The following is a 60,948-nucleotide window of genomic DNA, read 5'->3' on the forward strand; positions in this document are numbered from 1 at the left end:
GCTGTGAAATGACAATGGCTCAGTGACAGCGGCTGATGTGATCCGTAATCTGAGGATGGGCAAGAAAACTTGTGTCGCCATGGACTACGTAGATGCTCTGTATGCTGTATTCGGGAAGGTTGAAACTACCGCAGACCTGATTTACAAATTCAACCATACCCAGCAACAGAAGGGAGAGAGTATATCCAAATACATCTCTTGAGTAGACAGGATGCAGCATAAAATTATCCTCAAGAGAGGTATTCACCCCAAAGATGTTGACCAGGCTCACCTGGACCAGGTTCTGCAAGGGGCTCAGCCAATTAATCCTATTGTACTAAAGTTCTTACTGAAGAGAACTCAAGTGGTACCCACATACCCTGAATTGATAAGAGACATATGAGAGGAGGAGGCTGTATTAGAAGAGAAAAGCCAAAAATCAAGAGAATGGGGCTCTACTGCTGGGAACAAAGAGAAAGTGGTGGCTCGGGCTGTTCATACGGTAATGGATTTCTCAGATGAAGACAGTGGAACTGAGTCTGAACTGGTGGGATTGGCCCTTCCTGACAGGTAGCAGAACTCATCCAGGAACAAGGTCCAGGAACAAGGGACTTGTCAAGGTGAGCAGAAACTGTACCAGGGGCAAAAGAAGAGAGGTTATGGGTGTGGCGAGGTTGGACACTTCCGACCTGAGTGCCCCAAGTCTGGCATCAGCCCTCAATTACTCACGGAAGTTCTGAGAGCATTACAAAAATTACTTTTCCCAAGGCCAGCGGGAAACTTCAGGGGACCTCAGTGAAGGAGCTAGTTGAGAGTCCCGAGGGGAAACTGCACTCCAAAGAAAAGAGACAAGAAAAGAAAAAAAGAGGACGCAAGTCACCTGTTACCTCTACCCCTTCTTTACCTAAACGAGCAAAAGAAACAAAATCCTCAGAGAAGGTAAGACAGAGGCAGGAAATCAATGCACACCTTACTAGACCAACTCCACCGCCTCCAAGGAGGTTGGTTAGGGCACAAACTATAGAGTCACCTGTGAGAAACCTACCAAAAAAACTTAGTGGGGCCCTCCCCCATAGACTCGGAACAAGTAAAGGCAGTGGTGGTTGGTTCTCAAAATTTTTTGGGGGGTGCAAACAAACTGTAAAATTCTGAAAAATACTTAAAAAAAAAACATCAATTGCAGCCTCACTGTGCCTATCAATTGCAGCCACTGTGCCCAGCAAATGCAGCCACTGTGCCCATCAATTGCAGCCACTGTGCCCAGCAAATGCAGCCACTGTGCCCATCAATTGCAGCCACTGTGCCCAGCAAATGCAGCCACTGTGCCCAGCATATGCAGCCACTGTGCCCAGCATATGCAGCCACTGTGCCCAGCATATGCAGCACCATATGCAGCCACTGTGCCCACCAAATACAGCCACTGTGCCCATCATGTGCAGACACTGTGCCCATCATGTGCAGACACTGTGCGCACAAAATACAGTCACTGTGCCCATCATGTGCAGTCACTGTGCCCACCAAATACAGCCACTGTGCCCAGCATATGCAGCCACTGTGCCCAGCATATGCAGCCACTGTGCCCAGCATATGCAGCCACTGTGCCCAGCATATGCAGCCACTGTGCCCAGCATATGCAGCCACTGTGCCCATCCTATCCCCATCCTCTGGCTTCTCTGTCGATCTATGGATGGATGATGCTTTCCCCCCCTCCCCTCCCCCTATACACCCATCTCCTAGGACTTAGATCTCAGCACAGACTCGGGTAGAAGTAGTGGGCACAGCAGTGTCATGCCTGCCCTCCCTGCCCCCAGGACCCACTTATGGGATGTGGCACCTTGAACCCCACCATCAGATCTGCCGGCCACCTGGAAGCGCTGCGGGCTCAGCCCAGAGTCTCCCTGCTGCTGACTATGATCTTCCTCTTCACCTTCTTCTTCTACAGCCTGAGCGGCTCTTCCTGTGACCCCCAGCCCGGCCCACGATTGTACGGACAGCGCTCTGCGGACAAGTTGGCGTCAACCCTGCTGGACTATCATCAGCCGGAGCTCAGCCCAGGGAGAATGAACAGGACGCGGGACTCCTCCGCTCCTCTTCCTAAGCGCTAGGCATCCAATAGGGTGGCCTGGCGCTTTGGCCAATTAGAAAACAGGTCTGACGCCCTGCCTCCTGGTTAGTGGGGAGGAAGGTTAGTGTGAAAATAGCAAAAATGAATTTGCTATAGTCACACAATTGGGTGGGATCAGGGCGCACTCTCTGCGCCCCGAGCCCACCCTATTTTGAAGCCTATTAGAGCCTCTGGCTCTAATCAGGTGCTACAAAAAGTACCACCCCCTCCCGCCCCCCACCATAGGAATCCATGTGTTCAGCGTCCTGAAAGGGGCCGGGCGCATGGATCGGGGGCAGGGCCGTACGCCCACAATGCACGGGCCGCCACTGAGTAGAGGGAATCTATACACAGCCCTACTGGATACTGGAGCTCAGATGACGTTGCTGTATCGAGACTTTTACCACAAGTACTTGAAGCATATCCCTTTGTGCAAGCTCGAGGAGTTAGATTTGGGGCATAGGGACCCACAAGTGCCCATACGACAGATACATATCCATCAAGATAACCTTTGATCCTTCCATGGCAGGAAAACCAGAGACTTCCGATACGCTGGCTGTCGTCTGTCCCTGATCTCCTGGGGCAGGCCGAAATTCTTTGATAGGCACCAACGCCAACCTTGTAAGGAGACTGCTCACTCCCCTGGCCTTGGAGGGCGCTCCAGTAGGGAAGATTTATCCTCAGCTGAGGCAGGCGTTCAAGTGAGTGTTATAAGAGAAGAAGGCACCTGCTGAAGGAATGGGAAGATTGTGGTGATTGGATATTGGATCATGGATATTCATGAGAAGGTGTTGCAGCCTGGGGAGAGGGCCTGTCTAAAAGCCACGGTCAAACTGTCATGGGACCAGCCGGGCCCTTACGTGGTGATGGAAGCCGATTCAGCAGAGGAGGAGGTTGGAATAGAACTGGTTCCTGAGATCGTACTCACTCGGGCCTTACTAAGAAATGGGGCGCGAACTCCTGTCAGCATGAGGATCACTACTAGTCCCCCAATCAGCTTAAAGCCTTGTATGGTGATCGGAAAAGTGAGTGCTGCCACCCCAGTGGCGGAAGATGAAGTAGTTCAGAAGGGAGATGGAAAAAGAACCACTGTCCACTGCCCAAATCTACCCTCTGCATGGGAGGAGAGGATCAAAGCTCAGATGGCTCGATGGGAGAAAATGTTCTCCAAGAATTACTTTGATGTGGGCTGTGCCAGGGGTGCTCAAAATCGAATTCGACTGATTGAAGATAAGCCTTTTTAAGAAAGGGCCAGGAGAATCCCTTTATGTGATCTAGATGATCTTCGAGAGCAGCTGGCTGAATTGAAGAGATCAGGGGTCATTAAGGAGTCCAGGAGCCCCTATGTCTCCTCAATCGTGGTAGTGAGGAAGAAAAATGGGTCCCTTCGGATGTGCAACGACCACCGAACCCTAAACGAAAAACTATCCCAGATCAGTACACAATCCCTCGCATAGAAGAAGCTCTGCAATGCTTATCAGGGGCCAAATGGTTCGGTGTACTGGATTTAATGAGTGGATATTACCAGATCCCCATGCATCCAGATGACCGAGAAAAGACGGCCTTCATCAGCCTTCTAGGGTTTTTTGAGTTTGACCAAATTCCAGAGGGATTAACAGGGGCCCCTGCTACTTTCTAGAGACTGATGGAGAGCACTGTGGGTGATATTAACTTGGTGTTCGGCAAAATGTTGGAGGAGCATGAAGTTCGGTTGGAGAAAGTTTTCCAGCAACTACACGCCGAGGGGTTGAAGCTGTCTTTAGAGAAGCCAGTTCTACCAGACCTCAGTTACGTATCTAGGGCATGTGATGTCAGCTGAGGGAATAGCAACTGACCGCCAAAAGTTGGAGGCTGTCACTTCTTGGCCTCGCCCAAATACCATCACTGAGTTGAGGTCATTCTTGGGTTTCTGCTCTTACTATAGAAGATTTGTGAAGAACTTCTCACAGATTGCCCGGACATTGAATGAGCTGTTACAGAAGCAAACGGAGGGAGACCAGCAGAAAACCCAGAGGGGAGGCCCCAGGAAGCCTTGTGGGTCTATCCAGGAGCAATCGAAGTGTGACAGGTCTTTTAAATGGCTGAAGGAGAGCCTGGTTGAAGCACCGGTATTGGCCTAAGCTGAACCAGCTAAACCGTATGAATTACACATGGATGCCAGCAGAGATGGCCTGGAGGGGTGTTGTACCAAGAGTCTGGGGGGAAACTTTGCCTAGTGGCCTATGTGAGTCACAGCCTCACGCCTCCTAAGAAGAACTATCCTGTGCATAAATTGGAGTTCTTGGCCCTCAAGTGGGCTGTGGTAGATAAGCTACGCGACTATCTGTACGGGGCTACCTTTGTGGTGAAGACTGACAACAATCCCTTGACTTACCTACTGTCCACTGCAAAGTTGGACGCCACTGGGCATCGGTGGCTGGCAGCTCTGTCCGAGTTTCAGTTGAGCTTGAAAATACCGACCGGATGTGGGAAACAGACGCTGACGCCCTTTCCTAAGGGCCTCACTCTTATCAAGGCTGGCCAGAAGAGTTGGGTCTATTTACTTTTCGAAGGAGTACAGGGCGTGTGTCAAGGAGTAGAGTATAAACACAGGGGAGCCATAGAGGCCGAAACTGTGGGAGTCACCCCCGTGGGAGTACCGAAGTATTACTGTGATTTGACCCAAGTACGAAGCCAAGAATTGCCTCAGCTGACAAAAGAGGATATGAGACGGGATCAATGGGAAGATCTGTTGGGGAGTCTGATATGGAAATCATTATCCACCCAAAACCCTCATATACTGGTAAATAGCCCCATTGAGGGGGCCAAAGTAATTCATAGAGAGTGGAAACGAATGAAGTTGGAAGATGGGGTCATATATCGAAGATGTCCCTCTGAGGAACCAGGAGGTGTGAGTCAACTGTTCCTCCCTGAGAAACATCGTCTAACTGTGTTGACCGCTCTTCATGATGATCATGGTCACTTAGGCCCAGATAGAACCTTCAAGCTGGTCAGGGATCAATTTTATTGGCCGTCCATAAAAACAGAGGTGGAAAGCTACTGTCGCTCTTGCTTTAGATGCATTCAGAGAAAGACTTTACCAGGCAGGGCAGCCCCAATTGACAATCTTCAAAGTCAGGGACCCATGGAGTTGGTGTGCATTGATTTCTTGTGTTTGGAACCTGACCTGAGTGGACGAAGTAATGTCCTGGTTGTGACAGATCATTTCACTCGATACTCTCAAGCTTTTCCCACTAGGGATCATCAAGCTAGTACTGTGGTCAAGACTCTAGTGGAGAAGTTCTTCGTTCATTACGGGTTGCCCCAGTGCCTGCATTCAGATCAAGGTCAGGACTTTGAGAGCAAACTGATCAGAGGATTATGTGAGCTCTTAAGCATAAAGAAATCTAGGACTACTCCTTACCATCCTCAAGGGGATCCACAACCTGAGCGTTTCAACCACACCCTGCTGAACATGTTGGGGACTCTCCCATTAGAGAAGAAACAGCACTGGGGGGGGGGAGTCATATCGCTGCAGTAGTTCATGCTTATAATAGCACCTCAAATGATTCTACTGGATACTCCGACTACAGGTTAATGTTCGGGAGAGAAACTCGTCTACCTGTGGATTTGGCTTTGGAACATCACTAAATCACACCTCCCAAGCCTCTTACATTGGGTACATTGACAGACTTCGTAAGAATCTAAAAGTGGCTTATGAGATAGCCAAGGAGGCCTCTACCATCAGAGAACAGAGAAGTAAGAAAAACCCTACATTGTCTGTAAACAACTACCTGTGTACCAGATTCAGCCTGAAGAGAAGACTGGTCCTATCAAGACTTGGCATTGAAACCATTTGCTGTCCATATCAGAGGCTGTTCGAGTACCTTCACCCCCTTACTTAGAGACTAATCAGTCCCCAATGCTGAGGCCTAGGGCCCAGAAAACTTGCCCACCCATGCTCCCTGAAGAGGAGAGTGACGATGAAGGATTAACCCTTGATTGGTTGTGGGTTTCTCCTTCGGAAGATGATTCCATCGTTCCTGGTACTGAGGAAGAGAATTGTCAAAGGACACCCTTTAAGAGGAGGACATGTCTTCTTTTGCCTGAAATTAAAACTCTCGATCCTCATCCACCAAGGGAGTTGAGGAGGTCAAGGTGGAACCTAGTGAAGAGTGAAGTGCTGAGTGTAAGGGATGCTCCCACTCCTTCTACTAATCTCACAGAGAGAGAGATGGTCCCTGAACCAGAACCAGAAGTAGAACTTGAACCTGAATCTGGATGCAGTTTCTGGGGAACAGAACAGGGACCAGAGCCACTGGAAAACATCTACTCCAGGTTGAGACAGAGGATATGCCCTCCAAAAAGGCTGAGGTATGATGCACTTGGAGAAAATTCTGACAAACGTATACCTACTGCTCAACGTTCCAGTCAAGCACTTGCCTCCTTTATTGAACCTTTAGTAAAGGATGACCTTGATCCACCTCCTGACACTACTGGGTGGGCCACTAAATTGTTACTGGCTTGTCACAAAATTAATGTGACTTCACCTAAAGATGTATATAAATTTGCTGTTAGAAGATCCTTCGGGTCAGTTGTTAGCTGTTACAACTTCTAGTTTATCAGATGATTAAGTATTCAGTTTCATGATACAGTAAAGTGATCTCACGGGTTGTGGTGTCTTTAGGGACCAAAGACTTTCAAGTGGGGAGAGGATGTAGCAAATTGGACTACAATTATAAAGTACAGTGATCCTCTGGTATTTCTATGCATTGCATGTCCCTCTAGTGCCCAGTGTTATCAACTGACATCATGTTTGTGAGCCAAGCTAAAGGGATTGTGGGATGAGTAGTTCCTCAGACTGATAATTGCTTCGCATGACTCTGTACCTGCAATACATATTCCAGGGATCTTTGCTACTATTGGAGAGATTGCTGAGAGGAGCTATATAAGAAGCCAAAGCCTGCCCTGCGCTCTCTTCTTTCTGGGCCTGACGCCAGACGGACCTCTCCGTGCATGGAGGGAGAGGTCGCAGCCTACAACGCGGTGTATCACATTCCAACCCGGATGAGGGAGGCCTAGCACTGCTTGCTGTTCATCAGACATCCATTCAGCACCACTTTGGTCACCCGCCAACCTGTGTTCTGAGCTTCACATCAGGAGATTGATGCGGCGGATCCGCTGCATGTGTGCCTCTTCAGGAGCTACTGTCTGGAGGGCATTAAATCGGCCTGGTCGTTGGTGAGAGGGCAATTGCCCACCTTTACAAATCCCTTTCTCAAGGGTTCACTGGGACACTTTGCACAGACATCTTTACCTTGGGAGTACTTTACTGAACCTATCTTGAACACTGTGCATAGACACCTTTAGCTTCTACCATTTCAAGAAACCCTATTGCTTGCCATTGCACCTTATTGGATAAAATTAACCATTTCCCGATGGCGCACGCCGATGTACTTCGGCAGAATGGCACGGCAGGGCAAATGGGTGCACAGGTAAGTCCCATTGAATTTCCTGCCGTGCCATTGCGTGCACGCCGGCTGCGGTGCACGTGCTGGCCGGGAGCTCCGCGAGTCGGGAAACCCGCGATCGCCTCACAGAGAGGACGAACGGGGAGATGCTGATGTAAACAGCATCTCCCCGTTCTGCCTAGTGACAGTGTCACTAATCTCTGCTCCCTGTCATCGGGAGAAGAGATCAGTGACGTCTCACAGCTAGCCCATCCCCCTACAGTTAGAAAACACTCCCTAGTACTGACTTAACCCCTCCCCGCCCCCTAGTGGTGAACCCCTTCACTGCCAGTGTCATTTACACAGGAATCAGTGCATTTTTATAGCACTGATTGCTGTACAAATGACAATGGTCCCAAAAATGTGTCAAAAATGTCCGATGTGTCCGCCATAATGTCGCAGTCACGATAAAAATCGCTGATCGCCGCCATTACTAGTAAAAAAAAAAAAATTATTAATAAAAATGCCATAAAACTATCCCCTATTTTGTAAACGCTATAACTTTTGCGCAAACCAATCAATAAACGTTTATTGCGATTTTTTTTTACCAAAAATATGTAGTAGAAGAATATGTATCGGCCTAAAAACTGAGGAAAAAAAAATTTTTTTTAATTATTTTTTGGGGATATTTATTATAGCAAAAAGTAAAAAATTATGCATTTTTTTCAAAATTGTCGCTATTTGTTTATAGCGCAAAAAATAAAAACGGCAGAGGTGTAATAAAGGAGAGCTGGTTGGACTATATTTAGGGAAATAACTCAGGCAGTTTTTCCATCCCTGATTATGGTATGACTTGTATAGAAATAGAGAAGAGAGGGGGGGGAGGGAGGAATGGGCAGTCCCCCTCCTCAAATGTATGGGACTTTAAAGGAAAAAACCTGAGTTGCGTAGGTGAGAATCATACAAGCTTAATAAAATTAGCAATGTTTATTGAAATATAATAAAAAATAGTATCGTCAATACATATACAAACATATAGACATCCAGTAGTTGAATCCAGAATTTGTGCGTGACTAGAGCCAACATGTTTCGCAAAAGAAATTTCGCTTCATCAGGGCTAGACACGATGCAATTGATTCATTTACACTGTGTAAATAATAGACAGTCTTAGATTGTACAATAGTTATACATAACAACAACTCTTAACGAACATCAATTATTTTAAATTGTAGCTCACCTACTGTGATAATCTCAAAAAATAAGACTAAAACCACCATTCATTGGACATCACTCGCTGAACCAACCAATACGGACTGTCTCTGGGTGCCAGATCCCAGACAAACAATACCAGTAGGAGGCCTGGACCACACATTCAGGGCACTATATGCTGGTAACCCATGCTGAAATGAAGATGGGAAACCCATAAGTAATACTGGTAGAAATCAATTATAGAAAAATGCTAATGACCAAAATGGTCAGGCACAGAAGAAAATTACATATGACGCCCACTGGGGTATATTGTACATAAGGTATATTAAATACTTTCAAAAGGTTTACTGGGGATATAATAGATTAGTTGCAAGGTACCTACAATGCTACTCGTACCAGGACCATATAGAATAACCCCTTATAGTACAGTAGGGGGCCCCCCCAGTTACAATACATGTCCAGGTATAGAAAAGGCGACAAATGCGTCTAGAGTAATTTAAACTTACCCCTATGCGTGGAGAGTAGAGAGAGGGGGGTTATAGCAGCTCCTCATTCCAGGATCAGGGCGTCCGCCCGTTTAACGATGGATGGCCGCGGATGCGTCTAGCAGACAGCTCCCGCGCCTCCATCTTTTGAATGATATGGTCCCACCGGAAGCAATCAGGTCGGGATTGACCTCCGGCATTGCTTCCGGTCCGGACGTCCCTGTCAGAATGCGCGCGCATCAGGGGAGCGGACGCGGCTGCGTTCTATCCCCAATGATGCGAGCACATTGCCCGTATAACGTCAATGACGTGACGGGCAGCTGGGGGGCGGAAGGGAGAGATGGCTCCACCCCCTGGGCAGGGACGTCCGAGTCCCTCTACCATTGGGGCAACCGTTACTTAGCCAGCAGCGGAGATAATCCAAAGAGTGGTAGAGAACAGCAAACAGGTCTGACATAGACCGGGTACTTTGAAATAATACAAGAACTTTGTACAGCAAACATATAAAGTATAAACATCATTTATACATGATTCCCTTCTAATCAAGATCATTATAATTTAATACATTAAGTGAAGCACAAAAAAAAAAAACAAAAGAGGAAGGGAAAGAGAGGGGATGGGGATGTTAGTTATTTATAACAACCTATGTTCCAATCAACAAATCCCAGTTGGAGAGTAGCACCATCTGGTGAAAATATATGATATTGTGCCACTAGAGGTGGATGGGAGCCTATCTGCAGTAATATATCAATAACAATATGTAATGGATTAACACTATAATTCCAATTGATCCTTTGCTCCAGACTGGATCGTATATGGAAAATGCGCCTCTAGTAAGTATTTATGAAATTCTCATAAATGACGGATAAGTATCCAGTGAGTGTTAATGGTATTCTACAACTAAAAATTAGATCTACCTATAGTATCAGATGGCAAATGTAGATGGATAGTGAATGTTTAGTCCATAATTCGTGTTGTTACTTGGTCATATGGACATTTTTTGCAAGGAGAACAACATCACAGAAAGGGGTTGAATGCAAGTGCAGTGTTGAGGCCAGGCGGACTGGTCGCCCGTTGGTTATATATCCACCTGGCCTCACGCTGCAAGATCTTTTTATCCACATTACCGCCCCTCTCCGGGTCAGGTATGACCTCCAGAGCAAAGAAGGATACAAAGTTGGGGTCGTAACTATGTCGTAAACCAATATGTTTACAAATGGGGGTATACAGTAGCCCTGCGTCTAGGTAGTATAAGTGGTCCTGTATTCTTCTAGCGAACGGAAGCTTCGTTTTACCTATGTAGAATGCACCACAACGGCACATGGCTAGGTACACAATGCCCGTTGTGGTGCAATCAGCATATCCTTTCAGTCTGTGGAAGCCCCCCCTTGGGAGGGGACAACCACTCCCCTCTCTAATCCATGGACAGAATTGACAATGTCCACATTTGAAGGTACCATTCCCGCCCTCTGCTCCTGCTGATGATATTGAAGATTGCAGGTGACTGTGGACTAACGCATCTCTAATGGATCGTGATTTCCTGTAAGTAATTTGTGGCACATTGGCCACATATTTTGAGATGACTGGATCCTCAGACAAAAAGTGCCAATTATTGCTGATCAGGTTTCGAATTTCATGTTGATGTGCTGTAAAAGTTGTAATTAGTTTTGTAGTGGGGTATGAGTCCCGTATTTTGTGTTTGAAAAGCAGAGTGTCACGTAGGTTTTGTTTGGCCCGCTGGTAGGCCCTCTTGAGGACTTTACTGTAGCCTCGATTGAGCAATCGATCATATAATGCTTTCGCTTCTCTCTCAAAGTCCTCATCTCTGGCACAGTTCCGTCGCAGTCGGAGGTACTGACTATAAGGTATACTATGTATTAATGTGCGAGGGTGGGAGCTGGCGAAATGTAAAATAGTATTACCAGCCGTCTCCTTTCTGTACAATGTACTAAAAATTGAGCCGTCCTCTCTAAGCACCAGTCGTAGATCCAAGAATGAGATAGTCGTTGTATCAAATTGGATGGTAAACTTAAGATTGAATTTATTATGAGAGAGAAGTTCCATAAAGCTATTAAGTAATTCAGCTGACCCGTCCAAATGAGGAGGACATCGTCGATGTACCTCCGCCACAGGAGGATATGGCGAAGGTACATCGCGGCCTCCTCACTCGAGAAAAGATTGCGTTCCCATCCCCCCAGGTACAGGTTGGCATACGATGGGGCACATGATGTCCCCATTGCTACCCCCTGTACCTGGAGGTAGGCAACGCCATTAAACAGAAACATATTATTGGTGAGAATATGTTCCAACAGATTTGTAATAAATTGGCACAGCTCCCAACTGTCAGTGTCTCTTTCTTTCAGGAACTCCGCAATCGTAGCCACGCCTAGCTTATGTGGTATACTCGAATAAAGGGCCTCTATGTCGATGGCCGCCAAGATTGTTTCCGGGGGTACCGTGAGTCCCTCGAGAATTTTAAGTGATTCCAATGTATCTTTAAGATAAGATGGCAAACTTGTAACATGTGGACGCAAAACGCCATCCACAAACTGACTAGCAGTCTCGGTATGGCTGCCTATTCCCGAGACAATTGGGCGTCCCGGAGGCTTCGATAGACTCTTATGGACTTTGGGTAGTGAGTAAAAGGTCGGTGTTACCGGCCACTTAACCTCGAGGAACTCACGGGTGTCTTTATCGATCAGGCCTTGAGAATGTGCCCGATCGATAATGGATAAGTAATCTAATCTTGCTTCATTGAGTTTCTGAGGTGGGATCTGCTGATACCATTCACGGTTGTTGAGTATGTTTAGACACATTTCGATGTAGTTATCCTTGTTCATCACCACCACATTGCCTCCTTTATCCGATGGTTTTATTACTAATTCATCCCTCCTCGTCAAATTTTCCAAGGCCGACCGTTGTGCTGATGACAAAATTCTTTGTGTTATGTTTTGGAAATTGTATGGCTTCTATTTGCTTCATAGTTTGTTTTAAGAAGGCCCATACAGCTGGGCATGTCTGAATGTTCGGGAACTTCTGAGATTTGTTTTTAAATTTTAGGGGTCTTAAAGGTGGGCTTGGACCTCCTTCTTCTTCTTCAGACGAGGAACTCTCCGAGTTTCCATAGCCTTCATTTTCGTCCAACAGTTGGATTAGTGTTTTAAGAGCCCTAAAGTCTTGTACCTTGAATCCCTTATAGGGATCTTCGTCTTTCTTCCACGTTTTGCCCTTGTCGGTATCAAATATGTATTTATATGTAAGGTTCCTTGCGAACATATGTAAATCCTTCACAAGGGTGAATTTGTCTACTTGTTGTGAGGGACAGAAACTAAGTCCCAGCCTCAGGACCTCCAATTCAATTGGTGTAAGTTGATATGATGATAGGTTGATCACATCTAATCCCGACCCATTGTTGGCTGTTTGATCACGAACGGGTCCATCTTTCCAGTATCATAGGGGTAGTTTGGGGGTTGGGGGTGTTTCCTAAAGGGGCTGGGCCCACATTAGAATTACGGCCTTGGAGTGTTTTAGGTACGGCACCCAACTCCCGTTGGGATCCTACTCCTGTATCTTCAAACATAGGTAGTGGTATACTCGTTCCTGAAAAGGAAGCCCCCAAGGCCCCCTCCATTTGGTCTGAGTGTGGATTACTGGGGGGATATTTATGGGGGGACATCATACGTTTTTTATTTTGTCCTCCATTATTTTGATGTTCATGGCTATTTCCTCGTTTGGGTAATCGACCCCTTCCATGTGACCCCCGTGTTGTTTTAGGTGGTGGTTTATAGGATGAAACTGATGATGATGATGATGATGATGATGATACTGAGACGTCCGAGTCGGATTTGTATGATGTTTTCATGTTCCTGTTTGTTCGGGGGTACCTCCCTTGTCTATTACTATGACCTCTGGGCCAGCGATAGGCATATCCTCCCGAGAAGGCAAGTTTATCTTTACAGAATTTATTTTCTTTTTTCATGACTATGTCTTTATTATAGTTTTCCAAGTACTGCATCAACTCGTTTTCTCTTCTTTGAAAATCCACATTTGATACGAGTTGATGTCCATTTATTTTCAGTGACTCGATCTCTTTGTCCAGGTCACTTAATTCCGTGCTATATTTATTTTTCAGCATTTTAATTAGGTCTGCGGAACAGCTGTTTAAATTCTGTTCCCATTCCTCTTTGAATTTGGAGTCAGTCACCTCAAAGGACGGAAATATCTGGATTCTAAGTCCCTGGGGGCAGATTCTGTCCCTTAGGTATCGGTCAAAGAAACAAATGTGCCAACCCAGGTTAGATTTTTTCTCCATAAGCCTTTTCAATTTTAGGAAGAAGACATCTAAACTGACCTCTATTTGTGTGTGGGAGGTACATGTGCTCTGTATATTGTCCAAAAATTGGTCCCAATTAGTTCCCAAAAATTGGGACATTGTGAAAGTTAATGCCCTGTTTGAAAAGGCAGGACTAAGATATTCTACTTGGGAGCCGGAACAGTCAGATCACCATGGAAAGAAAGGGAATAGCAGGCCCCACTTAAAGTGATCAAGAGAAGAAGAGGGTACCATGCATTTCGAGATTGTAAATAGTTACTCAAGGATCACAAATAGGTAATTAAGATAAAATAACAATGAGACATAAATAATAGTCTCCAACCAGTGAGAATAGGTTCTACACCCAAATAGAATATATGTAATAAAGGAGAGCTGGTTGGACTATATTTAGGGAAATAACTCAGGCAGTTTTTCCATCCCTGATTATGGTATGACTTGTATAGAAATAGAGAAGAGAGGGGGGGGGGGGGGGGGAAATGGGCAGTCCCCCTCCTCAAATGTATGGGACTTTAAAGGAAAAAACCTGAGTTGCGTAGGTGAGAATCATACAAGCTTAATAAAATTAGCAATGTTTATTGAAATATAATAAAAAATAGTATCGTCAATACATATACAAACATATAGACATCCAGTAGTTGAATCCAGAATTTGTGCGTGACTAGAGCCAACATGTTTCGCAAAAGAAATTTCGCTTCATCAGGGCTAGACACGATGCAATTGATTCATTTACACTGTGTAAATAATAGACAGTCTTAGATTGCAGAGGTGATCAAAATACCACCAAAAGAAAGCTCTATTTGTGGGAAGAAAAGGACGTCAATTTTGCTTGGGAGCCACGTCGCACGACCGCGCAATTGTCAGTTAAAGCGACGCAGTGCCGAATCGCAAAAAACACACTGGTCAGGAAGGGGGTAAATTCTTCCGGGGCTGAAGTGGTTAATGAGCTCCTACTGCCGGTGAAGACCATCAGATCTGCAACGGGGATATTGCTGCCATTATTGCTACAAGGGTCCTTATACCATTGCCCTTAAATCTGACCTCTCATTAGGGTTAAATGTTTATAGGCTAGCTGAAGGTTCCCCTTTAGACATTTATCAGTATAACCATGTAACTTTGTTTATCGTTTCAGGTGCAAGCAGTACTCCACTGTACATGTGTAAATAATAGACTGTTTACTTGCAAATATCTTGACTTGTGTTATTCGGAGGCATTCCTTTGCTGAGTGGGCGCTGTTGCCAAAAACTCAGCAGATATATTACCTCCTCTTTGTGACAATATCTTCTTTGAACTGTCCTAGTAAACATTATCAGAATATAAACGCACGAGTTGTCTGACTTATTGCTTTAAGGTGGTGCAAAAATGTCTAAATCTGTCGGATGGGTTGGAATGTTCACCAGGACATGGCAGTGAAGATGAGCAGGTAAATCCAAGCAGCCCCTTAGGGGGCCGTGCTACATATGTTTTCTCAGGAATATTGGAGACATGTAGGAGAAAGAGAGCAAAGTCTCCTGGGAGGATGTAATCAGTGAATTTTTGAGAAATGCGATGTACCTCCTTCCAAAAGTGCTCCAATTTTGGACAGGACCAAAAAATATATAGTAAAGTCCCCTTTTCTTCCTGACATCTCCAGCAACTGTCGGGGGTGGAAGGAGAATATTTATGAAGCATTGAGGGCGTACGGTACCATCCCATCAGAAGTTTAAAATTGGTTTCTTGGGCACGTGTACAGATGGATGATTTTAAAGCAAAACGTATAATCCGTCTGTGTTGTGCCGGGGAAAAAGTCCTATTTAATGTCAGTTCCCACTTTCGTATGAAGGGGGAGCATAGTCATCAGGTGGAGCAATCAGCAGTGCATACATTTGTGAGAGTGAACGAGGGAGGGGACCCGTCTCCTCACAAATTTGTTCAAAGGGAGTCAACGGTAGCTGGAAACTGTCCGGGGGCAGAAGGGAGTTTAAAAAGTGTCGGAGTTCAAGGGACTCCAGAAGTCATGATGGTAGCGACTGTTTGGCAAAGTCAATACAGATAACGAGGGCCAATGCATGGATCCCAAGAAATGTGAGGCCTGGCAACATTGCAATTCTAGGAGTGCACGAAATGGTCCCCCTTGCAGTCCAGGAGGGAAGCAAGGATTCCCCACAATAGGATAAAGGGGGGGGGTGGACAGATGATAGCGAGGTAGTAGAAAATATCAGGGAGAAGGTACTCAATGTGGCTCCCAGGGTTGGGTGCATTTTAAGTGCGGGGGTAAGGTCTGCAAAGCACCAGGTCCACATGTGAACATTTAACCAGTTCTTAGTGCGTATTGAACAAAAAGCTTGATTTAGAGTAGAAGAAAAAACATGTGGCATGCCCGGTGTCTCCACCCGTGCCCCCCCCCCTCTTGCTTAAGGTGACCAGATTTTTTTTAAATGAAATCCAGGAACATTTTTTTTTTTTATTGCCAAATGGCAAACTATTTTATAAGTACGGTATATTTTCCTCAAATGATATATGCAGCGCATGTGGTATGTGTTTATGGAATGATTGTATCATATATACGTTATTTCTAACATTTCGTCCATGTACACTGAAGAGTGAAACCTGATACATGCCCGGGACAGAGGCCCCTCCCCTCTCCACTGTACAGACTCAGGAAGAGAACTACAAGCCCCAGGGAGATCCCGCCGCCCGCGGACACCACAGAGCTGCCCATCGCCGCCTCCCACCTCCCCCCACTGCATAGTGAACTGACAGGCAGAGGTGCAGGGGAAGATGCCAGGTCTTGGCCCCCCCCCCACCGCCCCTCCAATCCGGGGAAAGTGGGCTCAAGCCGGGGACTGTCCCCGGAAATCGGGGACGTCTGGTCACCCTACTCTTGCTGTTTCACTCACCAGAAATCTCTCCCCATATAGGGGTAACCCGCATTCACTTTATTTTCTGTATTCAGTTGGACTAACAAAGGAACATTAAATTTACTATATGCAGCACTGGTCACTTTATTAGCACAAAATATGAATGAATTATGTATCTAATTGGAGACACTTTTGTTTTCATTTTAGAAATTGCATAATATTACTGCATATAAAAATATGTGAAGTATAGTCACTTTTTTACACATAACGGCACATATTGGTATAAGCAGTGCCATATCCACTTTAAAAATACTATACTTATTTCTGACCCTACTTTGAATAGCAGTCATAGTGGAGACAGCAGCTAAACACACACACACTAATCCCTGTCCATAGCACGGACGCACCTATCTAATACCAGGTATCTCCACTTATTTCCAGGTCCTGTGCCCGCTATGTCCATAGAGTGAACAGGTTAAAACAAGCTCACAGCTGCTGTAGCAGTCGTGAGCTTGTTATAATTTTTATCAGTGAGTTCTGGGCTTTAATGCAAAAGTAATCTGGGCGACTGTAGATCTACCTAATCACTTTTACATGACTGGTGTGTGCTGCCACCCCCTCCCGCTCAGATTCTCGCCTAGGTGAGAATGTCATATTCAGTTGCCCGCAGCCTCCTGGAAAACTTGTGTCATGCATCTCAGGAGGAATTGAGGTAGTCTGCGGAGCATGTGCTATGTCACGTCATTAGTGGGCCAGCTGTCTTTTTCTAGTTCTTGCTGCAAGAACCCAGAAGAGACTGATGAATCCTGACTACATCAGAGAAGGAGAGGGTGGTGAAGGACAGGGTGTGCTTCAGTGGAGTAATGGGTAATAGGGTTGCCATCTGTCCAGGATTCACCCGGACAGTTCGGGTTTGGAATCATGTGTCTGGGTTTCAAACTGCCTGAAACCCGGACACATTATTCAGACTGGACTATGGCTTCCCAGCAGGTTTGCTGGCTGTAGTTGTCTAAGCCGAGAGTGTCTGTTATGCCCCATACACACAATCAGAAATTCTGCCAGCAAAAAGTCGGATAAGAGCTTTTGGTCAGAAATTCCGACCCTGTGTATGCTCCATCGAACTTTGCTGGTAGAATTCCAGCCAGAAAAAGATTGAGAGCAGGTTCTCTATTTTTTGGTCGGAAAAAGTTCCTATCCTAAAATGCGTTCATCTGCAATTCGTACGTGCAAAAAATCACGCATGCTCGGAAACAATTCGACACATGTTCGGAGGCATTGAACTTCATTTTCTTGGCTCGTCGTAGTGTTGTACGTCACCGCGTTCTTGACGGTCGAAAGTTCAGAGAACTTCTGTGTATGTCCGTGTGTATGCAAGGCAAGCTTGAGCGGAATTCCATCGGAAAAACCATCCAAAAGAAATTTGAAGTCAAGCAGACTCAGATACATCTGGATGAGAGGTGACTGAGCTCACCATCCTTCTCCCTCCTGCCTCTGAGTGAGTACACTAAGGTATATCAGGGCTCTCAGAGCACCCCTTACATCAGAGTTCCCCTTTACACCAGAAGCCACATTGTTCCCCCTACATCAGAGCATTTCCCCGTTCTGCCTAGTGACAGGACACTGATCACAGCTCCCTGTAATCGGGAGCAGTGATCAGTGTCGTGTCACACATAGCCCCCCCCCCCCCAGTTAGAATCACTCCCTAGGACACACTTAACCCCTACAGCGCCACCTAGTGATTAACCCCTTCACTGCCAGTCACATTTACAGAGTAATCAATGCATTTTTAATTGCACTGATCGCTGTATAAATGCGAATGGTCCCAAAATTGTGCCAAAAGTGTCCAATCTGTCCGCCATAATGTCGCAGTCACGATAAAAATCGCTGATCGCCACCATTACTAGTAAAAAAAAATAATAAAAATGGCATAAAACTATCCCCTATTTTGTAGACACTATAACTTTTGCGCAAACCAATCAATAAAAGCTTATTGCGATTTTTTTTTACCAAAAATATGTAGAAGAATATGTATCGGCCTAAAATGAGGAAAAAAAAAATTTTGGGGGATATTTATTATAGCAAAAAGTAAAAAATAATGCGTTTTTTTCAAAACTGTCGCTAATTTTTGTTTATAGAGCAAAAAATAAAAACCGCAGAGGTGATCAAATACCACCAAAAGAAAGCTCTATTTGTAGGGAAAAAAGGATGTCAATTTTGTTTGGGAGCCACATCGCACGTCCGCGCAATTGTCAGTTAAAGCGACGCAGTGCCGAATCGCAAAAAGTGCTCTGGCCTTTGGGCAGCCAAATGGTCCGGGGCTTAAGTGGTTAATTCCAAAAAAAAAAAGTTATAGTACTACATTATAGTGAAATTGCAATTTACAATATTTTATTTTTAAGGAAAGAAGCCATAAAACACCCTTTTGACATGCTTGGCTACCACAGAGAAAAAGAAAAATGCACAATCCAACCACTAGATGGCAGAAAGTGTGTAAATACTAAGAGCTCTTGCACACTGGGGCGGGGGGCGGCGTTTTACCGTCGGTATGCGGCCGCTAGCGGGGCGGTTTTACCCCCCGCTAGCGGCCGAGAAAGGGTTAAATACCACCGCAAAGCGCCTCTGGGGCTTTCACACTGGAATGAAAGCAGCGGCACTTTCGGGGCGGTTTGCAGGCGCTATTATTAGCGCAATAGCACCTGCAAACTGCCCCAGTGTGCAAGGGCTCTAAAAGATACTGGGAAATGTCAAACATTATACAGTATTTTGGAAGTAAGGTGTGCTGGCCTAGATTTGCACTGGCAGTACATATTTACAATGCTATTCTTACAGATTTTTCTCTCATGGAAGACGAATGATACACAATCTACAAGTAGGTCATACAGTAGATATACATTAGGGGAAGGAGCAGCTAAGCCTAAATTTTGCCAACCACTGTAAGGGCACTGCAAAGCTGGAAGCAATGCCTGTGTGTAATTGAATATACCTGCCCAATGCACTTAATTATGGATAAAATTATTTTACTCTAGCTGATTTTTTTTCATGTTTATCTTAAAAACATTGAAGGTCTCTATACATTCCCTTTGAAGTGTAACTGCAGCCCGTTGGATTAGAGTTCTACCAAATCAAACAATTCAGAGTCGAAAGAGCCCAGGGTCCCCACCTGCACCTAGGTAGTTAAGCATGCAGGAAAGAGGAGAGACAAAGGAAATTACTACAGGGCCTCTTTTGCACCTGTGGCAATCTCTAATACCCCCTGAAAAGTGATGTGCAGTGGATTGCCTTTCAAAGGGTGGTAGAACAGAAGCATCCAAGCATGCAGGAGGCGATATTGCCACCTTCTCAATGCATTTTTTGGGGCCCCAGTGCAAGAAACAATGAAGGGCCCCCCTAACCCTGTCCTGGGGCCCTTGCCACTGGTCCCGGGGCCTTTCCCACTGATCCAGGGCCCACCCCCCACCATCCTCTATATTTCCCAGCACACTTCAACATCCCCAGTACATTTATGTACTCTGCCACACATCTTTGCACTCTCCACACCTCTGTACCCCCACCCACACAGCTCTGCCCCTCCCAGCATCTTCTGTATCCCTCCAGCAAGTGAACTTGGCACCCCGCACACCCCTAAAGCCCCTTTTAGATGGGGCGGATCTGTCTGAGGGATCTGCTTGCTCAGCATGGGATCTCTCCGCTGATCCCCGCTGAGCAAGTGGATGACAGGTCAGTGTCTGCTCTGCTATGCAGAGTGTACACAGACACAGCCCGCTGTTCTCTATGGGGTGGTCGGATGGAAACAGACTGCCTGTCCGTTTCCATTCAACTGTCATCCGATCCGCCAGATGGATGGGGAATGGATTTCCTATCTGTCTGTTTCTAGTAGACATGGTTCAGATCAGATTGCGGCAGGTGTCAGCGGACACATGTCCGCTGACATCCACCGCTCCATAAAGAGCTATGGATAGACCGATCAGGTCCGTCTGAAAAACAGACAGGCAGACCCGATCGGTCCCCCAGTGTGAAAGGGGCCTAACACATCTCTGCTTTGTACCCATTTGATGTGCACCTCCAACCCCCAGCACATCTCTGTACCCCACCTCCACCCTCACTTTCACCCCATGGCCATTCACCTGAACAATGATGGCAGTCTGTGGTGCCCACCTCATCTCTTTGCATCTCAGATCAGTTCAGTTGCAGTTCACTATGCAGTGGAGGGGGGCGGGAGGGGGCGATTGGCAGCCCTGTGGTGCCCACAGGCAGTAGGATCTCCCTCCTGGCTAGCATTTCACTTTCATCTATACCCCCTCCTGCCCCCCTCCACTGCATACTGAACTTCCAGCAGAAGGTACAGGGGAAAATGCCAGGCTTTGGGGCCAACCCCACAGTGACGGAACGCCAGGGATGGTCGCAAGTGCGACTACTGAGATCCTGGTAGTTCCGCCACTGCCATAATGTGAGCCAAGCATGTTTCTTGGGGGTTGTGGTGTGGTCCCACTGGCATCAATGGGTGAGTTTGACACGTGGGTCTGTCTGTGAAACTCAGCATGCCGAGTTAAATTTGCTGCGACTTTTGTAAGACCAGATGGCAAACACCCCAACCTATAACTAGCCTTTGCAGCAAAGAGCACATGGAAGGGCGACGCTTGTAAAAAAAATAAATACAAATTCCCAGTTCACTTACCAGCCAGCCTGCAACAAACCGAATTGACCTTGTCTAACAGTTCATAATAAAAACAAGGGTTTTAGTTTGCACACATTTACAAACATATATGTGTAGGCTGCAGTGGCCATGTCATGGCAGCCCAGTGTACTGCAGTCCTAACTGTAAAATTTGATTTGGAGCACATATATAATAATAGATATATTAAGGGTGTTTCATCACATATGGCGACCCATCACATTTGGCTACCAGCTGGAGTGCGCATGCGCGACGCCGCCATATGCGTTCCAACACTTTTACGACAAAACAGCACACTTAAACCGTCAGATAGTGTGACGGAAGTGACGTCAAACACATTAAAATGTGTTCCACTTGTATTGTATTGTTGCATTGCAGAAGCGTGCCCAGCCTCAACCAATCATAGAACCTATGCCACAAATGTCAACCAATTATACAGGTCCTCTAGTAAACAGCCCATCCCATTCCATGCCTATTAAAGAGACCATCCGATCGTCAAATTAAACAAAACTTCTCAGTTTGAGACACCCACTGCAGCGAGACAGCGATCAGATGTTTATTTGTAATATATTGTGTATGTGTTTATAATGTGCTATGTAATCACGTTATCATAGCTGCCAACTGTCCCGAATTTCCCGGGACATTCCCGGGACTTGGACTTCATTCCCGGATTTGTGGCGTCCCGGAAAATGTCCCGAAAAATTCGCTTCCGTTTTTTGAAACCGCCGCCGCCGCCGCCGCCGCTAGAGGTCGGCGGCCGGCGGAGACATTGTCTCCGCCGGCCGCCATTTTGTTGGAGTTCAGGAAGACGGCTGGGGGGGGGGGGCTAGACGAAGCTTCTGCGTCACCGCCCACCCCCTGCCCCGCTCCGCCTCGGCCCGGCCCCGCTCCGCCTCGGCCTGCCTCGGCCCGCCCCGCCTCGGCCCGCTCCGCCTCGCCCCGCCTCGGCCCGCCCCGCTCCGCCTCGCCCCGCCTACCCCCCGCCCCGCTGCCAGTCTGTTATGGAAAGGGGCGGGGGTTCTAGGTGGGGGGTGAGCGCGCGCACCGCTGTAGGACACGATGTGAGTGGGGGGGGCACAGGGGACACCTGATGTGAGTGGGGGGGGGCATTGGGGACACCTGATGTGAGTGGGGGGGCACTGGGGACACCTGATGTGAGGGGGGGGCACTGGGGACACCTGATGTGAGGGGGGGGAACTGGGGACACCTGATGTGAGGGGGGGCACTGGGGACACCTGATGTGAGGGGGGGGGGGCACTGGGGACACCTGATGTGAGGGGGGGGGCACTGGGGACACCTGATGTGAGTGGGGGGGGCACTGGGGACACCTGATGTGAGGGGGGGAGGGCACTGGGGACACCTGATGTGAGTGGGGGGGGCACTGGGGACACCTGATGTGAGGGGGGGACACCTGATGTGAGTGGGGGGGGCACTGGGGACACCTGATGTGAGGGGGGGGGCACTGGGGACACCTGATGTGAGGGGGGGGGCACTGGGGACACCTGATGTGAGTGGGGGGGCACTGGGGACACCTGATGTGAGGGGGGGGGCACTGGGGACACCTGATGTGAGTGGGGGGGGCACTGGGGACACCTGATGTGAGTGGGGGGGCACTGGGGACACCTGATGTGAGGGGGGGGCACTGGGGACACCTGATGTGAGGCGGGGGCACTGGGGACACCTGATGTGAGGGGGAGCTCCACCGGGGACTCCTGATGTGAGGGGGGGCACTGGGGACACCTGATGTGAGGGGGGGCTCCGCCGGGGACTCCTGATGTGAGGGGGGGCTCCGCCGGGGACTCCTGATGTGAGGGGGGGCTCCGCCGGGGACTCCTGATGTGAGGGGGGGCTCCGCCGGGGACTCCTGATGTGAGGGGGGGCTCCGCCGGGGACTCCTGATGTGAGGGGGGGCTCCGCCGGGGACTTCTGATGTGAGGGGGGCTCCACTGGGGACTTCTGATGTGAGGGGGGCTCCGCCGGGGACTCCTGATGTGAGGGGGGCTCCGCTGGGGACTCCTGATGTGAGGGGGGGCTCCGCCGGGGACTCCTGATGTGAGGGGGGGCTCCGCCGGGGACTCCTGATGTGAGGGGGGGCTCCGCCGGGGACTCCTGATGTGAGGGGGGGCTCCGCCGGGGACTCCTGATGTGAGGGGGGGCTCCGCCGGGGACTCCTGGTGTGAGGGGGGGCTCCGCTGGGGACTCCTGGTGTGAGGGGGGGCTCCGCCGGGGACTCCTGGTGTGAGGGGGGGCTCCGCCGGGGACTCCTGGTGTGAGGGGGGGCTCCGCCGGGGACTCCTGGTGTGAGGGGGGGCTCCGCTGGGGACTCCTGGTGTGAGGGGGGCTCCGCCGGGGACACCTGATGTGAGGGGGGGCTCCGCTGGGGACTCTTGATGTGAGGGGGGCTCCGCTGGGGACTTCTGATGTGAGGGGGGCTCCGCTGGGGGCACCTGATGCAAGGACGGACTCTGCTCGGACATCTGAAGCAAGGACGGACGGCTGGTGGCAGGCGACGTGGCAGGTGACACGCTCGGGGATCCCACTGATTCTGCATTATGGTGAGTTGAATGATTTCATTTTATATTACAATGTAATAATAGAAATAATGCACTTCAATCATCCTGACACCATAACAACCATGGTGCCGGGATGATTGAAGCATTAACACCAGGTGTTTGGAGTATCTTTATCTGCTGATTGTTAAACTTTCTAGAATACACATATTTTTATTGTGTAGGATCTGGGGCTGCTGTCCCGTCATTTCCCTCTCTCTCCCCCTCTCCCCCCCTCTCCATCCCTCATTCATTTCAGACTCTAACCACACCCTCTAGAACCACGCCCATTTAAGCCACGCCCACAATTTCGCGTAAACCACGCCCATTTTTCGGCGCGGCGCGCTTCGCGCGCCGCACTTGTCTGTTTTTGATAGGCCACGCCTGCTGGTGAATGCCCCGCCCCCTAATTATTGGACAGCTCCGCCTACAGCCACAAAAGTGTCCCACATTTTTTTTTTACAATGTTGGCAACTATGCGTTATATGCGCAAGCAGGATTAAATAGCACCCCCCCCTCAACCTCAACATATAAATTAGCATTCATTGTATGTGTTTTGTAGATGATATATGATTTTGTCGTTACTAATGTTGATTTGACATCATTTAATTCAGCTGTAGCTGTGCGCGCTCCCGCCACTTTTACATATGCCCAGTCTGTACCGTGCAAGATTGCTGTTAGGGAAGTATTAGTCTTCGAACGCATAGTGCAGTGTTTGTATTGTCTGTAACATCACTTCAGTGACATTATCTGATGGTTTCACTGTTCCGTATTGTCGCTAAACTTTTGGAACGGATATCGGTAAGTTACACATGCGCAGTGCGAAATTTCTCAGCGGAATGTCACTTCCGTAGCCAAATGTAATGGGTCACCGAATGTGACGAAACAAGGGCAGGTATGCCTGGAGGGAGCCCACCCCTCCTTAAAGGTATAGGGACGCATTGGGCACACTACACAGGCAATCCTAGGCAGCCAACTAAGATGATTATGCAAAGACGAGCATTAGATTTGCCACTGTAGCCCAGGTACATTTTTAGCCGAAGCATAGGCATAAGAATCAGTCAGGTCATGCCTAATATTGTCAAACAAAACCAAAGAAATTTCCAAGCCCAACTTACCGACCAGCCTGCGACCAACCAAACTGACCTGCCTAATATGTGTCAAAAACAGGGGTTTAGTCTGCACATATTTGCAAATACATGCGTAAGCTACAGGCCCAGTCAAGGCACCCCATTTTCTGTAGTTCCTAACTCTAACTTCTGAGAGTCTCCACAATGGAAGAGCATGCATTTTAATGGATAGGATAAGGTCCATGAGCCTGGAAGGAGCCCACCCCTCCTTAAAGGCACAGGGGCACACTGAACACCCAGCACATGGCAGCAAAGGTGTCAGTGCGTTGCCTGACCAATATATTAAAGATACAAACAAGTGGCCACTGCCCCCACCTATGACTGGTCTTTGCAGCAAGGATCCCTGGAAGGGCGATGTATATCAAACTAAACCAAAGAAATTAAACTGAACTGAACTTACCGACCAGCCTGCAACCAACCAAACTGACCTGTCTAATATGCACTAAAAACAGAGGTTTAGTCTGCACACATTTGCAAATACATGCGTAAGCTACAGCCCCCATCAAGACACCTAATTTTCTGTAGTTTTATGCATAATATTTGTGCAGTGCTACTTTTTGGCAGAAGTTGAAGGAAATTGCAAATCACACCACAATCTCAAATTCAGTTTGCTCTATATGTAAAGTCAACATTCAGTTCACCCTGCTCCCTTAACCAGCAGTGACTCAACAGTCTGAAAATCTCTAATTTAACCACTTGCCTACTGGGCACTTTCACCCCCTTCCTGCCCAGGCCAACTTTCAGCTTTCAGTGCTGTCGCACTTTAAATGACAGTTGCACAGTCATGCAACACTGTACCTATATGACATTTGTATCATTTTGTTTGGGACAGATACAGCCTTCTTTTGGTGGTATTTAATCACCACTGGGTTTTTTAATTTTTTGCTAAACAAGCGAAAAAAGACCAAAAATTTGGAAAAAAAAAATTTCTTAGTTTCTGTTATAAAATTTTGTAAATAAGTAATTTTTCTCCTTCACTGATGTGCGCTGATGAGGCTGCACTGATGGGCACTGATAGGCGGCACTGATGGGTACTGGTGAGGAGTCACTGATGAGGCTGCACTGATATGCAGCACTGATGGGCAGCACTGATGGGCACTGATAGGCGGCAATGATGGACATGGATAGGCAGTGCCCTATTTATCAGTGTAGATGTCCCCTTTCATACTGGCCACTTACCAGCTCTCCTCTCCTCACACCCTGTCAGTGTGAGGAATGTACTGCCGATAGCCAGCAAATCCTGTTTACACTGCGATCAGCTGTGATTGGAAACAAGAGTGCTCCCGATGCGTGGGGGGATGCGTGGGAAACACGATTATGGGAGGAAGTCAATAGATGCCCCCCCCCCCCCCCGGCACGTGCCAGAAATGTAACACTCCCATTGGTTGTGCTCTCAATCAAACTGTCAAACCATCCAATGGCTGGTGTCATAACTGATCACATGTCAGCAGCTACAAATACTGTAGCTGCTGACTTTTAATAATCGGACACTTACCTGTCCCAGGGTCCAGCGATGCGGGGAACAAAGCCCCGCTTGTCTCCCCCTCCTCTCTGCAGCGCTGGCATTGTCACTGTGGGCACCCGGCTGTGGCTTCACAGCCGGGCACACACCGCGCATGTGCGAGCCTGGCTGGCCGGGCAATCATCTTGGACCTGTGCCGTGTCCCAGATGATTGCCGAGAGGGAGGGGGGAGAGGTGATCTCCCTTCCGGTGCCACGGTGCGCCGGGAGGAAGTGGGAGCTGGAACCCTCTAAAAAGAGGGTATCCGCCCCCCCCCAAAAAAATGACATGCCAACTGTGGCATGTCAGGGGGTCACCTTCCCTTAAAGCGGGAGTTCCATTTTTGGGTGGAACTCCGCTTAAACAATAAATGTGATGCCCCAAAGGAACCGCTGGTTAAGATGGGTCCTCTGTTCCTGGCCTCAACCTTTTCCAGGACCTCATCCCCTCTGACACACAAAGCTGAGTATACAGACACAATATCACAAGAAATCACTGACAGTAACATTAGGTACCCAAAAATAATGCTATTTCAAATAACACAGGCACCAAATCAATAGTAAAGGCAAACTTAGCATATTGATAACTAATGATGGGCTCAGGCGTGTTCGAAACGTGCCCGCCGGGAAGCCGTCACTGCACACCGCCAATCATAGGCAGCGTGTGTATGTGCAACTGCGGGTCGGGAAATGCCTCACTGCCTATGATTGGCAGTGTGCAGTGAGGGCTTCCTGGTGGGTATGATCCCAACACGCCTGAGCCCATCCTTATTGATAACGAGACAGGCAAAGGGATATGAACAACAATGGTGTTAATGCACTTATATATGCTTGTATACAGAGTAATTAGCAAAAAGGACAAGACTTAGAATGACATTTGCTGTTCAGATCAGCATAAACTGTAACAACACCACCTGAAGTGCAGCAGTGAACAGTAATAAGACTGAATTTATAAATCACCGGAGTCCACTAATGGCAGCTATACTAGGCCTAAGACTGTCTGGTAAGCACTGTCAGTATTTAACCACTTCAATCCTGGACACTTTCGCCCCCTTCCTGCCCAGGCCAATTTTCAGATTGTAGCGCTCTCACAGTTTGAATAACAATTACTCAGTCATGCAACACTGTACATAAACAAAATTGTTATCATTTTTTTTTTTGACAAATAGAGCTTTCTTTGGGTGTATTTTAATCACTACTGGGTTTTTTATATATCTGCTACAGTATATAAACAAAAAACGTACCAAAAATTAAAAAAAAATAATTTTTTCTTACTTTCTTTTATAAAATTTTGCTGGGCAGGGTGACAGGTGGGCCACATCACTTAGCAGCCCCTACGGGGGTACCGCCCACGTTACTGAATGGGGCAAGGTTGTCCTGTCTATGAACCATCTTTTCTCTTGTGAAACTGTTTATGATGACACAATTCATATTCAAAAGGAAGGAATAAAGAGGAGTATATTTGTAATGTTTCCACACTAGGATTCACCTAGAGATTCACCTGGACAGTCTGGGTTTTGAATCGTGTCCAGATTTCAGTCTGCCTGAAACCCGGACACCTTATTCAGACTGGACTGTGGCTCCCCAAGCTCCATGTAGGCAGGGTATCTGTAATGACAGCAGCAGCTGCAACATTTGTTTGAGAGTCAGCTTACCCTGTGCTTCGTTCTTTAGCTACTGTACGAAAGGATTGAAGAAAATTGCCGCTCCGCCCCTCCCAGTAACAATAACTGTACATGTCCTGGATCGTACCATCTGCAGCGCCTCCCGTGTGAGGGAGGGGGTGTCTGGGCTGCTGCGTCTCTGTGCAGATGATGTGGAGGATGGGAGCTAGCTGGGACGTGATGCCCTCCTGAGCCCAGCGTCTGCTATGCTGTTGCTGCCAGGTCTTATAGCACCACCTACACCATGTGTGCAGTAACATGTGTGCTTTGTGTCATACCAGACATCTCAAGTCTCCCGCGAGGTGCGGGAGCCTCCTGCAATTCGGGGGCGGCTCCCGGACACCCGCAAGTGCTGCCCAATATCCCGGCTGCGGAGCTGATCCTCGATGGTCCCCTGGTTCACAGCTGGGGATGATCAGTGCAGCAGGAGGGACAGCTGTGATCACCGATCTCCCTGTATAGCTGACATCCGCTTCTCCTTCTCTCCCTCCCGCGGCTGTTGGCTAAAAAGCTATACAGGGAGATCGGTGATCACAGCTGTCCCTCCTGCTGCACCAATCATCCCCGGCTGTTCTGTGTATCCTCCTCCTCCAGCCCCCCTCCATGTCCTTCACCCCCCCTTCTTCTCCGGCTCCCTATCCTCCTCCTCTGCCCCCAGGGCCGATCCCAGACAGGGTGCACGGGGTGCAGTGCACCCAGGCACCAGAGAGGTGGAACGCTGAAGTGCAAGAGTACTCCCTTCCCTCCTCCTCCTGTTCGTGTCCGGCGGCTCTCCCCCGGTGTTCTAAGGAGAAAGGCGCGCTGTGTTTCCTGCTCAAGCCTCTCCCTCCTCCTGTCAGAGAAGGAGAGCAGCCAGCTGGAGATGAGATCAGAGGCAGAACGGCTGGTCTCTGTGTGGAGAGAGACCAGCCGCGCAGTGACATCACGCGGGGGGATGGGGCGGTCCATGCTTGACACGTTCTCCTCCTCTCTGTGTCTCTCACTCCTGCCTGTGAACTGCTCTGCTCTCCACCCGGGCAGCGCGGCTGCACACTGTCCTCTCCTCTCCAGCTGCCGCCCTGGTGTTTTTATGTACTCTAATGGAGGGGGGGTGACGGTCTGTCCTGGGGGGTCTGTACTAATGTAGGGGGGTCTGTACTAATGGAGGGGGAGTCTGTCCTGGGGGTCTGTACTAATGGAGGGGGGGTCTGTCTTGGGGGTCTGTACTAATGGAGGGGGGGTCTGTCCTTGGGGGTCTATACTAATGGAGGGGGGTCTGTCCTGGGGGGTCTGTACTAATGGAGGGGGGCCTGTCCTGGGGGTCTATACTAATAGAGGGGGGTCTGTCCTGGGAGGTCCTGTACTAATGTACTAACAGAGGGGGGGTCTGTACTAATGGAGGGGGGGTCTGACCTGGGGGGTCTATACTAATGAAGGGGGGTCTGTCCTGGGGGGTCTGTACTAATGGAGGGGGGTCTGTACTAATAGGGGGGTCTGTACTAATGGAGGGGGGTCTGTCCTGGGGGGTCTGTACTAATGAAGGGGGGTCTGTCCTGGGGGGTCTGTACTAATGGGGGGGTCTGTACTAACGGAGGGGGGGTCTGTCCTGGGGGGTCTGTACTAATGGAGGGGGGTCTGTACTAATGGAGGGGGGTCTGTACTAATAGGGGGGTCTGTCCTAATGGAGGGGGGGTGACGGTCTGTCCTGGGGGTTCTGTACTAGGGGTCTGTACTAATGGAGGGGGGGTCTGTACTAATGGAGGGGGGGTCTGTCTTGGGGGTCTGTACTAATAGAGGGGGGGTCTGTCCTGGGGGTTCTATACTAATGGAGGGGGGGTCTGTCCTGGGGGGTCTGTACTAATGGAGGGGGGGTCTGTCCTAATGGAGGGGGGGTGACGGTCTGTCCGGGGGGGTCTGTACTAATGGAGGGGGGTCTGTACTAATGGGGGGTCTGTCCTAATGGAGGGGGGTGACGGTCTGTCCTGGGGGTCTGTACTAATGGAGGGGGGGTCTGTCCTGGGGGTCTCTACTAATGGAGGGGGGGTCTGTCCTGGGAGGTCTGTACTAATGAAGGGGGGCTGTCTTGGGGGTCTGTACTAATGGAGGGGGGTCTGTCCTTGGGGGTCTATACTAATGGAGGGGGGACTGTCTTGGGGGGTCTGTACTAATGGAGGCGGGTTGTCCTGGGGCGTCTGTACTAATGTACTAATGGAGGGGGGGTCTGTACTAATGGGGGGGTCTGTCCTGGGGGTCTGTACTAATGGAGGGGGGGTCTGTCTTGGGGGGTCTGTACTAATGGAGGGGGGTCTGTCCTTGGGGGTCTATACTAATGGAGGGGGGTCTGTCCTGGGGGGTCTGTACTAATGGAGGGGGGGTCTGTCCTGGGGGTCTATACTAATGGAGGGGGGTCTGTCCTGGGGGTCCTGTACTAATGTACTAACAGAGGGGGGGTCTGTACTAATGGAGGGGGGGTCTGTCCTGGGGGGGTCTATACTAATGAAGGGGGGTCTGTCCTGGGGGGTCTGTACTAATGGAGGGGGGTCTGTACTAATAGGGGGGTCTGTACTAATGGAGGGGGGTCTGTCCTGGGGGGTCTGTACTAATGGAGGGGGTCTGTCCTGGGGGGGTCTGTACTAATGGGGGGGTCTGTACTAACGGAGGGGGGGTCTGTCCTGGGGGGTCTGTACTAATGGAGGAGGGTCTGTACTAATAGGGGGGTCTGTCCTAATAGGGGGGGTGACGGTCTGTCCTGGGGGTCTGTACTAATGGAGGTGGGGTCTGTCCTGGGGGTCTGTACTAATGGAGGGGGGGTCTGTACTAATGGAGGGGGGTCTGTCTTGGGGGTCTGTACTAATAGAGGGGGGTCTGTCCTGGGGGGTCTATACTAATGGAGGGGGGTCTGTCTTGGAGGGTCTGTACTAATGGAGGGGTGGTCTGTCGTAATGGAGGGGGGGTGACGGTCTGTCCTGGGGGGTCTGTACTAATGGAGGGGGGGTCTGTACTAATGGGGGGTCTGTCGTAATGGAGGGGGGGTGACGGTCTGTCCTGGGGTCTGTACTAATGGATGGGGGTCTGTCCTGGGGGGTCTGTACTAATGGAGGGGGGTCTGTCCTTGGGGGTCTATACTAATGGAGGGGGGTCTGTCTTGGGGGTCTGTACTAATGGAGGCGGGTTGTCCTGGGGCGTCTGTACTAATGTACTAATGGAGGGGGGTCTGTACTAATGGGGGGGTCTGTACTAATGGAGGGGGGTCTGTCCTGGGGGGTCTGTACTAATGGAGGGGGGTCTGTCCTGGGGGTCTTTACTAATGGAGGGGGGTCTGTACTAATGGGGGGTCTGTACTAATGGAGGGGGGGGTCTGTCCTGGGGGGTCTGTACTAATGGAGAGGGGATCTGTCCTGGGGGGTCTGTATTAATGGAGAGGGGGTCTGTACTAATGAGGGGTCTGTACTAATGGAGGAGGGGGTCTGTACTAATGGGGAGATCTGTCCTAATGGAGGGAGGGTCTGTCCTGGGGGGTCTGTACTAATGGAGGGGTGGTTTGTCCTGTGGGGGTCTGTACTAATGGAGGGGGAGATCTGTCCTTGGGGGGTCTGTACTAATGGAGGGGGGGGTTTCCTGGGGGGGTCTGTACTAATGGAGGGACTCCTGATCAGAGGAACCGTTGCTGTATCACTGGGTCAGGTGAGAGGGCCAATCGGCCATTATCTACTAACGTCCATAGGAACTGCAGTCTCTGACCATCTCCCGTACTATGTCTGCAGTCTCTGATCATCTTCTGTAGTATGTCTGCAGTCTCTGACTGTCTCCTGTAGTACGTCTGCAGTCTCTGACCGTCTCCTGTACTATGTCTGCAGTCTCTGACCATCTACTGTACTATGTCTGCAGTCTCTGATCAACTTCTGTAGTATGTCTGCAGTCTCTGACTGTCTCCTGTAGTGTGTCTGCAGTCTCTGACCGTCTCCTGTAGTATGTCTGCAGTCTCTGACCATCTCCTCTACTATGTCTGCAGTCTCTGACCATCTCCTGTACTATGATTGCAGTCTCTGACCGTCTCTTGTATCATGTCTGCAGTCTCTGACCATCTCCTGTACTATGTCTGCAGTCTCCGACCATCTCCTGTACTATGTCTGCAGTCTCCGACCATCTCCTGTACTATGTCTGCAGTCTCCGACCATCTCCTGTACTATGTCTGCAGTCTCTGACCATCTCCTGTACTATGTCTGCAGTCTCTGACCATCTCCTGTATTATATCTGCAGTCTCTGACCATCTCCTGTAGTATGATTGCAGTCTCTGAACGTCTCTTGTGTCATAACTACAGTCTCTGACCATCTCTTGTATCATGTCTGCAGTCTCTGACCATCTCCTGTACTATGTCTGAAGTCTCTGACCATCTCCTGTACCATGATTGCAGTCTCTGACCATCTCCTGTAATATGTCTGGGGGCTCTTTCTAACAGACTCTTTAACAGAAGCCATCTCTGTGTGCATCAGAGAGACCCCCTCCAGGTCTCATTAGTGTACGCTCTTCCTGTATTTTTTTTATTGTTAAAAGATCATGGGAGGATCCCAGGGTAAAAAAGACTTCTTGGGGGAGCATCTCTTTGTTTGAGTCGTTGCCATAGAAATATTTGTAAAGGGGAGGAGTTGGTAAGATGACCACGCCCATGTGGGGGCGCCAGAAGTATGTCTGCACCCAGGCTCCGGTGACCCTAGGATCAGCCCTGTCCGCCCCCCCTCGTCCCCCACAGCTGGCTTTCCTCCTCTCCGGGGTTGTGGGGATCTGTCAGGATGGCGAGCGGAGGCATTTACCGGCCCCTGCCTTTTCTGAATTGGACACAGTGAGCGAGATCGCTCCTCTGTCCTGTGAAAACTGAGCAGAGTAACCTGTGTGTTACTATGCTCATTTTATGAATGGACAGGAGCCTCTGTCTTCAGTTCATTTATCTTCAATGCTGAGAAAGGGACTGGGGAATACCTGTCCTCAGCCTCTTTCTCTGTCTCAAAGGGGAGATGTCAGGGTTCTATTTAGACCCCTGATATCTTACCAAACCCCCCTCCAAAACAGTTTTGATTAAAAATAATAATAATAATATAAAAAATTAAAATTGTAAACAAAAATTATAAAAATTACATTGTAAAAAAAAATTATGACATAAAAAACTACTGACACCACCCCCCTGCCTTACCAACACTGTCCACTGCCCCAACCTCCTCCCCCCAAAAAGCATTAAAAAAAAATTCAATTATTAAAAAAACAATATGTAAAATTCACCGCAGCATACTCCCCACCCCTTCCCCAGAAGCACTGTGAAAAAAATATTTCAAAAAATTATAAAATTATAAATAATAAACAACAAAATTGTAAATAATAATAGAGAAAATAATAACAACAAAAAACTAATGACAATGTCCACTACCCCCACCCCCAATCATTGAATAACAAAAAAAAATTAAAAAAAATAATTTAAAAAAAAATTGTAAAAAAATAATAATAAAAATAAAGAACTACTGACACCGTCCACTGCCCTACTGACACCATCCTGCACATACTACTCACCGCTGTACACTCCACACTCCTCACATGCACATTATACCTACCTACATACACTCCGCCCTCCTCTCCTGCACACACTACCCACCGCCATACACTCCGCACTGTACATTCCCTATTTAACATTACTACATTCTGTGCTATGTAAGTCATCTCAGACTCTATAAAACCACACTCCATTTAAGCCACGCTCAATATGTAGCACGGTTTAAGCCACGCCCACCTCCCTGAAATTAGTTTTTGCAGGTTGGGATGTCTGTCATACCTACAGTTGTCATTTGTGACACATCCACAGCTTCCCTCTCTTTGAAAAGTTGTATTAGTGAGTCCAGTGTTTCCGGGGCAGCCAGACCCCGGGGGTATGATCTGATGGAGGACACTCCCTACCAGCCCTGACCACACCAGCTGACACCATGAAAACTGGGGATGATTACAAGGCCAAGTACCCCTTGCATAACCTGGTCTGGAATAATTGTCCTAGTATAATATATAGTGCCTTGAAAAAGTATTCGTACCCCTTGAAATTTTCCACATTTTGTCATGTTACAACCTAAAACCTAAATGCATTTTATTGGGATTTTATGTGATAGACCAACACAAAGTTGCACATAATTGTGAAGTGGAAGGAAAATGATAAATGGTTTTCTGTAAAAAGCATTTTTCAAGTCTTGCCACAGATTCTCAATTTTGAAAACCATTTATCATTTTCCTTCCACTTCACAATTATGTGCCACTTTGTGTTGGTTGTAACATGACAAAACGTGGAAAATTTCAAGGGGTATGAATACTTTTTTAAGGCACTGTATACATATCTCAAAGATATTTCTAAATGGGAGGTCATGTGATGAGTGTTATGTCTTGTGTACTCTGTAGATTGATAAACCAAAGTGATCTGTTTTACTGATTGACTTGCTCATGCCATAGCGCACAACACACCAACATGCCTGTTTTCATTTGAAATGGTTTAACCACTTCCCGCCCGGCCTATAACAGATTGAAGTCCGGGAAGTGGTTCTGTTATCCTGACTGGGCGTCATATGACCATATATATATATATCATATATATATAATATGATCCAGCAGGTTAACATGCCGACGCGCGCCCACAGGCTTCTTACCACGTGATCAGCTGTGACCAGAGAACCAGGAAGTGGTGGTAAACGGCATTCCTCGGTCCGCGTTGACAGGGAGAGCCGATCGGCGGCTCTCCCTGTCAGAGGGGGGGGTCTGTGCTGATAATCAGCACATTGATTATCAGCACAGCTCCCATAAATTGTATCCATAAGCTGCCAATCGGTGCCCAGTCAGTACCCCATCATAACCCTCTGACAGTACCTGTCATTACCTGCCCAATCAGTGTTGCCCATCAGTGCCATCTATTAGTGTCCATCAATGCCACCTGTCAGTGCCAATCAGTGCCGCCTATCAATCCCAATCAGTGCCGCCGGTCAGTGCCAATCAGTGCCGCCGATCAGTGCCCATCAGTGCTGCCTGTCAGTGCCCATCAGTGCTGCATATCAGTGCCACCTATCGGTGCCCATCAGTGCTGCATATCAGTGCCGCATATCAGTGCCCATCAATTCTACATATCAGTGCCTTCTCATCAGTGCCACCTTATCAGTGCCAACTCATCAGTGCCCATCGGTGCCGCCTCATCAGTGCCCATCAGTGCCGACTCATCAGTGCCCATCAGTGAAGGAGAAAACAAAATTTTATAACAGAAACAAAAAAAACTTTTTTTTTTCAAATATGACGGTCTTTTTTAGTTTGTTTAGCAAAAAATAAAAACCGCAGGGGTGATCAAATACCAACAAAAGAAAGTTCTATTTGTGGGAAGGAAATAATAAAAAATTAGTTTGGGTACAGTGTTGTATGACCGCGCAATTGTCTTTCAGAGTGTGGCAGCACTGAAAGCTCAAAATTGTCCTGTACAGAAAGGGGCAAAAGTGCCTGGTATTGAAGTTGTTAATGAATCAATGTTTCCAGATGTAACAAACCACAACCCACAGAAGAATGGCACCTGTGTGCTGTGGTGCTTTGCAATGCACTGTGTGGTGGGCTCATTAAGGACTTGTTCTCATGTGCTTGGATCTGAAGAGCAATCCGTGTTCAGAGAGCATTTGACAGGCGGTAAGCAGACGTTGTATCACCTCTCTGCTTTAATCCCTTGATTCCTACACCAGCACATTGCAAACCACAAGCACTGCACACAGTTGTGGGGCATTTACAGAGCACCCCATTTGGATGGGTTGCACTCAGCAAGGTGCTACACCCTCCAAAAGCAGCATGGACTCTGTGAGACTCTTAAGGCCCGTACACACGATATGAAAATCGGATGGAAAAATTCGTATGATGAGCTGTCTGCCGATTTTCGGATCGTTAGTTTGGTGCTTTCAACAGCCGATTTCTCTTTTTTGTCAGACAAAAGCTGGATGTGCAGACTATAAAATTTATGTCGGATGTGAACTCAACGTCCGATTTTCGTTTCATTAGTACAGTTTTCGTACGAAAAAAATCGTAAGAGCAAGACTACGCATGCTCAGAAACGAAAGAATACATACAAAACTATTCAACAGATGACATCACTTCTGAAGTTGTATTCTGTCGTATGGAAATTTATGTATTGCGAGTAACCTCTTCACTTTCGACATGAGACTAGCAAGCAACAAAAAACAGATGTTCAGCCGTTTGAAAATCTAAATGTGTGTACGAGGCTTTGGGCAGGGTTCACACATTTTCGGGACGGCCGTGGAGCGCACAGCAGAAGAGCCCTGTGCGTCTTTGGCTTCATTTCAGGTCTGAATTCAGAAATTCTGACCTAATTTGGACCTGGATTGGTGAACAGAGACACCAGACACCGGACTCCGCACACTCCTTTGTGCGGACTGCGAGCTGCTCCACACACAGTGTGAACCCAGCCTCACTTGTGCTACAGCAAATCTAAGCATATTTTATGGGTACAAGAATGCCTTTGTTTTATTTAACCAAGCCCTTTAAGCCTCTCCCACTGTTAACACAATTTGGCCTCACCCACTGTGAACGCTGCATTACTGTTCTCTCTTTGGGATACCCAAAGGTGCCCCAGGTCTTTTCCAATCATATAGTGTATAATACAAACAAAAAATGTCCCATGCACCCTTAAAGCGGAGTTCCACCCAAATGTGGAAGCTTCACTTATCTGACTCTCCCCCCCTGTAGTGCCACATTTGGCATCTTTCAGGGGGGAAGCGGATACCTGTCAAAAACAGGTATTTGCTCCCACTTCCATGTAAGGGCGCCACGGCAACCCAAGTGATTTGCGGATCTCCCCCCCCCCCCCCGCTGCCTTCTGGGGGACACACACAGGTCCCAGAAGACAGCGGGGTCATTCGGAAAGCACAGCACGACCCGCGCATGCACAGCAGACATCCCAACCTGCAAAAACTAATTTCAGAGAGGTGGCAAACTCATTTCAGGGAGGTGGCAAACTCATCTCAGGGAGGTGGCACTTCACGCCCACAAACACCCCCCCCCGCAGCAAAATATTTTTAAAATCACTTTCTCGATATTTTTTCGCAGTGCTTCTGGGGAAGGGGGTGGGTGGCAGTGGATGGTGTCAGTAGTTTTTTTTATTTTAATAATTGATTTTTTTACAATTTAATTTGTTTTTAATTTTTTTTTCACAATGCTTTTTGGGGGGAGGGGGTTGGGGCAGTGGACAGTGTTGGTAGGGCAGGGGAGAGTGGTGTCAGCAGTTTATTTTTTTACACTTTTTAATTTTTTTGAAATTTTTTTACAATATTTTATATACATTTTTTGGGGGGCTTTGATGAGATGTCAGGGGTCTAAACAGACCCCTGACATCTCCCCTTTGAGATAGACAAAGGGACTGAGGACACAGATTCCCCAGGCCCTTTATCAGCACTAAAGATGAATGAACAGAAGACAGAGGCTCCTGTCCATTCATAAACTGAGCAGAGTAAACACAGTTTACATGATACCTTACAGCTTCTTAATTCTCCACATCGTATGTAACCCTCTTTGGTATATCTCACACCTCAATATACTTCACATAATGTGACACCTCACACCTTATTAGCCCTGGTTTACATATATGTGTGCACATTTGTGCATGCATTATTGCAGGCAGAGCAGCCCATTCATTTCACTGGACTGTCTACCTGCAAGACACATGGGGAAAGAAGTCCCTGACCCCAATATTGTACATGTTCCCCAGCCATGGAGATGTGAACCTAGCCTTATACCTCATATATGCAACAAGCTTGTGTAGAGAAGATGTTGATATGTTAAGAACTATAAATTCCCCAAAAGTCTAACGTCAATAAACTGAGATCCTTACTGCACAACACTTAAATGGACCAAATACTTATAACAAAGAATACACAATACAGATCGCAGTCGGTGGGATTTGAACCTGCATGAGGAAACCCCAATAGATTTGGAATCCCTCACCTTACATCCAGTGCAGCATCTGTAACACGCCACCTCTAAGACTGAGAACTGAGCAATCAAAGACCACTCGCTCAGTTCTTGGTTTTCAGTCTGTAGAGAGCCGGTGACTGTTAGTCACCGGCTCTCTACTCTGCCCCTCCAGCGCTCACTGGAGCTCCGGGCTGAGGAGGTGGCTAGCTCAGACTCTCAGTGGCTTGCTGAGAGGCTGAGCCAGCTACCGGTGAGGCTTCTGGGCAGATCCCAATAATATGGTCAGGATCTTTCCAGAGCCTGTCTTAAAAACTCTCAAGAATGACATCATCCAGTCCTACCTTGTTGTTAGGACATTGCTAAGACCCTCTGAGCTGATTCAGACCCCTTCACTTATGTTCTCTCTCATTGCACTAGCTCTAAGTTCAGCGGTGGAGGAGATAATGGACCACACTTGCTGGAGTTTGAGAGCTCACTCCTGTGATTGTAGTAGTGAGCAGTAATGGCAGCTGAAAAAGGAAAACTAATGGAGTGATTGTTTAGAAATGTCTAGTTGGGCCCTATGAGCTCCCCAAAAACAGGGGCCTTGTTGTAATCTGATATCCATGCCCTTAAACTGCTGTCGAGAGGTCCTCAAAATAAGACTTTAGAGGGCCTGAGCGTACAGGAAGCTTGTAAGACTCAAAAAGAGCAGATGTTCAAGTCTTCCTCCACCTATCATCACTGACTAACATGTCCTATGAGTGTATAGGCAGGTGGACTCTACTTTCTTCACTGCAGGTGGTGCTTGTCCGCAGTGACAATGCAGGTGGAATAGGAAGTCAAGAGGAACCTAGTTCCTCTATGGTTTCCCTGGTCACAGAGAGGCAACATTCAACTGAATGCTGGCACCCCATATGACTTTGGTGGCCATCTTGGGTAAGGTAGAGTCTATTTAAGACCTTGGCTCACGGATTTCTCTTGCTAAAGTAAGAACAGGTCACCCATCTGTCAGGGACAGTGCTTAGCATCAGGGAGAGGTTCCAGATGAAAGTGCAGGGATATGCCATCCTACCTAGAAGCCTCCCCATTTGGGTACGGACTGGCCAGGCTTCAGTTTGCCCCCTCAATACATATGCTGTTGGCACACCTGAGATCCTCTGCTATTTTTCATCACTGCTATTATCTGTGAGTGTTCCCGGTCTGGTGCCTTCCCGTCGGCATTGTTGTGTATTGCCAAACTTTATCTTCAATACAGTTCTGTTTTCTGCAACTGGATTCTGAGCGTCTTCTGCCGCCTCACAACACTGCACCTTCCCACAAGTGGACTGGGTGACCCTTGTATATTCAACGAAAAGCATTCTCGTAACTGATTGGTGGCCTCGCTGCCATAGCCTTGCAGTGGTACCTGGGTACTGCACTTCTGCTCTGGGGTGCCACAAGCGTACCCGCTATAGCCATAGTGTGTGATGGACCATCTCCAGAGATCTGCAGCATCTCAGAATGATGGCCTCTATCATATATTATACCGTATAATTTTTTTATTTTGCTCAGAATTCCATTCCTCATTCAACCACCAGCCCAAGGGCCAGTGGCGCAATGGATAACGCATCTGACTATGGATCAGAAGATAGTAGGTTCAACTCCTACCTGGCTCATCCTATGTGCTGTAATCTAGGTGGAAGGGGTAGAAGCCTGAATATTTTATCTGCACATGTAAAGTGCTGTATTACTCACTTAGCAATAAGAGGTCATAGAAATTGGGTTGAGCCTTTTATTTATTTGCTGAGCAGGGAGGTGGAAGAATTCAGTTTTTTTTTTATATAGTTTCACAGTTGGTAAGGTTGAATAAAGACACCAGTCCATCTAGTTCAGGGATATGCAATTAGCGGACCTCCAGCTGTTGCAAAACTACAAGTTCCATCATGCTCTGCCTCTGGATGTTATGCTTGAGGCTGTCAGAGTCTTGCTATGCCTCATCGGACTTGTAGTTCTGCAACAGCTGGAGGTCCGCTAATTGCATATCACTAATCTAGTTCAACCAGTATAGGTGTGTGTGTGTCTGTGTTAATGTCAATACCATTTCCCATATGCCTGTATATTGCATCAGCTAAGATGTTTTTTGAAACTAGACACTTCCCACTGACACCGCCGATTGTGGAAGGGAGTTCCACATCCTTACTGCTCAAACAATAAACAGATATAGGAAGTGTAACACGAATTTTGTGATTTAAAAAGTGTGACGTGGACCTTTGGAACAGAGACCAGGAAGTGACACCATACACATTGCTTTCAGGTTCATTCACAGGAGGTCTGGTCTACAAACAGATATTCATAAGAGCTCCCACCACCTTTCCCAGGGATGCCCACCATGGCTGCACCGGGCCCGCAGCCACTAATACCACACCAAAGGGTTGCCCCCCCCCCTCCCCCCGGTAAAGGCACTATAAAAGAAAGCCAAAAAAATTGGGTTAGGTAGGCTTAGTTGGTCCCCCTATAATAAAATAAACGCAATGCATTATATCCTATCCTGCTTATCCCCCTTTTTTCTGCCTTTCCTTTATAGCATCTCTGTCAGGTTGAGGACCTTTTTGTGTGGTATTGGTGGTTTGGGTTGGCCAAGTATTGGAATGCAGTAAGCATTCCCATCGTATTATTGGGTTTAAATTGTTTGGCAAATATTTGCATTCTAAATAAGAAATGTATTTGCTGTCATTGCTTTCACAGACAAGGAATCAGCAATCACATAATAATACCCAGTGCCTGGCATAAGACCTGCAATTGTTCTATCTGCAAAGTTAGTGGTGAGAGGTGGAAGGGTGTGTGTCCTCTCAAGGGGCCTATGGAGACCACAGCCTCTGCCACCCCTGCTGGCTTCCCATCTCTTTATGTCCCCTGACATGCATACCACTGAACACCTTTAAATGATATTAAAGCATTTGTTAGCCCAACACTTCATATTCCTGATATGTGTTGGCTGTACCATGTACTTGTATGAGAAAGTCTCCTGTTCTCTTTGTATTGCTTCCTTTGTGGGAATTCCCTGGTGTTTCTGCCAGTCCTGCTTTCCTGACCACACTAAGCAGGACATGACAGCATGGTTAGCTCTCTAGGTATGCTGGGAACTCAGTGTACTCTCCTCCAATGATCATATTTGACCAGACACCCCCCCGCTGAACAGCCATTTACTGGGAAGCTCAGTGTGCTGTTGCTTCTCCTCCCCACAGCTCTTATGCAGCTGAGAACATAGGGACTGTAATCACTTACAAAAAAAGGGAACAAAAATGTATTTATAATTTTTTAAAATATTTATACACAAATGTTTTGCCTTTCATTTCTATTTTAAACTGAATGGGTTGTTTTATAATGTGATAGTTTATAATTACTTTAACCTCTTGACATCCGCGCTATAGCCGAATGACTGCCACAGCGCGGACCTGAATTTCTGTGAGGCTGTCATATCACGGCCTCCCCTGTGCACGCTCCCTTCGCACACCGTGATCACCGAGTCACTGAGACTCGGGGGATCACCAATCTGAGTAAGGGGCCGTTCCCGGCCCCCTACCATGTGATCAGCTGTCAGCCAATGACAGCTGATCACATGATCAAAACAAAAGCTCTGTGATCGGCTTTTTTTTTCTCCTCACGCTGACAGCGCGGGGAGAAAAAAAAGCCGATCACTGGCTCATCTGCAAGGGACATTGGTCCCGAAGAGGAAGAGGCAATTATGCCTCATCTGTGCCACCTGCCATTGCCACCTGACAGTGCCCACCAGTGCCACCTATCAATGCCCATAAGTGCCACCTATCAATGCCCACAAGTGCCACCTATCAATGCCCACCAGTGGTGCCAATCAGTGCCACCTAGCAGTTCTGCCTATCAGTGTAACCGATCAGTGCCCATTATTGCCACCCATGAGTGCCCATCACTGCCACCCATCAGTGCCCATCAGTGCCACCCATCAGTGCCCATTACTGCCACCTATCAGTGTCCATCAGTGCCGCCTCATCAGCGTACATCAATGAAGGAGAATTTTTTTTTTTTAAATTTGGTCTATTTACCAAGCTAAAAAATTGGTCTGGATAAGAGGGGGATTTAAGTGCCCAGTAAGCAAGTGGTTAATACAAGATTTTTGGTTGAAGATGTTTTAATACGTGTTCATTAAAAATATTAATAAAATATGTATTTTTGGTAAAGATGTTTTAACATGTGGATTTTACAAACTATTAAAAACCCAGTGAACTCCGCCTCCAACGCCATGTGTGCGCAACAAGGCATGTGAACATAAATGACACTCACCGCCAAATGGGGGCACACCTGCGTAAATGCCCCCAGTCGCACGTGCTGACATACCACGCAATAGCGAGCCGACACCGCAGCCACGGACGGCACACGGTGGGCGTGGTTGCATGGCACGAATGTGTAGGTGGCCCTGCTTGTCCAGACAGGGCAGGGGGGACAGCAGGAGGTATGAAAACCTCCCTTGTACACATTGCAGCTCCCGAGCCAGACGATAACCAACGCCACCAGCAGGGAACAGCACCAAGAGCCTAGATCAGCCCATGGGAGATGTGGTACCTGAGTGTTGGACGAAATGGCTGAAAGGGCTACAAAATAGAATAATTGTATGTAATGAATAACTGGCTAATGGTGGCAGCAGACCAGGTTTGGGCTAAATGGATGTCTTCCACCCGGGTTCAATAGACAAAAAGGAAAAGGTCTGGTGTCACCCGCAAACCACCTCCATCCCAATATATGCAACAAAAAACAGGAAATCGCCCCATGACTTTAAATGAGGTGAATGTGGTTAGCCAACAAGTGACAGAGTAAATGCAGTCTCAAAATTTATTAAAATTGTCATGCAAACATAAACATGAATCATAGCCAAACCACTGAAATGATACATACAGTAAAAAAATTTTATTACATGTATCATGGTATAAAATGTAAATTGCGAAGTACACAGGCATGAAGAGTAACCCAATGCGTTTCGCGAGACCATGCTCGCTTCATCAGGGGTAGATGTATGTGTAGTACATTTGTAGGGGGTATAATAAACCAAATAAGTATCAACACAGAGATGGTATCGTGACAATTAGTCAAGAGGGTCCAAAACGCATGGCCCTTTACACACCAAGGGCTGGATCAGACTACCAAATACTAAATACCCAGATGCAGCAGTAATGAGCATCCGGCTCGGGAGCTGAGGAAAAAAACAACCCAAAAGAGCACAAACGGGAGGTAGACATGGCCGGGATGGGGGTGTGTGTCACCAAAGATCTCCCAGTATCCAAAATATAAAGAGAAACACTCCTATGGCCACATTCGTATGATTAATTTGTCAAGAGAAAAAGAAAAGGGGGTTCGGCAAGGAGCCCCTGGTCGGACTTTAGAGGCACAGCAAACCTGAGAGAACGTAGTCAAAATAACAATATAATAAACTCTATTAAATATAAATGCATACATAACAAGGACACCGACAAAAAAATATAAAAATCATCTATATAAGAATATACATGATGTGAGCCCTGATGCGTCTACGCATTTTGGAAAAAACTTCTTCAGGACACATTCAGGTTTCAGTTAATACAAGACAAGGTCTCACTTATAAGGAGGCTTTCATGGGTTCAAATGATAATAGTTCAAATTTTCGCTATAGATTCCGTGATTTTGTCAACAAAAATAGGTAACCATCTACTGTTCCCATATACGTACAACCTCAAGGTTCATTCCCAGCAGAGGAAGAACCAAAGAGTTGCCAGTAAGCCGCAGGGATGAATGTACATGTCATAACGCTCCATCAATCATAAAGGGGGCACCAAACAGCCCATATAAGATGTCAGCTCAATAGTCCATATGGAACTGTGTGAGTACACTAAGAGAGCTTATAGTAAGATTGGGTGTATATCCCCCGGAGGACACACAGATGTTCCAAGGAGTGGACTCACACAGTTCCATATGGACTATTGAGCTGACATCTTATGTCAGTTGATGGTTACCTACTTTTGTTAAAAAAATCCCGGCATCTATAGCGAAAATTTGAACTATCATTTGAACCCATGAAAGCCTCCTTATAAGTGAGACCTTGTCTTGTATTAACTGAAACCTGAATGTGTCCTGAAGAAGTTTTTTACGAAACGCGTAGACGCATCAGGGCTCACATCATGTATATTCTTATATAGATGATTTTTATAATTTTTTGTCGGCGTCCTTGTTATGTATGCATTTATATTTAATAAAGTTTATTATATTGTTATTTTGACTATGTTCTCTCAGGTTTGCTGTGCCTCTAAAGTCTGACCAGGGGCTCCTTGCCGAACCCCCTTTTCTTTTTCTCCCAGTATCCATTAATAATGTCAACTGAAACATAAATGCATATGTATCAATAGATACTGTCATAACAACATAGAAGTAAAGTAGTATATAATATAAGTATGTATATGCAAGTGCAGTCCCTCCTTTGCACTTGAAAAGCATTCAAAATGTCAAGGTCAACGTTTTTTGAATACTTTTGATTTTCAAAAAATGGCGCTGTTAAGATTCCGGTAAGCCAGAAGTGATATCATTATCCCCCTCTACCTACCAACTCACTGCCCAAGAGATTGCCAATCACTTCAAAGACAAGATTGATGCAATTTGTGAGGACACCTCCAGTGTGCGTACATCTTCCCCACCCAGCATACCTTGCCTAACAGCACATTCAACACTCTCCTCTTTTGAACTGGCTACTAATGAAGAGGTTACAAAACGTTTCTCAGATGCCCACCTAACCAATTGTACCCTGGATCCTGTTCCCTCACAACTACTATGGTCAACCTCTTCTATCCTATGCTCCCACACTCACATCTTCAATCTCTCCCTCTCTAGTGGCACCTTCCCCTCCCCTCTAAAACACGCTCGCAGCACTCCATAGAAACTGCCTTACTAAAACTCACTAACATTTTACGAACTGCTAAAACCAATGGACACTACTCCATAGTCCTACTACTTGACCTCTCTGCGGCCTTTGATACTGTTGACCACCCGCTCCTTCTCAATAAACTCCATTCCCTTGGCCTCCAAGATTCTACTCTATCCTGGCTCTCTGCCTACCTATCACAGTGCTCCTTTAGTATTACCTAGAACTCTGTCTCCTTCTCTCTATTGTCCCTTTCTGTTGGAGTCCCCCAAGACTCTGTTCCTGCACCCCTTCACTTCTCTATCTACACATCCTCCTTGGTCACTTGATAGCCGCCCATGGCTTCCAATACCACTTATACTCCGATGACACCCAAATCTATATGTCTACTCCTCACCTCGCTCCCTCAGTCTCCTCTCACATTACTAACTTACTAACTGACATATCAGCATGGAAGTCGCACCACTTCCTTAAACTAAATCTCTCTAAACCTGAGCAATTAATGTTCCCCCCCGCCCGTGCCCCTCTCCATGACTTTTCCATAAAAATCAACAATGCAACCATCAATCCACCCCCTCATGCCAGGGTACTAGGTGTAATCCTAGACTCTGACTTGTCCTTTCAGCCCCAAATCCAATCGTTGTCAAACGTTTGAAGAATTCACCTCTGTAACATCTCTAAAATTTGCCCCTTTTTAACTGGTTCCTGACCGGCTCCTGTAGATATACGTCGGCAGAATGGCACGGCTGCACAAAGTAACGTACCCGTACGGTACTTTGAATTTGCCACCGTGTGCGCACGCGCGCCGCTGGCGGCGCTCGTGCGCGCCTGCCGCTATCTACGTGAGTCGGGTCGTGGGTCCCGCTGACTCGATCGCCGCGGGCTTACCCGCGATCGCCTCACAGAGAGGACGAATGGGGAGATGCCGTTGTAAACAGCATCACCCCGTTCTGCCTAGTGACAAGTGTCACTTGATCTCTGCTCCCTGTCATCGGAGCAGAGATCAGTGACGTCACACACCAGCCCATCCCCCTGACAGTTAGAAATCACTCCCCTAGGACACACTTAACCCCTCCCCGCCCGCCCCCTAGTGGTTAACCCCTTCACTGCCAGTGTAATTTATACAGGAATCAATTCATTTTTATAGCACTGATTGCTGTATAAATGACAATGGTCCCAAAAATGTGTCAAAAATGTCCGACATGTCCGCCATAACGTCGCAGTCACAATAAAAATCGCTGATCGCTGTCATTACTAGTAAAAAAAAAAATTATTAATAAAAATGCCATAAAACTATCCCCTATTTTGTAAACGCTATAACTTTTGCGCAAATGAATCAATAAACGCTTATTGCGATTTTTTTTTACCAAAAATATGTAGAAGAATACGGATCGGCCTAAACTGAGGAAAAAAATGTTTTTTTATATATTTTTTGGGGATAATTATTATAGCAAAATGTAAAAATAATGAATTTTTTTCAAAATTGTCGCTCTTATTTTGTTTATGGCGCAAAAAATCAAAATCGCAGAGATGATCAAATACCACCAAAAGAAAGCTCTATTTGTGGGGAAAAAAGGATGTCAATTTTGTTTTGGAGCCACGTCGCACAACCGCGCAATTGTCAGTTAAAGTGACGCAGTGCCGAATCGCAAAAAGTGCTCTGGTTAGGAAGGGGGTAAATCCTTCCGGGGCTGAAGTGGTTAACAAATGAAACCACCAAGCTCCTCATTCACTCCCTTGTTATCTCTTGCCTTGACTATTGCAACTCCCTTCTCATTGGCATGCCTCTCCATAGGCTATCCCCTCTTCAGTCCACCATGAATGCTGCTGCCAGGCTTATCCACCTTACCAAACGTTCAGCATCTGCCAACCCTCTCCTCCGATCCCTACACTGGCTCCCAATCGCCCAGCGAATTAAATTCAAAATACTAACCACAACATAAAAAGCCATTCACAACTCTGCCCCGAGCTACATCCCCAATCTTAGTACTTCATATTCCCATCGCACACTTTCCTGGATAAGCTCATGAAATATGGGTGCTGCAGCAACAACCAGCTGGATACTGGTTCAAGTCAAAATGGAAATATTTGCCAGCACACCATGGAACAGCGTAGATAGTGTCCAAACGTGTAGTTTATTGCATGATCACAACACACAGAGAGTAGCACTCTCTGTGTGTTGTGATCATGCAATAAACTACATCCCCAATCTTGTCTCCAAATATCACCCAAACCGTCCTCTCCACTGATCCCAAGATCTCCTACTCTCAAGCTCCCTCGTCTCCTCCTCCCATGCTTGTCTCCAGGATTTCTCCAGAGCCTCTCCCATCCTCTGGAACTTGCTACCTCAACCTGTCCGGATATCCCCTACTCTTGCTACCTTCAGGCGATCCCTGAAAACTCATCTCTTCAGGGAAGCCTATATTTTACCACTTCCATCAGCTCATTTACCACAGTTACAACCTTTTGTACCACCTTCCCCACCATATTAGATTGCAAGCTCTTCTGAGCAAGGCCCTCTTAATCCTCTTGTTTTTTTGTTTTTTTTTGTATTATAACTGTATTGTCTCTTTTTTATATTGTGAAGCTCTGCATTAACTTTTGGCGCTATATAAATCCTGTATAATAATGATAATAATTGCTTCCTTGTTACCATAGCGGCGACCCAATCAAAGCTGATTCCGGCTTTCTTCGGGTCTCCCACTAGCCGGCAGCTGTGTCAGCTATTAACTTGAGTCTCCCAGTGGGATGGGATAGCCTGAGCGAGCCACAGAAGGCCGCTGAACGGAGGGGACGCCCCCTCCCCCTGTTTGTAATAACAACTGAGTGGCTGGTTAGCTGCTCCGATAATTATTAAAAGAGAGACGCCCGTCAGGTCTAAAACACGATAAGCAGTTGCAGGCATCACCCCAGTACAACCACTTAAAGTCAAATGACGTACCAGGTAAGTGATTTGGCGGCAAGTGATTAAAAATGTTTAGATGCATTGGAAATGTTCTTGGCATTTGGATTTAAACGGTCACAATAATTCTCTGAGATGTGCAAGCAAAGAGGAAGAGTGGTGTAGCCAACATATACTGTAGCTTACACCATTCACACAGAACTAAGGCTTCATGCACACGTTTTTACAACCTCTCCTGAACGATTTAACTTGACAGATAGTAACCCACATTCAAAACATCTGTTTTGCCGAGTTTACATACCGCGTTTAGCAGCGTTTTGCCGTGTTTGCGTTTAGAAGCGTTATAAAAAAAGATTCCCCCCCAAAATAGCCAAAAACGAAAAACGCCTGTAAACGAAACGTGGCTAAATGCGAGTTACCGCGTTTATAAGTGCTTGGTGCTTGAAATGCCTCTAAACTCAGCGTCAGAGGCTTTTTTTTGGAACGCAAAAAAAATGGGTTCAAAACTCAACTGCCTAGAAACGACTGTAAACTACCCTGTGTACATGGACAGATAAGATAACATAACGGGAGTTCAGGAGCAGTTTAAAAAAATGGCCAACTGCTCCTAAACGTCCGTTTATCAGCAGCAGTGTACATGAGGCCTAAGGCCCCTTTCACACGGACGGATAGAATGGTGCTTTTAGCTGCGAATTTTCTACCGCAGCTAAAAGCACACAATGCTTTCCTATGGCCCCATTCACACACTGCGTTTAGCTGCGAATTAGATACATGCGGTTCTGTGCGGATTAAAAAAATAGAATTGACTACGTCCAGGAGCGATTTAGCGCAGCTATCCGCACATAACCGCAGGTATTCGCAGTGCACTGTGTCAGCTGCGGATAACAGCGCCGAGCTGCTCATCAGGAAAGGAAAAATTATTTTTCCTTTCCCAATGAGCGACAAGCACGGGGATCCGACTCGGATCCCCGCCAATGCCCGGCACTGTTTGGTATGAATCTTGAGGGGGAACTCCACGCCAAATTTTAAATTAAAAAATGGTGTGGGTTCCTCCCCAGGGGGAAGTCGGAAGAAGACCCCCGAAGTCGGAAGAGGACCCCCGAAGCCGGAAGAAGACCCCCGGAGCTGTCTAATAAATTACTTTAAAAATCTGTGTAGTGTTTTTTTATTGACACTTTTTCCCTAGGTGAATGGGTAGGGGTACCATGTACCCCATACTCATTCACATACGGTGGGGGGCCGGGATCTGGGGACCCCCTTATTAAAGGGGGCTCCCGGATTCCAATAAGCCCTCCGCCCGCAGACCCCGACAACCAACGGCCAGGGTTGTCGGGAAGAGACCCTTGTCCTCATTAACATGGGGACAAGGTGCTTTGGGGTGTGGGGGCCGCAGGGTGCCCCCTCCCCCAAAGCACCCACCCCCCATGTTGAAGGTATGCGGCCTGGTACGGCTCAGGAGGGGGGGGGGGGCGCTCGCCCGTCCCCACCCCCTTTCCTGACCGTCCGGGCTGCGTGCTCGGATATGGGTCTGGTATGGATTTTGGGGGGGACCCCACGCCGTTTTTTCGGCGTAGGGGTTCCTCTTAAAATCCATACCAGACCGAAGGGCCTGGTATGCCCCTGGGGGGGAACCCACGCCATTTTTTTATTTCAAATTTGGCGTGGAGTTCCCCCTCAAGATTCATACCAAACAGTGCGATTCGGCACCCTGTCGGGTTGCCATGGAAATGGCACACCGCAGCCAAATGCGACCGCAGCTAATCGCACTGTGCAAATGCAGCTGATCGCAGTGCCTGGAGTCTTGAACTCCACAGGAAAAAAACATGCTTTTAACTGCGGCAGAATAGCCGTCCGTGTGAAAGGCGCCTAAATAGACAACATGGTCTGTGCCACAATCTATATAGTGTTATATGTTGAACTTTTTATCCTTTATAAATGAAAATAAATGAAATAAAACATTTTGTAGCCTGATGGATGCGACAATATTTACATTCTTTTTTTTTTAACATTCAATTTTTTTTTATTTAGTTATCAGAACATAAAATAACATATAAAGACATTAAGAAAAGTATAATGCATTCGCTATACTATGTAACTGTAATAGTGTGAATCCTGTAATATTTACATTCTTTGACCCAATCTATAGGAGGCAGGATAAGAAAGCCAAGTTTTGTTTACGTTCGGTGTGTTGCCCACACCCCATACCATGCCTTAGCAGCAATATATTCAGTGACAGTTATTTGTGAGCTGAGATTTGAAAAAAAATTTAAAAATTATGGTTAAAGGGGGTTTGGCACTGAGTATGCTAGGCGGCTGCCTGCAGGCAGACAGGCAGTTTACTCTGGATCTTGTAGTGAACAGTGCTGCTTTACATTGCTGAAGCCACAATCTTTATTATCGTATTTTGATCTGCATTTAAGTGCTCTAATTATTACATTTATCATCAATTCACCACCGCTGAAACAAGTAAGTAACTTCATCCATATATTTCCATATTCTGAACGAGCAGTATCTTTTTTTTCTCATTCACCTCCGCTGAAACAAGTAAGTAACTTCATCCATACATTTACATATTCTGAACAAGCAGTATTTTTTTTTTTTTCATTCACCTTTTTTTTTATTTTCAACAAAAAAACACCATTATAACCATTTTTCTTTTATTTTACAGGTTTTACAGGTATGGTAAATCTACGTAAATCACTCACCTCCTCTTATCTTTACCACACTATTCAGTGTCTGTCATCCTCTATGATGGAAGAGGATGAGGAGGTTAAAAAGGATACGGTAGGCATTGAAAAAATAAAAAAGCAATTTTTCAAAGACAATGACGATGCCATTGTAAAAATATGGTCCGTCGTCGGGAGCAGACAGTTTTCCAAAGATTTGCTTGGCACAAAAATTCCATCCGTTTGTGTCAGCCAAAAGGAATCCCATTCCTTGGGCCCCTTGGATATCACTTTTCAAGGGTTGCTGCTAAACGACCTAAAGATGGACATTTATGCTAAAATGAACACCATCCAAAAGCTAAAAGAGGAGTTGAATACCTGGGACCAGAAAATATCAACTTTTGTGAGTGGCAAACAGATACTAGAAAAGCTTGTGTGCCAATACCCTAAACTGAAAGTGGACAACAGATATCTCATTGAAGAGGACATGTTCGTAGACAGGCGACACATGCTTGAGTTGCAGAAGAAGAAGCAGATAATGGATCCCTATCAGCACTTCTTCTATTACTTACAGACCCAACCAAAGTACTTGTCCAAGCTAATCTGTCAGATGTCGGACAGATGACTATAACACTCTTACAGAAGGGCTTCTCCACAGACTGTACAATAAGGCCTCAACGCCACGAGAAGAATATCATCTTGTGAAGCTTTTGGAAAATGCCATTCAGTATGAGGTCAAGAAAAAATGTACTAATATCAAGGATATCTTGGAAGGAAAATTAATGAGCATTAAGACAGCCTTCAGCTTTTACAGCAGGCTACAAAATGCAAAGTCCTCCACAAAAATCTAACTCCAGTGGTAAAGGAGATTGTTCAGTTACAATACCGGTTAATGGAGAAACCTATTACCATACCTTACATGGCAGACCGAGTCTTACGCTCAGTATTCTCAGATGTGCACAATATACCTTATGGAATTAGGTATGTGGCAAAAGTCTTAAGACAAGCCCTGCACAAAAAGTTCCCCCAGGCAAGTGAAGATAAAGTCCTGGAGACTCTTGGCTTTTTCATGTACCAGTATTTGCAGTCAACCATAGTTTCCCCAGGTGAAGCTGGCATAATTGAAACCAAAGCGGAAGCAGATTCAGGGCAAAAAGAGAACCTCATGGTCGTGGCTGTGCTTGTCGGTCACACCATGGGTAACATTCTCTTCCCCATGGAAAATGCTAATGCCGTCATGAAAAATAACTATATGGTAAAAGATTACCCACATTTCAGGACAATGTTTGAGGATGTTTTTAAAATTCCAGAACCAGAGGAGAAATTTGGCTTCAATTAATATTCTGACTTTATTTCTCTGAAGAAGCCAAAGATAAAGCTCCCTGTAATAGAAATTGTAGGCACACTGAAGCTGCTTTTAAAATATAAAAAAGTGGTCTTCCCAGACCAAAAGGACATCCTTAATAGCATTGTCAAGTCTCTTAGACCAGTTCCTCATATTAAAGAGCTTCTTTTTGGTGAGGACGCAGTTTCTGCTTACAGAGGTGAGGATCTGAGGAAAATTGAAGCCTACCTCACCTTAGGCAGCAAATATATTCCACATAAAGAAAGTAATTTGACAAACCCAAAGGCTTTAAAGGATGATAAACTAAACAAGATGACAAACCCAAAAGCTGGGCTTTCAAAATCAATGGACTTTCAAGATATCCAGAGCAATATCGCCAAGGATATCCTAACGAAAAACGAACTTCAACTGCAGCAACAAGCTGAAATAACGAAGCTCAGACAGGCAGTGGATGCCCTCAGCGCCAGATCCACATACTACCAGGACCAGATAGATCAGTATCAGAGGTTCTGGAACAGCTGCCTTGAAAACTTAGTAAGCCAAAAGTCATCCAATACTGGTATGACCATGAAGGAAAAAGGGAACACAAAGATGCAGAAGGAGACAGAGAAGCAAGATAAGGTTAAGATATCGGGGCTGAAGGAGGAGAGGAATGAGGAGAAGAAGCAAAATAGGAAGAAGTGGACCTGGTTTTGTAAACTGGTCCGCCCACAATCTTCCAATACTGGTATGACCATGAGGGAAAAAGGGAACACAAAGATGCAGAAGGACACGGAGAAGCAACATGATATTAAGATATCGGGGCTGAAGGAGGAAAGGAACGAGGAGGAGAAGCAAAATAGGAAGAAGTGGACCTGGCTTTGTAAACTGGTCAGCCCAAAGTCACCTACTAACGTAAGAAAGGTAAAATATACTGCAGCAAAACTGCAGAACAAAGGTGTCATTACTGGCACCACAGGTAAGGAGACCAAGAAGCTGATGAGAGAATGGCTGACGATAGACATTGACGCGGATCACCAAATTAAAGTCAGCATCGGTGAAAGGTCTGTTCTTATTCACATTGCTGACATCGTAAAGCATCATTATACCAGACCACCAACCATGGAGATATTCTGCTATCATGTTGTTATTTTTGGTGTACAGCAAGCTGTATGACAGACCAAACAACGCATAACTCACTGTAGCATCTGTGATATACCCTGGAGGGATTTCATTGGGGGCATTACACTTGGGGGAGGGATTTATACTGGAAGATTACATCAGAGGGATCTGGGGGAGGATTCCACTGGGAGGAATAACATGGAGGGGGGAGGGATACACTTTGGGGAATTCACAATGGAGAGATTACACTTGGGGATTCACAAAAGGGGGATTTACACTGGAGGGATTTCATTAGGGGCATTACACTGTGAGGATTACATTGAAGGGATTTCTTTTGGGGCATTAAACTTGGGGGATCACACTGTGAGGATTACACTACAGGGATCTCTTTGGGGGCATTACACTTGGGGGATTACACTGATGGGGAGAGATTTACACTGGGAGATTACACCAGAGGGATCCAGGGGAGGATTTACATGGAGGGGGGGGATACACTTTGGGGTATTCACACTGGAGGGATTACACTAGGGGGATTCACAAAAGGGGGGATTTACACTGGAGGGATTTCATTGGGGGCATTACACTTGGGGGATAACACTGTGAGGATTACACTGAAGGGATTTCTTTGGGGGCATAACACTTGGGGGATTACACTGATGGGGGAGGGATTTACACTGGGAGATTACACCAGAGGGATACAGGGGAGGATTTACATGGAGGGGGGAGATACACTTTGGGGGATTCACACTGGAAGGATTACACTTGGGGGATTAACAAAAGGGGGGATTTACACATGAGGGATTTCATTGGGGGCATTACACTTGGGGGATCACACTAAAGGGATTTCTTTGGTGGCATTACACTTGGGGGATCACACTGTGAGGATTACACTGAAGGGATTTCTTTGGGGGCATTACACTTGGGGGATTACACTGGGAGGGATTTAGACTGGGAGATTACACCACAGGGGGATAGCACTGGGAGGATTTACATGGAGTACGGGGGATACACTTTGGGGGGGATTTACACTGGAGAGATTACACTTGGGGGATTCACAAAAGGGGGGTTACACTGAGGGAATTTACACTGGAGGGACTTCATTGGGGGCATTATACTTGGGGGATTAGAGTACACCAGGAGGATGGGGGGGGGATTTACATGGAGCGGGGGGGGGGATACACTGTGGTGGATTCACACTGGAGGGATTTCATTGGGGGATTACACTGTGAGAATTACGCGGGGGGGGGGGATACACTGCAGGGGATTTACACTGGGGGATAACATGTTTTGAAGGACTTTGCCTGTGAGACATAGGGGGTTATTTACGAAAGGCAAATCCACTTTGCACTACAAGTGCAAACTACAAGTGCAAAGTGTGCAGTCGCTGTAAATCTGAGGGGTAGATCTGAAATGAGGGGAAGCTCTGCTGATTTTATTATCCAATCATGTGCAAGCTAAAATGCTGTTTTTTATTTTCCTTGCATGTCCCCCTCGGATCTACAAGGACTGCACTTCCAAGTGCACTTTCAGTGCAATTTCAAGTGCACTTTGCACTTGTAGTTTGCACTTGTAGTGCAAAGTGGATTTGCCTTTAGTAAATAACCCCCATATTCTTGATTAATTATTTTAATTGGCATCTTAGTCTTACCATTGTGAATTAAGAATTTATTTGTAGAGTAAACATAATTCTCAATCATATAGTACAGGACACAGGATCTATAGTTTCATATGGGAACGAAGGACAGCTAATAGCAAAAGTGTGTAGACAAAGGACACGCCCGTTAAAAGAGAATTATACAGAAAAAAATGATTAGTTAACCACTTCCCGCTTGGCCTATAGCAGAATGACGACCGGGCGGTGATTCAGTTATCCTGACTGACGCCCTGCAGGAGGGCGCGCATCGCAGCGATCGGTGGCGCGGTGTATCAGTCTGACACACCGCTACACCGGTCTCGGTAAAGAGCCTCTGGCGAAGGCTCTTTACCACGTGATCAGCTGTGTCCAGCTGTGACGGCTGATCACGATGTAAACAGGAAGAGCCGTTTAACAGACGCGAGTAGAGGAGAGCCGATTGGCGGCTCTCCTGACAGGGGGGTCTGTGCTGATTGTTTATCAGCGCAGCCCCCCCTCAGATGCCCACACTAGACCACCAGGGACGCCCCCAGGACCACCAGGGAAGCCCCCAGCATGTGGATGGCCAGGTAAATCCCCCATGGCCATCCACATGTGAAAAAATATGCCCAAAATATGCATGTCCACAAATGGGCACTGACTGGCACCTCTGTGGCACATTACAAAACAGGGATGCCCAGCAATGCCACTCATCAGTGTCATCAGTGCCACCCATCAGTGTCCATCAGTGCCACCTATCAGTGCCCATCCATGCCCACCTATCAGTGCCCATCCATGCCCACCTATCAGTGCCACCCATAAGTACCCATCAGTGCCACCCATAAGTACCCATCAGTGCCGCCTACGAGTGCCCATCAGTGCCCCCTACGAGTGCCCATCAGTGCCACCTATCAGTGCCCAAAAGTGCCCATCATCAGTGCCCGTCAGTGCCACCTCATTGGTGCCACCTCATCGGTGCCCATCAGTCCTGCCTTATCAGTGCCCGTCAGTGCAGCCATATCAGTGCCCATCATTGAAGAAGAAAACTTACTTTTTTACAAAAAAAAGTAACAGAAACAAAGAAAAACTTGTTTTTTTTTCAAAATTTTCAGTCTTTTTTTATTTGTTGCGCAAAAAATAAGAATTGCAGAGGTGATCAAATACCACTAAAAGAAAGCTCTATTTGTGGGAACAAAATTATAAAAAATTTGTTTGGGTACAGTGTAGCATGACCGCGCAATTGTCATTCAAATTGCGACAGCGCTGAAAGCTGATAATTGGCCTGGGCAGGAAGGTGTCTAAATGCCTGGGATTAAAGTGGTTAAACCCACAAGTGTTTTTTTTTTTACCACTACTATTCCTTTATATTGGCTTTTGAAATTTACAAATGCAGCAATTTGGGAATTGGATGAAAGGTTTAGCACTGGGAAAGACTTTTTGAAAGACAGAAAATGCATTTTATATACAACTCTATAGATCAGACCAAAATGAGGGACAAATGAGGAGGAAAGAGGGACAGAGGGACTTTTTTCTAAATCAGGGACAGTCCCTCGAAATCAGGGACAGATGGGAGCTATGTAGTTTTAACCAGGGACATGGGGTGAGGTCAGTGGCTGACCTCACCGCACTTCAGTATACCCCTGAAGGTGGTACAGGGGGTATAGAGCTCAAAGAAGCACAGGTTGCCAGCAGCTTGAGAAGGCTTGAGCTGATGATCACTTGCAGATTTTGCTTGAGAAGACGACAAGGAGTAATCCAGACACTAATAAAAGCCTGGATGAGGGTAGAACACAGGAGAGTAGATTGGAGGCTGTGGTGAGGCCAGCTGAGGGTCAATCACAGGTAAGTGATAAGCCAAGCCGGGGGTCAAACACTGGTAATCAGGCAGGTGCATGTATAGCAAAGTCCATGAGCCAAGCTGGGGGTCAAACACTGGTAATCAGGGAGGTGCAAGTATAGTAAAGTCCATGAGCCAAGCCAGGGGTCAAACACTGGAGAGGAGATCAGAGCAGGTCAGGAGGCAAGCCGAGGTCACAACAGGAATATCTTGAAAGTTTAACACAGGAACAGGCAAGAGCTGAAGACAATCCAGCAACTTGGGTCAGACAGAGCCAGCCTTTTATAGGCCAGCAGGGGGAACCATCTATTACATGATGCGCCTACGGTGCCCATTTCTTCTACTGGCAAGATTGCCAGTACTTCTACGGCCTATTCTCTGAACACTATTTCTCTGACACAATGACAGCAATTTTATTCCCTAGGGTGTCTGCTAAAACATAATGTTTGGGGGTTCTGAGTAAATTTCTAGCAAAAAAATGATGATTTTTACATGTAGGAGAGAAGTGTCAGAACTTGCCTGGGTGGCAAGGGCTTAATTACCATAAGTAATATACAAATCATTATTATATATTATTTTTAAGGTAATTTACTATATTTTCAAAAACTGTACTCAAGCAGGTGGCTTAATAGACAAATTACTGAAGTTTGAATAACTTGAATAAGTTTATAACTTTCAACTGTAAATATATAAATAATAAATTATTATGTCATAACATATAGCAAAATAATATATGATTTAGCTTGATTATAACAGTACCTTTTCGGCAGCAGAAGATTCTCATTCTCCCTCTTAACTGTGTGAGAAAAACATGGGATTGTGGGTAAATCTTATACCCATAAACACGTTTTTCCTTCTAGTTAAGAGGGTTGGGCTGGAAGGGAGCATGTGTCTTTTAGACACATGCCCCCTTTTACAACAGTGCAGTGAGAGGAGAGCTCCACTGCAGCATTTTTATTTGACAGCTTGGGCCAATGGTATTTTACCATTGGTCCAAGACTCCAAGCTGTCCATTGAGCTCAGTGCCTCTGACAAGAAGTGAGGAGAGGCTCTGTGAGCTCAACCTCTCAGTCTGCTGCAAACAGTATTTAAACTGGCCTCTCTGTATGTAGCTTCTGACAGGCTGCGCAAGGAGCCCCGTATCTCCAGAACCATAGGTGGCAAGAGCACCAAATTTTGACCAGTGGTGGGGTAGGACTACAGCTACCTACCACCTAAAGTCGCCAAGCCATGACCCTTGAAGCGCGATCTTTTTTTTTTGTTTGTTTGTTTTTGACCTGACTGCACGTCCATGGTTTTAATCCGTGTTATGTTGCCACCTTCAAGAGATAAGAGACACAAAGATAAGCTGTACAGACTGCCTAGAATAACTCCTCCAGCTCTCAGCATTATTATTACTATACAGGATTTATATTGCGAAAACAGTTTACGCAGTGCTTTACAATATAAAAGGGAGACAATGCAGTTACAATACAATAAAATACAAGAGGATTAGGAGGGCCCTGCTCAGAAGAGCTTACAATCTTTAGGTTTATGCTATTATCTGTAACAGAAACTTTGCCCTGGAAAAAAAATGAAAGGGCAGTAGCTACAAATACTGTAGCTGCTGACTTTTAATAAACATGTGCTTACCAGTCCAGGGATCCAGCACTGTCCTCACCCGGGCTGCTTCGTTTACCCAATGCCACCATTTTGGATGTGGGAAGGAGGATGTCACTTTCTGATGCTTCACAGCCAGCATCCCACTGCACATGCGTGAGTAGGAGGTTACAGGTGGTGGGGAGCAAAAATAGGTACCTGCTCCAATCCCCCCCCACCCCCAAAAAAAACACCAAAGAGTAGTAGAGGAGGAAGCGGGGGGACTGGAACTCCCCTTTTTAGGTGAAGTTGGTGGGGGGCCAAGGCTGCCTCTTTGCTGGAAGAAATACATGTAAGGTAAGGTAAGCGTTCCATAGTGGGCAAATCCTGTATACTGCTTATGGGGAAAGTTCCTGGGGGCTCCAATTCTCCTCAGCTTTAAAACAACACATCCATTACCTTTATCATAGGGTGACAGCTCTGCTGTGTGATTTCTCTGCAGAAGAAATAGTGTTGTCACCCTGTTAAAAGAAGTAGGAGAATCTGGTAAGATCAGCTATACATTAAAGGGGGCACTCAGTATTAATACCAGTTAATAACGGCTTCATTTGGGGATTTTTTGGGGGTTTTAAAGGATAAAATAGAAGTACCGTATTTCAATCCTGCAGACACCGCAAATACTTTTTACACTTCCCACATTACTGCTCTTTGCGCTGCCTTACCTAGTGACCCCAACAAAGTGACAACATAGTAACCTTTATATTTGGCAGCATGATTTATAACCTTTTTGAGTTTTATGACAATTATTGTACCACAGCAAAATGACATTTCTAAAGGAAAAATTGTCATTTAAAACTGATCGCAGCTGTAATGAATTGTCGGGTCTCGGCAATATTGATAAAACTCATTGAAAAAAAAGGGCATGGGATCCCCCCCAGTCCATTACCAGCCCCTTTGGGTCTGGTATGAATATTAAGGGGAACCCTGAACCAAAATGTTAAAAAAAATTGCATGTGGGTCCCCCTAAAATCCATACTAAGCCCTTCAGGTCTGATATGGAAATTAAGGGGATCCCTGCGCCAAATGTAAAAAAAAAAAATGACATAGGGGTCCCCCCAAAATCCATACCAGACCCTTATCCGAGCACGCAACCTGGCAGGCCGCAGGAAAAGTGGGGGGACGAGAGAGCGCCCCGCCCCTCCCTCCTGAACCGTACCAGGCCACATGCCCACAACATGGGGAGGGTGCTTTGGGGTCTGACCCCAAAGCACCTTGTCCCCTTGTTGATGGGGACAAGGGCCTCGTCCCCACAACCCTTGCCCGGTGGTTGTGGGGGTATGCGGGCAGGGGGCTTATCGGAATCTGGAAGCCCCCTTTAACAAGGAGACCCCCAGATCCCGGCCTCCCCCCCTATGTGAATTGGTAATGGGGTACATTGTAGCCCTAACATTTCACCAAAAAAAAGTGTCAAAATGCTAAAAAAGACAAGCGACAGCTTGGGACAAGTCCTTTATTAAAAAATAAAAATGTCCCGTGATGTAAATTCACGCCGCCCGACGGACCGAAAATAAAAAAAGCCGCAACCTTTCCGCCTCCATGGGAGGCTCCCGCCTACTGACGTTTCTTCTCTGTAATAGTTCTTATATAGCTGAGGGCAGGGCGACCCCGCCCCCCTCTGACGCCACAGGGAAGCCCCCGTGGCATCAGAGGGGGGCAGGTTCACCCTCTGAGTCAATACTTTGTAGAACCACCTTTCACTGCAATTACAGCTGCAAGTCTTTTTGGGGATGTCTCTACCAGCTTTGCACATCTAGAGAGTGACATTTTTTGCTCTCTGCAAAATAGCTCAAGCTCTGTCAGATTGGATGGAGAGCATCTGTGAACAGCAATTTTCAGGTCTTGCCACAGATTCTCAATTGGATTTAGGTCTGCACTTTGACTGGGTCATTCTAACACGAATATGTTTTGATCTAAACCATTCCATTGTAGCTCTGGCTGTATGTTTAGGGTCATTGTCCTGCTGGAAGGTGAACCTCCGCCCCAGTCTCAAGTCTTCTGCAGACTCTAATGCTGTGTACACACGATCGGAAATTTGGCCAGCAAAAGACAGATAAGAGCTTTTGGTCGGAAAATGGGACCGTGTGTAGCAATTCCGACACGCAAAATTCCTACGCATGCTCGGAAACAATTCGACGCATGCTCGGAAGCATTAAACTTCATTTTCTCGGCTCGTCGTAGTGTTGTACGTCACCACGTTCTTGGCGGTCGAAAGTTCAGCAAACTTTTGTGTGACCGTGTGTATGCAAGGCAAGCTTGAGCGGAATCCTGTCGGAAAAGCCATATCTTTTTCCGACCAAAATCCTGATCGTGTGTACACGGCACTACAGGTTTTCTTCTAAGAAGAGAGATTTGGCTCCATCCATCTTCCCATCAACTATGACCAGCTTTCCTGTACCTGCTGAAGAAAAGCATCCCCACAACATGATGCTGCCACCACCATGTTTCACAGTGGGGATGGTGTGTTCAGGGTGAAGTGCAGGGTTAGTTTAACGTCACACATAGCGTTTTGCTTTGAAGCCAAAAAGTTAAATTTTGGTCTCATCTGACCAGAGCACCTTCTTCCACATATTTGCTGTGTCCCCCACATGGCTTCTTGCAAACTGCAAACGGGACTTCTTATGGCTTTATTTCAACAATGGCTTTCTTCTTGCCACTCTTCCATAAAGGCCAGATTTGTGGAGCGCACGACTAATAGTTGTCCTGTGGACAGATTCTCCCACCCGAGCTGTGGATCTCTGCAGCTCCTCCAGAGTTACCATGAGCCTCTTGACTTCTTCTCTGATTAATGCTCTCTTTGCCCAGCCTGTCAGTTTAGGTGGAAGGCCTGGTCTTGGTAGGATTGCAGTTGTGCCATACTCTTTCCTTTTTCGGATGTTGGATTAAACAGTGCTCTGTGAGATGTTCAAAGCTTGGGATATTTTTTTTATAACCTAACCCTGCTTTAAACTTCTCCACAACTTTATCCCTGACCTGTCTGGTGTGTTTCTTGGCCTTCATGATGCTGTTTGCTCACTAAGGTTCTCTAACAAACCTCTGAGGGCTTCACAGAACAGCTGTATTTATACTGAAATCAAATTACACACAGATGGACTCTATTTACTAATTAGGTGACTTCTGAAGGCAA

The 60,948-nt window shown here is 46.8% G+C and overlaps 1 non-coding gene across 1 annotated transcript; it reads left to right on the top strand.

Annotated features, from left to right (window-relative positions):
- Nucleotides 1-39,410: 39,410 nt before the first annotated feature.
- Nucleotides 39,411-39,483, top strand: TRNAH-AUG (transfer RNA histidin (anticodon AUG)). The gene has a single exon. It is a non-coding gene; the product is annotated as a tRNA-His (tRNA).
- The last annotated feature ends 21,465 nt before the right edge of the window (nucleotides 39,484-60,948 follow it).

This window comes from Aquarana catesbeiana, linkage group LG04 (assembly GCF_042186555.1).
Source record: "Aquarana catesbeiana isolate 2022-GZ linkage group LG04, ASM4218655v1, whole genome shotgun sequence".
Classification (NCBI taxonomy): domain Eukaryota; kingdom Metazoa; phylum Chordata; class Amphibia; order Anura; family Ranidae; genus Aquarana; species Aquarana catesbeiana.